Consider the following 50,929-nt stretch of genomic DNA (forward strand, 5'->3'; position numbering starts at 1 on the left):
ATCTTACTCATCATTTTCATAATTAATCATTCAACAATGAGCCAATGTAATTACACCACTGATAACCTGCAAAGCATTTCCTACAGATCCACTTGAAACGGCCCAGTGAAAAGCAGCTGGCTGAGCAGGGCGGTAGGCAGTATGTAGAGAGAGAGGGAGAGAGAGAGAGAGAGAGAGAGAGAGAGAGAGAGAGAGAGAGAGAGAGAGAGAGAGAGAGAGAGAGAGAGAGAGAGAGAGAGAGAGAGAGAGAGAGAGAGAGAGAGAGAGAGAGAGAGAGAGAGAGAGAGAGATAGATAGATAGATAGATAGATAGATAGATAGATAGATAGATAGATAGATAGATAGATAGATAGATAGATAGATAGATAGATAGATAGATAGATAGATAGATAGATAGATAGATAGATAGATAGATAGATAGATAGATAGATAGATTAATAGATAGATAGATAGATAGATAGATAGATAGATAGATAGATAGATAGATAGATAGATAGATAGATAGATAGATAGATAGATAGATAGATAGATAGATAGATAGATAGATAGATAGATAGATAGATAGATAGATAGATAGATAGATAGATAGATAGATAGATAGATAGATAGATAGATAGATAGATAGATAGATAGATAGATAGATAGATAGATAGATAGATAGATAGAGAGAGAGATAGAGAGAGAGAGAGCGAGAGAGATAGACGAGTGTCCTTCAGGGGGTTCTGTTGCTGTCTGACAGTAACGTTAGCGAGGCGGATGATTCTGACAGCAAGATAGAAAGAGAGTACATTATATGAAGATAGCCCAACGCATTACATTGCTGCCTGCCATAAAATGAGGGACAGTGTCTGACAGACCAACCAAGGACAATGATATCAATCTCTATAATATAGAGTACATTATCTTGGAAATATATGGTACCAAATGGACCAGATCAACCTGGAAAACTTTTGCTCTAGTGTGTAGCTTCAAGTCTTCTTCCCAGCGTTGTCATTGTCCTATCTTTCTTTGTCTCATACTAGTATCCAGGTAGCTGTCAGCTCCCACTCCCTCCCTGATAATAATAGTGGTCAGATATCCTTTGCTCAGTCTGTGGGTCAGCCCTGACTCAGCACTCTATTAACACTGCTTGCGAGATCCTATACCCCAAAACTAACTGCATCAAACACACACACATGCACGCACGCACACACACACACACACACACACACACACACACACACAAGCATAAACCAGCATTACAGTCAGTTCGTTTTGGGATAAAAACCTACAGTAATAATGACAGTATTGATTAACTCAATCACTGTGTCAGTATTTGATGAGTTGAAAATTAGTGTTTCATTTATTTTATTTTATTATTAATTTAATTCATAAAAGGTAGTTTATGGACAGAAATTCCATAATTCGAAGGTTGATTACATCTAGAAATGTGTAGTTACATCACATTGTTGCAACAAAAACCCTTTCTTTATTGATATCGCTTATAGCCTGATATCTGAAGGCATAACTACTGCATCTAAAGGGGAAGTGAAAGGTCAGATGTTTATGCAGCCGTGCAATAGGCTTTCTTGCCTAACGCAACTCTGAGAGAGGAAGTAGCTGTTTTCCTCTGTCTTGACCATATTCTGAATACTTTGTCAGAGCATTTCTGCCATGTTAAAGCAGGATGTAAAACAGATCCTGTGGATTGCACAAATCCTAATATGTAGTCCAGTATTAATTTGAACAGGGACAATAATAGGTGAAGTGTCAATGTCTAAAATTATATATTTCTGGTTATTTATTATGTGACTTTAATGATGCAATAGGTTTTGATATTATGTGACTAAAACGGTATGTTCTCCATCTCCCCAGTATTCCCTCCCAATTCTCTAAAAAGGTTTCTGTCTTCAACTCTTCATCTCTGCTTAGATACTAATCCATCAATTTACCCCTCAGAGCAGGGGAAGGAAATAACACCTTTTTCACACATTACTGACAAAGCATTGATGAGTGCATGTGGGCAAATGCCAAGGCCTGTGAGTCACAACAAGGTTTGTCATTCCAATGCTCTTCTAGTTATTCAAATGTCTTGATAAGTGCGCTCTCTAGTGGGCATTCTAAGCTCTTACACTATGAGACTGGTTCTCAATCAATGAGAGAATCTCAATTGCATACTCCTCCTGTCCTCTCTCCTCGCCTCCTTCTCAAAACCCATTGGATGAGAAAGCCAGAGGTCTGACCTTCTCCTCCAATGGTTTTTGAGAAGGAGGCGAGGAGATAGGAGAGAGGACGCGAGGAGTATGCAATTGAGATTCTCCCTATATGTGCGCTGGTACAATACTGGCAAATGACTGTTATTGCTCTGAAATATCGACGTGTTGGTCTTTTAATTTGGATGTGTAAGTACTGTGTACCTTTATGTCTCAATACAAGTATTGATCGATAGTTAGTTTCAGTATGTGTTCAAAATAAAGGCCATGTGAGACTGTCATGATACGTGCCATACACTGATAGCAGTATGCCCAAGGTTTCTTTCTACTCAACCAGAAGCTTCTATGGATGAGTCATAAAGGCCAATCTTCACAATGACATTCTAAACAACAGACACCGTCCTCATCGCACCCTGACACAGACATACTCACAGACGCACTCAAAGACACACACACACAACACAAAGAATACACACACCTCTTCACTTGTTTGAGTGACCTAAAATCTAATCAACCTGTATTCCAAAAAATAACTGCATTCATTAGTTCCACACTCACAATCACAAGGCTTCAATAGCGGTCCAAGTGGGATTAGTAGACAATGACTGGATTCTGCTCTAAATCATAATCCGAAAGAACATAAGCAAGTACAACATCACAAGACACACAAGGTAGTCACACAAACAAACACAGAGAGAGAGAGAGAAAGAGAGACAGACAGACAGACAGACAGACAGACAGACAGACAGAGAGAGAGAGAGAGAGAGAGAGAGAGAGAGAGAGAGAGAGAGAGAGAGAGAGAGAGAGAGAGAGAGAGAGAGAGAGAGAGAGAGAAGGTGAACCCAGCCATGTTAGTAGATACCCTTAGCAGCATCCACCTATCCCAGCTGCCTTTGGGATGTAGTGGAGATTCTGTTGCACCCTCAGGTTAATGGGATTACCCTGGTCATTGTCTACCTCACTCTTCCTAACCTCCAGTCACTCAATGCCTCCATTGTAAATACATGTATTCTGCTCACTGGAGATGGATTATTGGCATTTGGTTTTGCATTATTTACCAGTACATTGATTAAAATGCATGTGATACAGTGCTGCTGGCTGCAGGTTGTGTCGTCCACCACTGAACTTGATATTGGAGCCATAGCAATCAAGGGTAAGATTTCTGTCATTGGTCGAATACATGTCCCCGTCGCCGTCGTCGTCCACCCCCTCCCGTCCGTCCGTCCGTCCCCAATGAAAGTTGCACCCCTGCAAATAACAGTCCATACAGTTTACTGTAACTCAAATGCAATGTTCTAAAAAGGACACCAGCAGGGCCATGCATTTAGAGAGTTGGGCCAATGTGGTTACTGCATTATGAGGCATTTACATGACACTTCAACATGCTATGGCAGCCATGATAGCTCCCTATTAACATTACATGGGGAATATTTAAACATTGCTACTGTATGTACTGTAAGTGAATGTCTAGAATTCTCAAAGTTGGTCTAACGCTCTTAAATATATGGCTCTGGACACCAGGGATCGCTGTTACATTCAGTACGTCATATCCGTATACAGCCACACCAGAGACGACGAGAGCAAGGACAAAGATATTTATATTTAACCCAAAATAGTTAATCTGTGTCGTTTACAGTGAGAGCAAATGATGCATGGTGGGCAGAACAAGCAAGGAGGTGGGCAAAGCCATGCATGAGCTAGTTAGATCCTATTGGCGCGTTGTAGCACGTATTTGCATATTTCCGTTAGGGACCGTCGACTCTGTGAAGTGCGCGTGTGCACAAACTCAATTCGACCTTGCACTCCTTCTAAACAACGCATTTTTGTTTTACTTTGGCAAAGAGTCAAGTTTATCAAACCTAGTGCAGTGTATTCATAACACGTTCTAGTTTTGAGAACAGAAAAATGTATTGAGATCAGATGTTTCATCGATGAGAAAATGAGCAGAATATCAGCCCAGTTTCACCTAGTTCCATCCTCTCCCACTACCCGCGACTGGACTTCCTCTCACTACCATATTTGGTGGGGAGAAAAGTTCTAAGCGGATGCTTCAGCTTTATAGCCACAGTGACGTGTCTGGGTTACCCATTCTGTCTGTGGCAAGGACTTTCATTTTCAGGCGGGGTAGGTTGCCCACCAACAACACAAGGAAACGGGAAAATAGAATAAGAATCGGCAGCACAATCGCCAGCCATCCTTTGAAGCAACGCAATTTTCCGGAAATAAATCGCCATTATTGAGCACAAGAAATACTAACAAGTAAAATTGGTGAGTTATGAATGTGTTTTGGAGTTATGTGTGAACGGTTTTGCAGGGACTTCTCCAACTGCCCAGTTGTATTGTTGCTTTGTTCTGTGCAGCAGCCATTTTTAATCGCCTTGTCCTATGTCATCGCCGCCTTCCGTGGTCCTGAAATATGGCAAACTGCTAAAATAATTTGTTTTCGTTTGTGCAATTTCACCTGCACTACTGTCACCAGAAAGTGAAGGGTTTCATGTGTTCTCTAAAACGCCAAATTGCTGCATTTTCTGGGGATTTTCTTTTGGAATTCCAGACAGGAACTTCAGTTGATTGGCCGTCTCGCAATCTTAGCTAGCTAACGTTAGTTGCTAGGCTAGTTAACTTGACATCTAGCTAAACCAGTTTGGTGTTAATGTTATTATTTTGACTAAAATAATAGTTGTTATATCAATACTTAATAAAATAGTTTTTATTTAAGAATTAATGCCCATGTCAAGTTTTTCACGAACTCGCAGATATAAACAACGCAATCAATGTTTACATACTCTGTGATGCTTGGCAGACCACCAAGCGCGTACTACTACTAGCTAGCTAACAAGCTAATTCAGCAGAGATGGCTAGCTAGCGCCTGTCTACCACTTCAACATTTGACTGTCAAATTGGACTAGTCCGTGGCCTAAAACCCTCTGTTTGAACTAAAATTGCATAGGTAACGAGTATCAACAATGTTTTACAATAACTACCTTTGCTAGTTAGCATACGCAGAAAACAGTTAGCTAGCTAGCAAACTAATAATGGTTAGCCAGCTAACACGGCAAACTGCCATTTTAATCAGGCCTTGGTGGTTAGCGAACTGTGTTCCTACGTTTTATTCTTACGTTTTGTTGCGATTAAACCGTTTGTTGCTGATAATTATTTGTATTCCCTTTGAAAATGTAAAATATTTGTGACCGCTAACTCTTGCGCAATATAACGTTAGTGCACAAACAACAGCTAGCTGGCAACTAGGCTATAGAAATGTCCGTCTGCTTGTACGCTAGCTCAGGGGTTCTCAAACTTTTTGGGATCGGGGACCCCTTTTGTTATATCCTGTAATACTACACATTTTGTCATGGGGCAGAGATTCTTTGTTGCAGCTTTAAATCTAATATCCTGCAATACTACACATTTTGCTACGAGGTAGAGAGAACTTAAGAGAATGTAAGTTTTAAAACATAAATGACACTGCATTTATGTGTTTGGGGGGGGACATTTTGCCCAGGGTTATGAAATTGGAGATTAATAATATTTCATTTTAGCAGATGCTCTTATCCAGAGCGATTTACAGTTAGTGAGTGCATACATTTTTTCATACTGGTCCCCCGTGGGAATCGAACCCACAACCCTGCCGTTGCAAGCGCCATGCTCTACCAACTGAGCTACACGGGATGAGGATCGTTTGACGAATTTGGTGCCTTTTCAGAAGTGTAACTTGGTATAAAAAAACAACTTTGGATTTCACATGTTCAACTTCATAAAAAAACGTGTTCCTATCTCAAGAGGTTAAATTAAATTAAAAAACACTATATTAAGTGCCAAATAAGGTAACGGGGCTGCAGTCCAAACATGCTATTTTTACCCCCTCGGCCCTTGCGCTAGCCACTTTCCCTCTGGAATCCCTGGCGAAACCGGATGCAGTTTGATTGCTATCTTAAGTGGAGGTCCAATTCACTAACGTTGCCCCCTAGGCCCTCGATTTAGCTTGAGGGAGCGAGTGAACAACTTTGGTCACTTGCGAGGTTGATATGACCCACAATTCAATGCAAACTGTAGTCATATGTGAAACTCTGGTGGCCGCGAAGTGTCGAATTTTGATTTCATAAATCAGCCATAGATCGTCTTGTGACAGGGCGTAGCAATTGAATGAATAAAAAAATTTAAAAAATATATCAATCAATTTCTAGCCTTTCTATGGGTAACAAGTTTGAATTGATATGCTCGACCAGCTCAGTTTTTCTTCGCGCATTAAAAAAACAAACATAAATCTTGGTCCACCAAGAGTCATCTGTTCTTTCGACCAATCGATTGGTCAACATTTTAAAGCGTGTATTTTTCCATATATTGACACATCCTATGTGTTTTAATCAAATGAACTATATTCACTGAGCTTGTCTGATGCTTTAAGCACACTGTTTGATTAAATAGAGGGAGTCTGACCAGCAATTGATTTGATTGTGCCAGGCCTGGCTCAGACTTGCTGCGCTGTGTTAAAAAAAAAAAGGACAGCGAGTGACTGTGACTTGCACACGTTGTCTCTCTCTCCTCCCTGCTTCAGCGACCACCACAGAACATCAGTGTTTATCGTGCTGACCGTGTTGCTAAAGCTGCAACATAATTACAGCCATTTCTGACTGAAAAGTTCTGCTACCGAAAACTAGGAAAAACGTTCCCTATTCCCTCAACACTTGCTCTCTTTACGTGACCAAATACCTATTCGCACGGGACTAGTATTACTAGAGAACGTTGGTTATGTAATTATTACTCCAGAATGTCCATTATTCCAGAGGACAATTTGGACGGGATTAGTTTTTTCAAACTGCCTCATGTAAATCTTATTTTTGTTCAATAAATTGACAGTTATGACAAGCCTGGAGGTTTGTATTCTAGGCGTGAAGATACAGTATTTCAACATGTCCAGGTGATAGGGCCACACTGATAACTCCAGCTTGGTTCCCGTTTAAAAAAAAAAGTATTAAATATTATTATATTTGAGTTAGGATTTTTGGCCTAAGATTACTCATTCCATGATATTCAAACAACCTCCAATAGATGGCGCCTGCTTGGAAAGAATGATTCTGCCGTGGAGCAAACGTCACAACAGATGCATCGCCAAATCTAACCGGTAAAAACATGAGCCTACTAAAAAGATTACAAGACAAAGTAAAATATGAAAGCCCTAACTCAGAGGAATTGGTATTTCTTCACTGTATTATTCATCAGGAAACCCTGTGTAAAAGTGTGTTAAAGCTGGAAAATGTTGTCAACGTGGTTGTAAAACTTGTCAACTTTATATGGGTAGGGGGGCTTAACCATCGTCAGTTCGTTCAGCTGCTCATTGACAGAGGCAGAGCACCAAGACTTGTTGTACCATTCAAATGTGCGCTGGCTAAGCCTGGGAAAACTATTTTGCCGTGTGTGGGAACTGAGAGGGGAGATAGGTATGTTCCTTGATACGGTTGGTAAAGCTGACGACTTCTCCGAGTTGAAAGACAGACTGGCTGGGCGACTTTGCTTTCGGTGTGGACATATTGGGGCATCTGAACGATCTAAATGTGAAACTGCAGGTAAATTGTGTAAATTGCATGAACTGTATTACAACGTGAAAGCATTCAAGGCCAAACTTACGTTGTTCTACAGACAAATGAGCAGCCGGTCTCTTGCTCATTTTCCGACACTGGCCGCACTAAACGCGGCCACATCGCCTTGAGACATACAGTAGCACTTTGATCGACCTGCATGCTGAGTTTTCCTGCCGCTTCTCAGACTTCACCAAGATTGAGACAGAGCTGGAGCTTGTATCATGCCCCGTCTTTCGACAGTGAAAAGCACCACCAGACACACAATTGGAGCTCATCGACATCCAATGTGACAGTGCTTTGAAGGAGAAGTACAAAACAGCAACAATAGACTAGTTCTATGGCTCACTGAATGAAACAAAGTTTCCAAACAGTAAAAAGCACGCCCAAAGGATGCTTGTTTTATTCGTGTCCACATATGTGTGTGAACAAACGTTCTCAGTCATGAATTACAACAAATCCCGTCACAGGTCAAATTTAACAAATTACCACCTGTCAGCTGTTCTGAGAATCTCTACATCAAAGATGACACCAGACTTTGATGCTCTTGCCAAGAGAGGTGACCAGACCCATTGTTCACATTAAGACTCAAATAACCATGACTAAGGTAGGCAAGGATTATGCTTTTTCATGGTGATGGTTATGCAGTGAGAATTATCTAGCAATGTACTTGGATACAGGTAATAACTAATCAGTCAGATTTGGGCTGAGGTGATTGGATAGCTGTAAATATGGCTCACAATGGAGATGAGAATTGTTCCTTTTAATATGCTTTCAAAAACAGACCATTCCAAATTAAACGGATGCTCTTACCATATGTTTCTGCTGTTGCATTTTGCATGTCTCCAGTCATCTATTTTTAAGTTTGCATATTGTGACTGTAAGTTTGATTGTACTTTACAAGGGTAGAGATGCAGGATCTGTGTGTGTTTGACTGTCTGTGATATACATTTTGTGAACATTTTGTGGAAAATGTGTTCACAAAAAACAAGGGTAGAGATGGTACAAGGGTAGAATTGTTCTGCAAGCATATGTACACCTACAGTACACTAGTAGTTGCGTGTCAATGTGAAAATGAATAAATGCTTCATGTTTTGTCACTCATATAGTATGTGGCCCTTCACTTGGTTTCAAAACTCAATGTGGCCCTTGAGCCAAAAGGTTTGCCCACCCTGTTCTAAACCATACCAAACCATGTTTCGTATAGTGTCGCCATAATATTTAAATTGAGGAAATGTGATCCTAATCATTAGGATATTTTTGGCGATCCGCAGTGCATCCTAAATGCCCCCCAGCCTTCAGATGTGAGCTAACCAGTGCAATTGCACTTGAGATGCGTTTAAGGCTATGGATGAGAAAGTTAACTTATAATTTCCAAACGTTTAGGTCAGTTGTATGCTGCTTTGCGATCTATTAACAGCATGGGTTGCATTAAATAGGCTAAGTATTTTTTGTTGATATATTTGGCAATATTCAATTCATACGCCCAAAAAGCATTCACTGTGTAAAGTTGAAGGCTACATGTAGGCCATTCATTATAGCCTATAGCTTATGCACAGCATTTAGGTAAATTCTCGAATCAGTTATTGTTTTCTTACGCCAAACTGCGAGCAACACCTGTCAAACTTAGACATTTCTCTCAAAAGAAAGGGATGTCGATTAGAGGACTAGTATTATCAGAGGACTTTGGAGTTCGCCAAAAAACAGTAGGTTATTCTGGCTGGAATTGTTACTCTCCTGCCATGTAAAAATTACTGCCATGGCAGATTCGGACAGGACTAAAATTACAGATGTGGTGTTTTGTGCTTGTGCACGGAATTACATTAGCCGACCTCCCCCAGTAAAACTAATCTAATCCGAATAGGGCACAATAGGGCCTGACCTATAGCATAGCATATCATAGTCACATCAACAAACTCTGAATACCATAACACGTGACAGTGAAATGGATGCAGAGGACGTGGCTAATAAACTCGAAACGGGGGAATGTTTACTGGCTGCTCAGGAGGTGAAGGGAAAGTCTGATGAGTGGAATATATTTGACTAGTTGTGGAAAATAAGGAAAACGAAGGTAAGAAGCAAGCGCTGGGTGCATATTATGTGTGCCAAACAGGTGCTGTATAGATTACAATATACATTTGGAACAATGTAAACAACACTACAGACTCTGGTACGCTTATAATTTATTTAAAGTTTTTTGTTAACCCTTTGTTACAGTAAGAACTAAAAACAGTCTCATTCATTTGGGAATGCAATTTCCGAAATGGAACAGTTGTTGTTTAAGCTAATTATTCCAGGCTCGCTTTACTTTATTTTCAAACTAAAATGCTTGATTGCATTTCAAATCATGAATGACTCGTATGCTGTGAGACGACATGAACGAATGAATGATTGATACAGTAGCCTAAGTAAGTTAGGGTATTAAGACTAAAAAGGATGTGCTCTTAGGCCTACAGCTCAATGGTGGTTATACAAGACTGCTGTACTAAGCCTACTAATGATAATGACATTACTTATGATCATCATAATAATAGTAATAATAACAATAAGGAGATCAAGAAAAATTAGGATTATTATTATAAATATTATTTTTCGAACAATTTGGAACAGTGTAAACAGCAACAACAAAAAATTAAAGCATTTTTTACAGCAAAGATTTAAAAACAGCCGAATTTGTGAAGTTGTTTACTTGATATGTCGTTGCGTGAGTCTTGGTGCTCACGGAATCAGTAGGCTATTAAACAAACAGAAGCAGGATCTGTCTTATTTCTGTAGATATATTGATGATTTATAAAGCCAGGCACATTTAACAGTTAGGCTATTGATTATAGACCTAATTAAGTTGGTTTCCTCTCTCCTCACTTTTCTTAAACAATTAGGCAAGGGCTGTTTTCTCATCTGCTCATTCTACTGCTGCCGCTGCGCATTGTTCTCAACACCAATATGCAGGTTAACTTTGCTATTATGCACATAGCAACATGGTCTAGGAAAAGGCGGCAATTGAACAGCGCACTGTTATGTTTCTGAACCGCACACAGCGACCACTATCCAACATGGGAGAAAGCGCATTTGTTATAAAATATATTTTTTATTAGTGTTGCACCATTGTTCATATGTAATATAACCATATACAATTTCAGTAACACATTACGTTTTAAGACTGATGGACTGTGCCATCCCCACGGCCTCCACAATTGATCAGTCCACTCAGACAGGAGCCAATCAGACAGGTGTCTTGTACACATTCTTTTCCTTCTTTTTTTTGTGCTACTGCTCGACTAAAGAAATCTGGGTCGACCAGCAGCCTATTGACCGAACAATCGAGCAGTCGACTAAATGGGGTCAGCCCTAATAGAAAGGATTGAGGTAGACCAGACCCATTTCTCAAATGTTAAAAAAAATATGTTAGCTATATTCGCTCAATGCTAAAAATATCACCATAAATGCAGTGCACTCAGGAAAACAGCCCTAATGTTGGAAACAAACATTTTATGTTTTCATCCAGAGTCATATTTATTTATTTTCGAAGCTATAGCACACCATTTTTTGCATACAGGACCCCAAAGAGTTTAGTCTGCTTCATGTTTTCATTTTTGCCATGGAAAAAATATTGCGACACTGGTGTTGTCACAGCCCTAATCACAGTGAGGTTTTGTTCAAAAGTAATTCTAATTTAAAGTCTGTTTAATGAGTAGACCTTGATTGCGTGGCTGCCCAGCAGCAGTGCTCTATAGATGAGTGTTCTCTCTGAAGAGCGCACTGTGTCCCAGTGGTTACAACTGGTTTCCTGTCCTTGTCACCTAAATGTTTCAGTTCTCTCACACCAGTTGTCTTAAAGGATAGGAGGGTTTCAGAACAGTCTTTTTTTTAGACAGATTCCCTTTTCTATATGGACCCATCTGCATTTGTTCAGTATTACCACTGCTCACCACCAGAAGACCATCCAGCAGTCTTCCATACTCTTCGTGGCCCTCATTGATGCTATCTTTGAACATGCCTACCACTTTGAAGATGCAAAATATTTTTTATTGTGAAACAAACAAGAAATAAGTAAAACAAATTGAAAACTTGAGCGTGTATAACAATTCACCCCCAGACCCCCCCCCCCAAAAGTCAATAATTTGTAGAGCCACCTTTTGCAGCAATTACAGCTGCAAGTCTCTTGGGGTATGTCTCTATAAGCTTGGCACATCTAGCCACTGGGATTTTTGCCCATTCTTCAAGGCAAAACTGCTCCAGCTCCTTCAAGTTGGATGGGTTCCGCTGGTGTACAGCAATCTTTAAGTCATACCACAGATTCTCAATTGGATTGAGGTCTGGGCTTTGACTAGGCCATTGCAAGACATTTAAACGTTTCCTCTTAAACCACTCAATGGTTGCTTTAGGTCTTAGGGTCATTGTCCTGCTGGAAGGTGAACCTCCATCCCAGTCTCAAATCTCTGGAAGACTGAAACAGGATTTCCCTGTATTTAGCACCATCCATCATTCCTTCAATTCTGACCAGTTACCCAGTCCCTGCCGACGAAAAACATCCCCACAGCATGATGCTGCCACCACCATGCTTCACTGTGGGGATGGTGTTCTCGGGGTGATGAGAGGTGTTGGGTTTGCGCCAGACATTTTCCTTGATGGCCAAAAAGCTAAATTTTAGTCTCATCTGACCAGAGTACCTTCTTCCATATATTTGGGGAGTCTCCCACATGCCTTTTGGTGAACACCAAACATGTTTGCTTATTTTTTTCTTTAAGCAATGGCTTTTTTCTGGCCACTCTTTCGTAAAGCCCAGCTCTGTGGAGTGTACGACTTAGTGGTCCTATGGACAGATACTCCAATCTCCGCTGTGGAGCTTTGCAGCTCCTTCAGGGTTATCTTTCGCCTCTTTGTTGCCTCTCTGATTAATGCCCTCCATGCCTGGTCCATGAATTTTGGTGGGCGGCCCTCTCTTGGCAGGTTTGTTGTGGTGCCATATTCTTTCCATTTTTTAAATAATGGATTTAATGGTGCTCCGTGGGATGCTCAAAGTTTCTGATTTTTTTATAACCCAACCCTGATCTGTACTTCTCCACAACTTTGTCCCTGACCTGTTTGGAGAGCTCCTTGGTCTTCATGGTGCCGCTTGCTTGGTGGTGCCCCTTGCTTAGTGGTGTTGCAGACTCTGGGGTCTTTCAGAACAGGTGTATATATACTGAGATCATGTGACACTTAGATTGCACACAGGTGGACTTTATTTAACTAATTATGTGACTTCTGAAGGTAATTGGTTGCACCAGATCTTATTTAGGGGCTTCATAGCAAAGGGGGTGAATACATATGCACGCGCCACTTTTCCGTTGTTTATGTGTAAGTATTTTTTTGAAACGACTAATTTTTTTAATTTCACTTCACCAATTTGGACTATTTTGTGTATGTCCATTACATGAAATCCAAATAAAAATCAATTTAAATTACAGGTTGTAATGCAACAAAATAGGAAAAATGCCAAGGGGGACGAATACTTTTGCAAGGCACTGTAAGTTGTTGTGTGTGCCTTCATTGTGAAGTGTGACGTTTTCCTGACCACCTTGGATGTTATGGACTCAAAACGACACAGAACTGGGATGTGCCTGACTTTGACCATTTCATCTCACTTTTGTGAATATTTAGCCCCCACCTGTGTTGTTTTGACCAATGACTGTCTTGGGAAATTGAATTAAGATTGGCATGTTGACATTTTCATAACACTTTAGAATAGATTTAATAACATTACGTTCTTTCCAATTCTAAGCTGATGTGTCTTGTGCGCTAACAGTTTCCTCTTTTCTCTCTGCAGTAAAAGAAGGCACAGCAAGAGGCGCATAGAAACATTTCCATACTCGATGACATTACATCGCAATGTCCGATCGTTTGGGGCAAATAACCAAGTCCAAGGATGGGAAAAGCAAGTATTCCTCACTCAGCCTATTTGATAAGTACAAGGGAAAGTCTATAGAAACTCAGAAAACCGCAGGTAAGTCATTGTCCATTATTTTTCAAGGACTTCTGTGCAGACCTGGGTTCAAATACATCTGTATTTGTTATTTAAAGGCCCCCACCAGAGGGCAATACCTCCCCTATTTCAACTTAATTTCTGTCCTATAGCGGAAATTCTCGTTTAAGTTCCATCTCCCAAGAAGGATGCAGGCTGCTAAAACATATTCACAAATTGTGGGTGGGAACGTTGTGGTGATTTCCACGTGGAGTTTAGAAATAACAACAAATAGGGCACTGACACCTGTCAGTGTAGTAGCATGCTAACCTTATCTAGCTAGCTAATGTTGTCTTTTGTTGCTACACCGTTTTCAAAGGATTAGCTGGCTAGGCTGTGGCTGATTCTGGAGCTGGATTTGTCATAAGCATTTAGGGAAAACTTAGCCACAGATGGATAGGGGAAACCAGTATCTTTGACTTTGCCATCTATTGTTATCTCCAAAGTTTTGGCATCTTCCATAAATTGCGGGCGTGAATCCGCCATAGAAATAGAAAGAATAAGATGAAGCTCCGGTAATATGGATAGCCTAACTATTGATTGGTTTGGACTACACAAGTTTTTCTACATTGTAATGGACACGGTGCAACCTTGGCTGCTGGTAGGCGATTAAGCTGCGCTACAGCAATGCCCAAGTCAGCCCTGGCCCTTGCCATGGTTCTCACAGCTAAGGGAAGTGAAATGATAGGCTACAGTGACTTTGCTCATTGGTATCGGCGAGTTCATCCAGGACCAGTCACCTTTCAACTACTTGTCTGCATGAGACGACCAACACTGCCTGGCTGTGCATGGAACTCTCACATGTCGGATGATGAAGTATCTCAGCAAATGACTGGCAGCTACACGCTACAGATAATAAACTACACAAGACTGTTGATGTGTCAGAGCTTTGGAGCCAAGAAAAGACAGAAAAAAACATGATGTAGTTCTTCCTGTATGGTCTAACGGCTGTACTGCACTTCCTCCAAATGGGTTGCTGTCTTATTTCATGGGCTGGGACCAACGTTTGCAGTTGACAGTGTCAGTTTTCTGAACTGGGGACGGAGAAGAGTAGCAGTGATGCTGGCTGGGGAGTCCCCCTGGTTTCCTCTGTGGGAGAGGAGGTGGGGACCACTTTAACACAACCAACAACTGAAGGCGTTTTCACACAGTTATTTTTCTTTTTTAATTCATTCATTCATTACCTGGAATTCTTTTTTTTCTTCAATTAATCTGATTCGCACATGTGAATTGTTAATTTAACTGTGGTTGACTGAGGCCAAAGAGCAATCTCTCTAGAAATACTGAAGTACCTTTTCTATAACATTTGTTAAAAATAAACCTCTTAACTCACATTTCACAGACTGAGGGACCAAGCACATAAGGGCTATTCCACAGCAACACCTCATGGTTTTCTGCCACACAGACAACCCCATCTTAGTTTATTTGATTATGTATTATTTGGGGGGTTGGGTGGTATCCAGGTTGTCATATCTTCATACCGTTCCTGTTACCATACCAGTGTATACGGTACAGTGCACAAGGGACACTATTTCTTTCCGAAATATTTTCATACTTTTTATTTTTTACGTACAAGACAAATTTGGCCAGCAGAGATCTTGATCCAGGAGGGGATTTATTGTCTCTGCTGTAACCAAGAAACTTGATCTTGCAGGATAGCCACTAAGCAGGTTGGCAATCGAAGTGCATAGCTGGAGCCCTGAGCTGGAGATAATTTATTTTAACTTCTAAGCTGTAGCGTAGGGTTGTGGCGTGTTCTCTTATTGTCCACGTTACTTGAGGGCTAAAGACAGTAGGTCAAGACAATAGGTCAAGACTTAGATGAGTTTATGGTCATTATTTAGTTTCTTTGTATTAATGACATGCCCCTACATTTTATGCAAATTGTTTTGTATTAGCCTTAACTGAGTGGATAGGCAGTTCTCACACTAAGGAGAAGCGGTACTGTATCAGGACTGAATGAGCCTGCCAAAAAGCATCACATGTCTGCACCAGGTCATCGAACACAGGAAATGACTTGCATCACTTTGTATGTTGTGTGTCTAGTTTTGTATATGTTTATATATAAAAAAATGAATGGCTTTCTGCTATATAAAAAATAAATAAGTGGAGGTGCAAAAACAAGTTTGCACCCCCATTTTAATTTGCTCCATGGCTCAGGTGGCCAAGTGGAGGCTACGGTGAAAAGCTGTTTGGCTCAGCCAAAGATTATTATAATGCTCAGTCGCGACTCACAAAGACTAAGAACTTTGCAGGTGTTTCTGATATAATAAACAATGCCATGATGGTGGGTGGTAACATTAAAATAAAACCCAGCCCAGACAAGAAACACAGACTACAGTATTAGCACGTCATATCATAGGTGAAACACACTGCATTGGCACGGAAAATATCAGAAGTATATAAGTTACCACTTCGGATTTTCCACTTCAACCCCAAATAGATCATACTTTGACTAAAATGATGACTTATTGACTTAAATTGTTCAACATCATGGGTAAGCTATGGGCATAGTCTTTCAGCGAGAGAGGGAGAGAGAAACGTGTGGGAGTTGAAATAATTATTTTCTGTGTATTTGAGTATTTTCAAATGTGTCCCGAATCAACTACTTCTTTTGGAAGTATTAAAAAAATTCCTATAAATAGCCTACTATTTGAAAGTATTTTCAAATACCTGCGTTTAAAAATATGTGAGTGTATTTGAGTCAGTGTATTTGTGCATTTCCAAATGCTTTCCAATACTTGTCTTTTTTAAATAAAATATTTTACTACTTACTTTGAAATGTATGTTAAAGTAATTAAGATATTTGAACCCAGGTCTGCTTCTGTGTTTAACTCGTATGTTCATGGCTTTAAGGATTTGATTTGGCTTGGCTCATGAAGGTTGACCAATGCATAACATTTGCAAAGAGCTTTATTCACACCTCTCTCCTTCCCCCTGTCTGTGTCCACTCTTACTCCCACTCCATCTTTCTCTCGCCCCATCTCCTCTTTCTCCTCTCCTCTTCCTCCCAGCAGTTCCGCGACATGGCTTACAGAGTCTTGGCAAAGTGGCCGCAGCCCGGCGCATGCCCCCACCCGCTCACCTGCCGAGCCTGAAGTCAGAGAACAAAGGAAACGACCCCAACGTGATTATCGTGCCCAAAGACGGAACAGGATGGGCAAACAAGCAGGAACAACCCGATCAAAAGAGGTGGGTGAGAGAGCCCGGAATGGACACTGGGAAAGGTGGTCTGAATAACAGATTAATGCAGTTACACCCAACTCTGTTTCTTGAAGATTGCTGTGTCTACGGCTTTTCAATCTTGCCATTTCAATCAGCAACTGATGTACACTGAACAAAAATATAAACGCAACAATTTCTAAGATTTTACTCAGTTACAGTTCATATAAGCAAACCAGTCAATTGAAATAAATTCATTAGGCCCTAATCTATGGATTTCACATGACTGGGAATACAGATATGCATCTGTTGGTCACAGATACCTTAAAAAAAGGTAGGGGCGTGGATCAGGACACCAGTCAGTATCTGGTGTGACAACAATTTGCCTCATGTAGTGCGACACATCTGCATCGCATAGAGTTGATCAAGCTGTTGATTGTGGCCTGTGGAATGTTGTCCCACTCTTCAATGGCTGTACAAAGTTGTTGGATATTAGAGGGAACTGGAACACGCTGTTGTACATGTCGATCCAGAGTATGCAGGCCATGGAAGAACTGGGTCATTTTCAGCTTCCGGGAATTGTGTACAGATCCTTGCGACATGGGCCGTACATTATCATGCTGAAACGTGAGTTGATGGCGGCGGATGAATGGCACGACAATGGGCCTCAGGATCTCGTCACGGTATTGCTGTGCATTGAAATTGCCGTTGATAAAATGCAATTGTGTTCGTTGTCCGTAGCTTATGCCTGCCCATACCATAACCCCACCACCACTGGGCACGCTGTTCACGATGTTGACATCAGCAAACCGCTCACCCACACGACGCCATACACGCTGTCTTCCATCTGCCCGGTACAGTTGAAACCCGGGATTCATCCGTGAAGAGAACACTTCTCCAGCATTTGCCCACTGAAGTCAGTTACGACGCCGAACTGCAGTCAGGTCAAGACACTGGTGAGGATGATGAGCACTCAGATGAGCTTCCCTGAGACAGTTTCTGACAGAAATTATTCGGTTGTGCAAACCCACAGTTTCATCAGCTGTCCGGGTGGCTGGTCTCAGATGATCTCGCAGGTGAAGAAGCCGCATGTGGAGGCCCTGGGTTGACATGGTTACAAGTGGTCTGCGGTTGTGAGGCCGTTGGATGTACTGGCAAATTCTCTAAAATGGTAAAGAAATAAACATTAAATTCTCTGGCAACAGCTCTGGTGGACATTCCTGCAGTCAGCATGCCAATTATGCATGCTCCCTCAACTTGAGACATCTGTGGCATTGTGTTGTGACAACTGTACATTTTTAGAGTGGCGAAATAATGTTTTTATGTGCGACTGGATCATTTCTGGGGTCTTCTATTTCAGCTCATGAAACATGGGACCAACACTTTACATGTTGCGTTTTATATTATAGTTCAGTATAGCTTGACTAAACCAAAATAATATGAAAGTGTTGCATCTCTTTCAAGGTGGGATATAAACTTTTTGGTCCACCAGCCACTGTTGCAGGTAGATTAAGTAAAAATCTACCAGCCACTCATATTTTTTACCAGCCAAACTATTGCCCCCCCTATTACACCAAAAATCACAAAGAACTCATGAGCATGGTTTGTTTCTAAAACAATAAATGTATTACTAGGAAGAAGTAATGTGGTATATTGCTCAATCCAATTTCATTTTTGTGACCTGAGTCTTTTAACCAATGTATGTTAAAATAAATAATTTAGATACAATGGTAAAAGTTAAACAGTTCTACCACTGAACATCAAGAATCAACAAATTGGCTGCCCTGTCACAAAATGCTGAGTGATGAGGCTTATCTGGCAGACATATCAGTGTGGATGACGGATCACCACCTCAAGCTGAACCTCAGCAAGACGGAGCTGCTCTTCCTCCCGGGGAAGGACTGCCCGTTCCATGATCTTGCCATCACGGTTGACAACTCCGTTGTGTCCTCCTCCCAGAGTGCGACGAGCCTTGGCGTGACCCTGGACAACACCCTGTCGTTCTCCGCTAACATCAAAGCGGTGACCCGATCCTGTAGGTTCATGCTCTACAACATTCGGAGAGTACGACCCTGCCTTACACAGGAAGCGGCACAGGTCCTAATCCAGGCACTTGTCATCTCCCGTCTGGATTACTGCAACTCGCTGTTGGCTGGGCTCCCTGCCTGTGCCATTAAACCCCTACAACTCATCCAGAATGCCGCAGCCCATCTGGTGTTCAACCTTCCCAAGTTCTCTCACGTCACCCCGCTCCTCCGCACACTCCACTGGCTTCCAGTTGAAGCTCGCATCTGCTACAAGACCATGGTGCTTGCCTACGGAGCTGTGAGGGGAACGGCACCTCCGTACCTTCAGGCTCTGATCAGTCCCTACACCCAAACGAGGGCATTGCGTTCATCCACCTCTGGCCTGCTGGCCCCCCTACCTCTACAGAAGCACAGTTCCGCTCAGCCCAGTCAAAACTGTTCGCTGCTCTGGCACCCCAATGGTGGAACAAGCTCCCTCACGACGCCAGGACAGCGGAGTCACTCACCACCTTCCGGAGACACTTGAAACCCCACCTCTTTAAGGAATACCTGGGATAGGATCAAGTAATCCTTCTACCCCCCCTTACACCACCCCAAAGAAAGAAAAAAAAAAACACATTGTAAAGTGGTTATCCCACTGGGTATAAGGTGAATGCACCAATTTGTAAGTCGCTCTGGATAAGAGCGTCTGCTAACTGACGTAAATGTTATCCGGGTGTTTTGTTGTTGTTATTTTTATCAGGGCTCAAACGCTGACCTTTTTTTACAAGTACAAAAGTTGATATTTAGGCATGCACAAATTTAGGAGCACAATGAAATTGAGTGTTTTAACGATAAGAAATGACAAAGGTCATAAATAAAATGTTTTTGGACTGTTCCATGCGCAATCAAGCACAATTTCTCCCCAAATATTTGAGTCATTAGGTGAGGCAAAAATATTCAGCTGCCCCATTACCGTGGTAACGGCACTCCTCGGTCATGTCTGCGCTACCAGCAGACAGTTGCTGCAAACTCAAACTAATATTGAAAAACAACCTAGCGTGTGAACAAAGTGATGTAACTAGCCAAGAAACACATTTTAGTCATTTAGCAGACGCTCTTATCCAGAGCGATTTACAGTTAGTGAGTGCATACATTTTCATACTGGCCCCCCGTGGGAAACGAACCCACAACCCTGGCGTTGCAAGCGCCATGCACTACCAACTGAGCTACAGGGGACAAAGTCTCACTGTAGTAGTCTCTCAGGTCTATTCGACCAACATTTGGACTTTGGATTTGAAAAAAACTGTTCCCATATGCTGTGAACGTGGCTGGTGAAAGACATTCTTACCCGCCAATGCGTCAATCTACCCGGTGTTAATTTTGTCTATTTTACTTCCCTATCTCGTTTTGTCAATCTTTACTAACGACATGCCACTCAGTGTCTATGTATGCGGATGAATCAACACTATACACGTCAGCTACCGCAGTGACTGAAATGACTGCAACACTTAACAAAGAACTGCAGTTAGTTTCAGAATGGGTGGCAAATTTCAAAAACTAAAAGCATTGTATTTGGGACAAATCATTCACTAAACCCTAAACCTCAACTAAATCTTGTAATGAATAATGTGGAAATTGAACACGTTGAGGAGACTAAATTGCTTGAAGTAACCCTGGATTGTAAACTGTCATGGTCAAAGCATATTGATACAACAGTAGCTAGAAGTCTGTCTATAATAAAGTGCTGCTCTGCATTCTTCACAGCACGATCCACAAGGCAGGTCCTACAGGCTCTAGTTTTGTTGCACCTGGGCTACTGTTCAGTTGTGTGGTCAGGTGCCACAAAGAGGGACTTAGGAAAATTGCAATTGGCTCAGAACAGGGCAGCACGGCTGGCCCTTGGATGGACACACAGAGCTAACATTAATAATATGCATGTCAATCTCTCCTGGCTCAAAGTGGAGGAGAGATTGACTTCATCACTACTTGTATTCGTGAGAGGTATTGACATGTTGAATGCACCGAGCTGTCTGTTTGAACGACTCAGCACACAGCTCAGACACCCATCCAGAGGTCTCTTCACAGTTGCCAAGTCCAGAACAGACTATGGGAGGCACACAGTACTACATAGAGCCATGACTACATGGAACTCTATTCCACATCAAGTAACTCATGCCAGCAGTAAAATTTTGATTAAAAAAAAAAAAACTGATTAAAATACCTTTGGAACAGCGGTGACTGTGAAGCAACACAAACACACGATAACATACGCAATATACACACAGGTACACATGGATTTTCTGTTATAGATATGTGGTAGTAGATTAGAGGCCTGAGGGGGCACACTTAATATGTTGTGAAATCAGTTATGAATGTATTGTAGTGTTTTTTTTTAAATGTTTAACTGCATTAATTTTACCAGACCCCAGGAAGAGTAGCTGCTGCCTTGGCAGGAACTACTGGGGAGCCATAATGAATACAAATACAATACAAATGAGCCTAAAAAAATGTGGCGTCAGTCATAACGCAGTCATTTAAGATCTATATTAAAATGTAATTGAATTTACTTACCATATGTCGGTTTTCAACATAGTCGACGGCCAAGAAGAAGCAAAAAGCCAAAGTTACAACCATTTCATGTGAACTACAAACATGAACTACAACTCCCACCAGGTGTATACAGTGCATTCGTAAAGTATTCAGACCCCTTCACTTTTTCCACATTTTGTTACGTTACAGCTTTATTCTAAAATGTAAATGTTTTTCCTCATCAATCTACACACAATACCCCATAATGACAAAGCGAAAACAGGTTTTTAGATTTTTTTGCAAATGTATTTAAAAATTAAAAACCTTATTTACATAAGTATTCAGACCATTTGCTATGAGTACTGGCTGGCAACGTTCAGTTCAAAATCACACACCGCAATCTAATATAAAACGGCCTGTAACTAACGGGTTTTTACCATCCTGTAGGTCCTCAGCTTGAGCAGCATGCTAGCAACGCTGCAGGAAATGTAGTCTAATTAGACTTAATTCTTGAGCGTCAAATATTTGGATAAAAGGCATTGGGTAAATCAATACACTAATACTAATGTAATTGTATTTAGATATATATTTTAAATTACCTTATTTTCATGAATTTGATGCTATATTCTTGAAGCCCATTCAAAAGACCCGGGACATGACCCTGGAAGAATGACATAGAAGGACGTCACTTGCACATCGTATTGAGTGAACACTGGTCAATCAGTGCTATTGATACAATTAAGTTCCACGGAGAAGAGGAAGTCCGCAAACAGCGGCTGAAGGATTTAGGACACCAGGGGTGCATCTCAATAATTTAAAGTGTCTGATCTTGTGTCCTCTCCTTCATCCTCAGTAACCAGGTTTCCATCCAACCTTTTTATGCGAATACATGTCGGATACAAAATGTCACGACAGGCCTGATGGAAACAGCAAATTTGACTTTCCCAAATGTCGACAAAACAAAATACACCAGACAAGGTGAGGTCTTTTTGTGTCTGTAAAATGTAGTATGCGGTAAGTGGCGGTGGAAATGCATTTGTGCGCAAATATTTATATAATACCCATCATATCGAAGTAAACTTGGAGTCACTCGATATGTTGTGGTCCTACCACTACGACTCGGGAAAGCATGCAGTTTATTAAGCTACAGACGAAATAAGTTAAGGTGGTGAAAGTGCACAGTGATGAGCTTGATGCTCCTTTCCAATAAATATTGAGGGTCTTATGCCACGTGCACATTAGGTTAATGCCATGCGGTACATTTTACGTAGTCTTCACAATCCATGCGCTGCATCACAACAAGAATCGCGCTACAAATTAGAAACTACTTCTATGGTTTACAACTGGTACCACACGGCAAAAAACACAACGCGTGCGACACACTGCACGCAGTGCCACGCGCCGCAAGCTAGTCCGGCAGATGAGTCGCAGCGGTGCGGATTGCCTCCCAATGAAATGAATGGACTTCTGCCGGAACGCATACAGTTTGACGCAACCGCATTATTCTGGTGACATGACGAATACAAAAAATCATCTTGCTCTTTTGTCCTTAATAATCTCATAATTTAGGTAGCCTAGCCATACTGTAAATGCGAGCTGTTGGCTAGAGCGCAGTGGGCGCTATACCATCAGTACAGTTTTAAAATGCGATGGAAACCAATTTAACTTGTGACTTTTTCTTCGGTACATTGGAATTTAACCGCAAAGTTATTTTTATGTGCACTATGTCATCCATCACACACAGCTTTTTATCCACAAGTCAATTTGATGAAAACTCATCTCTGGTGGGAAAATGCGCATATTGTTTTTATGCAGATTTTAGAACATTCGCATGAAAATCTGTCGCAGTTTGAAGGAAACCTAGCTACTGATCTGTAAAGACATCTGAAAAGTGATATGCATGAATTTCGGGCACCTGTTCCGTTTTTCCAGGTTAGTGGCGATGAGGAAAAGAAACCACACTAGACTGAGATGCACTCTTGGATTAATGTATTGCTATGATGAATTCAATGGGTTTCGTATTCTGAGGGAACATGTCATCTCTTGCACAACCAATGGGTAACATTATCTGGATGATGCAAGAATAGGGGGATCATGGCGTTAGTGAGCAAGGAAATGGGTATTTGTTCACCTGGTACACAATTTGTTGGAGTTTGTTTCTGTATACTTTCCTGCAGAGTGCAGCTGCAGGAAAGATAGTCTTGCGTCACAGACTTGAGAGGTGTTTGTTTGCTACCTCAAGGTTAGCTGACATTCAGGCCATAGAGCTGTCTGTGTGGGAGTTTAGTGGTGGGATGTGACCACTATTGTTTAGCGTGTGGGTGGCTGGAGGAGTGAGAGCAGGAAGACTCATGTACAATGAGTATATGGCAATTATAAAACCAGCATTCAGAGTGCTACTTTTTATTTAGTGTAATTTGCATAGCAGGCACGTCTCATTCAATTCCAGACAACAGAAAAGTGAGTGTCTTTGTGTAATGCTGCCTGGTACGCGAGAAGAAGGGGGTGTACTATTTATTCCTAAATTCTCCATTGTCTTGTCAGGGGTAAATTAATTCATAAAGAGATTATTGCTGGGTTACATGTGTCCAAGTTCTGTAATGTGCCAAAGTGCTACTGTGCATAGTACAGTGGGGGAAAAAAGTATTTAGTCAGCCACCAATTGTGCAAGTTCTCCCACTTAAAAAGATGAGAGAGGCCTGTAGTTTTCATCATAGGTACACGTCAACTATGACAGACAAATTGAGAAATATTTTTCCAGAAAATCACATTGTAGGATTTTTTTATGAATTTATTTGCAAATTATGGTGGAAAATAAGTATTTGGTCACCTACAAACAAGCAAGATTTCTGGCTCTCACAGACCTGTAACTTCTTCTTTAAGAGGCTCCTCTGTCCTCCACTCGTTACCTGTATTAATGGCACTTGTTTGAACTTGTTATCAGTATAAAAGACACCTGTCCACAACCTCAAACAGTCACACTCCAAACTCCACTATGGCCAAGACCAAAGAGCTGTCAAAGGACACCAGAAACAAAATTGTAGACCTGCACCAGGCTGGGAAGACTGAATCTGCAATAGGTAAGCAGCTTGGTTTGAAGAAATCAACTGTGGGAGCAATTATTATGAAATGGAAGACATACAAGACCACTGATAATCTCCCTCGATCTGGGGCTCCACGCAAGATCTCACCCCGTGGGGTCAAAATGATCACAAGAACGGTGAGCAAAAATCCCAGAACCACACGGGGGGACCTAGTGAATGACCTGCAGAGAGCTGGGACCAAAGTAACAAAGCCTACCATCAGTAACAGTATAGGTTCGGGCTCCTAAATGCTATTTGTACCCACTATGCCGCCAGGGACTCAAATCCTGCAGTGACAGACGTGTCCCCCTGCTTAAGCCAGTACATGTCCAGGCCCGTCTGAAGTTTGCTAGAGTGCATTTGGATGATCCAGAAGAGGATTGGGAGAATGTCATATGGTCAGATGAAACCAAAATAGAACTTTTTGGTAAAAACTCAACTCGTCGTGTTTGGAGGACAAAGAATGCTGAGTTGCATCCAAAGAACACCATACCTACTGTGAAGCATGGGGGTGGAAACATCATGCTTTGGGGCTGTTTTTTCTGCAAAGGGACCAGGACGACTGATCCGTGTAAAGGAAAGAATGAATGGGGCCATGTACCGTGAGATTTTGAGTGAAAACCTCCTTCCATCAGCAAGGGCATTGAAGATGAAACGTGGCTGGGTCTTTCAGCATGACAATGATCCCAAACACACCGCCCCGGGCAACGAAGGAGTGGCTTCGTAAGAAGCATTTCAAGGTCCTGGAGTGGCCTAGCCAGTCTCCAGATCTCAACCCCATAGAAAATCTTTGGAGGGAGTTGAAAGTCCGTGTTGCCCAGCGACAGCCCCAAAACATCACTGCTCTAGAGGAGATCTGCATGGAGGAATGGGCCAAAATACCAGCAACAGTGTGTGAAAACCTTGTGACGACTTATAGAAAACATTTGACCTGTGTCATTGCCAACAAAGGGTATATAACAAAGTATTGAGAAACTTTTGTTATTGACCAAATACTTATTTTCCACCATAATTTGCAAATAAATTCATAAAAAATCCTACAATGTGATTTTCTGGAGAGAAAAAAATCTCATTTTGTCTGTCATAGTTGACGTGTACCTATGATGAAAATTACAGGCCTCTCATCTTTTTAAGTGGGAGAACTTGCACAATTGGTGGCTGACTAAATACTTTTTTCCCCCACTGTATGTGTCCTGTCTGTATCAAGCTGTGTCTTTGCCCAAGATGTGTATGCATCTAGTCTGCCTCTGTGTTCTGTCCCAAGCTGATGGAGTGACGGTTCCCTCTATCTCCTCCCTCAGTTCCATTGCATCAACAGCACAGCTGCCGGAGTTGCAGCCGCAGCTGGCTTTACAGAAATCTGTCTCCAATCTCCAGAAGACCACACCGGTAGCCAGTCAGGAGGTGGGTTTGCCACTTACTTATTATCTTCTACATCTTGCGGTTTCACATTGTATTGTCATTTATTTTTATTGGAATTGTGTTTTTCATGTTTAATACAAATTCCTTGGTTTCCACAGAGCACAAACACAGGTGGACCAAAGCAATGGGCCCATCTAAATGGAAAGGCCGTAGAACTAGATGGTGAGTTGGAATGGGAAACCCAACTGCTTAAAATCACTAAGTGTCTATGGTCAACATTGATGGATTTGCTATCAGACGTCTGACATGCCCAATTTACTGCATGTCTCTACCACACCGCATATAATGATTCTCCAGCAGCCTCTGTTTCTTTTTTTTTTTTTTTTTTTACTGCTCTGACTGACAGCTGTGCGTCTTGTTTCCATGGCGATGGCAGGTTTAAGGGCCTCAAACCGACTGCAGCCCTTCTCTCACGAGGAATTTCCAACGCTGAAGGCTGCTGGGGAACAGGACAAGGCTGGCAAGGAAAGAAGCGCCTTCGATCTGTCGTATGGGCCCGGACCAAGCCTCCGCCCCCAGAGTGAGTCCAGTGAACAATGGCTGTGGTGGCACAAACATTGACTGAAATTCAAAAGCGGCCCACATGATTTGATGTTATGAATAGTGTAGCAGCCTCGCAGCATAGTTACTAATAATTTGACAGGTGCCATGGGAAAATATTGTGCACATACTTTAAAACAACTGAATACACTGCAATTTCACCTCTTAACTCTTAAGCCACGGGCTTGTTTTCTCAAATCCGTTTTCCTCCTGTCTCTCCAGATGTGACGAGTTGGAGGGAGGGTGGTGGGAGGAACCTTGTGCCCTCATCCCTGCCGGCCGGCCTACCCTCCGAGACCGAGGGCAAGGCCAGCAGCGTGGCTGAGACTGGGAGCTCCCCCCCTCCTCTTCCCCCCTCTGCCGCCTCCTCTATCCTCTCTGCCCCCATGGTCAGTCCCACCACTGCCACCATTGTCAGCGCCCCTCCAGCCCCGGAGCCCAAGGAGATCTCCCTGCGCCCCGCCCAGCCCCTCCGCAGGCCCGTCCCCCCTGCCCTGAACCAGCTCCACCACCCTACCACCAGCACCACCTACCACGACATGCTACCTGCCTTTGTATGTAGCACAGTACTACTCTCCATTTATTTTCACTTTATGATACCTTACTGCAAGATTCTGTTCTGACTGTATGCTTTTTGGCCATTTGGTTTTCAGATGTGCCCCAAAGAGACTTGTAATGCTCCCGGCACTGCTGAACACACTGGCCCTGTCACTGTGGTCGCCCCAGTCCGCTTTGACAACAGGCCCACCTTCAGGCAGCCCTACCCCAACAACAACCAAGAGCCTGTCAAGTAAGTAGTCACCTGCATATGCCCACTGTCTGGAAGTGTGAGCGATGCTTAGTTAATGCTGGGAATTATTTATTTTACTTAGCAAAAAAAAATATTGTGGACCTCTCACCTCCCCATGTTCCTATTCTCCTTGTAGCGGCGAGGTGGGGAGAGGAGAAAACCGCTTCATCCGCGGGCCCCCGCGCAACCCCTCCTCCCGACCCATCCGTCGACCCGGCGACAGACCCCCTCGTCCGGCCATCATCAACCCAGAGGACTTGAAGGATCTGGATGAGCTGGACAACGACTGTGAAGACGGCTGGGCAGGTGGGGGGGCTTTCTGTAATCGTCATCATACAAAGACTGAATCAAATTACACCAAAGGCAACATTTCTGTACATGTGCCCCAATGGAACTAGATTGACCTTGATTAAAATGTTGCTCCCTTGCTGTTCCAGGTATCCATGAAGAAGTCGATTACGGCGAGAAACTCAAGTTCAGTGATGATGAGGAGGAGCACGCCGCTGGTGAAAAGAACAAGATGTGGTGAGATTAACCCCACCCCCTTTGTGTTAGTGACTAAATAGAATATTGTCAGTGCAATTTCTGTAGTTTTAAGCGCAGTGACTGATTGTGAGCATTTCTGTGTCCATCTCTGACCCAGGGCTGAATGGGAGAACCAACGTCGCGAGCGCCAGTTGTCCCTGAGCTCAGGAGAGGGGCCATACCCCCAGGATGGCCCTGAGGAGGAGGCCTACCAGGAGCAGATGGCCCACAGGAACACCAATGGCAGGTTCCCCTCTGGAGAAGCACAGGTAAGATCATGCCGGGGTCCACTATGCCTCAGACTGCTACCTTGCCTGGTCCCCCTAGCCTATTCAATACCAAGTTTTGAGTAGAGTAGAGTAGAGAGTAGAGTAGAGTAGAGTAGAGTAGAGTAGAGTAGAGTAGAGTTGAGTGAGTGAGAGATCACAGTAAGATGAACTAAAGTTCAGGCCTTTAAGCATACAGCATATATACTGTACACCTGTAGCTCAGAGAAGACTAGTCATGAGTCCATTGAGCACAGAACCCAAATCATGGAGAGTCTTTCCCCTGGTCCCATGATAACACCCTGTGCCGTCTCCAGGCCCAGCAGAAGAGCTCCGGGTCGGGCATGGCCCAACAGGGCGAGCCCCTGGAAGACCAGGAGGAGCGCCAGACCCAGGGCCCAGCCCGGGCCAAGTTTGTGTCACCTGAGCTCTCGGAGGCTGTGGAGAGAGCTCGCCGGCGCAGGGAGGAGGAGGAGAGACGTGCCCGCGAGGAAAGACTGGCCGCATGCGCCGAGAAGCTCAAGAGGCTAGACGAGAAGTTTGGGAAGACTGAGAGGCAGTTGTCGAGGTCTGAGGAGGAAGCAAAGGACGAGGAGAACAAGGAGGCAGCGCTGTCCCCTGGAAGAGAGAGCAAAAACCACCCAGAGAGCTGGCAGTACGGCATGAAAGGTAACACCAAACCGCTATTACTGTTTTGTTTAATAAACATTTATCCAGGTTGGTCAGTTGAGAAAATACTAATTTGCAATTGCAACAATGACCTTCTCAGTCATATAGTGTTCATTTATTGTTGAAATTGAGGATTTTACTGAATGCCTTTTATTGAACGACATGTAGGAAACAGAGGTAGCTATGTAAAAGTAGGATTATATCCCTCTCCTGTCCTGTCTCAGACGCTGAGTGTCCCTTGGAGCACTCCCCTGGACAGCAGGACTACAGGGACGAGGGCACCTCGGGCTTCGCCTCCTACCGCAGCGAGGACGATGCCGGGGCCGAACCAAACTCTCCCCTACCCGACTACGCCCACCACCAGGCCCCCAAGCCCCTCCCGCCCCGCTTCCAAAAGCAGCACCAGCAGCAGGTGAGCCACCCGGCTGACGCCATCCGACGCCTTCCAAACAGCCCCTTCCCTCAAGCCCCTAATTTCCTAATCCCCCTCCCTAATTCCTGGCGGGATTAGTGCCCAGCGGCACTAGAAAGGTCCGTCAGAGTTCACATGAGCAGGTGTTTTCCATAGCGATCGTCGCCACCTCCCTGGCTGGAAAGGGGAGGGTATTATGAAGGGTGTGCTTGTTGTGTCGTTTTCTATTTAGTTCAGTGGTGGATACGTAGCAATAGGATACGCAACAAAACAGGAATAAAAGACTCACTGCTTATAGTGCACTTCCAAAAGCGTCTTTAAATGCAACTAGTGACTTTTGTTTTTTTATTTGAGGTGAATAATTGTACCAGTGTGTATACTCAATGGGTTTCTGCTCTGTGTCCCTCCCACTCTCAGGAGCAAGTGTATAAGATGCAGCACTGGCAGCAGCAGTCTGGCCACCCTGCCCCCTCCGGCTCCAGCCACCCCCAGAGGGGCTACTACCCCCCACACGTGCTGGGCTTCGACCCCCGCTGGATGATGATGCCCCCCTTCATGGACCCCCGCATGGCCCAGGGCCGCGCCCCTGTGGACTACTACCCTAACACTGTCCACTCTTCAGGTTAGACCTGAGAAAATAGTCTTGTTGTACTAAAGCAGGGTTTCCCAACTCTCTCCTTAGCCCCCCCCCCCAGATGTTTCACATTTTTGTTTTAACCCTTAACTGTTTGCCTGATTCAATTAGTCAACTAATCGTTAAACTTTTGACTAATTGCATCAGGTGTGCCAGTTTAGGGTTAAAACAAAAATGTGAAACGTTTCGGGAGGCCTCAGGAGAGGGTTGGGAAACCCTGTACTAAAGGGAATGGTAAGGGGATCCCTTTAAAAGGAACAAAGTTGATTTTATTTCCTATCTTTTTAGTGTGACATCATTGTCAAACTTTATAGACTGATATAGATTCCTAAACAATCCTGTATCCGTATCATCTCTTACTGTAAAATACACTCTGTTTTTGTGTGTAGGAATTATGAAACCGCTGATGCAGCCAGACCACCTGAACAGCCCAGGGTCCGCCTCTGACGAGGGCTGCCATCCCAGCATGCATCAGGAAAGGAGGGCCCCCTCCACCGAGCCCTACCCTGTGTGGAACCAAGATGGCTACCCCCCTCGCAGTTTCACCCCACCCTACCAGAGACTGCACGAGAGCTCAAACAGGAGCCAGCCAGATGACCGGATTGACAGGACCTGCTCCCAGCAGGACTCGTACGAAGAGAGGGGAAACGAGTGCCTAGACAACCCCTCTGACGACCTCTCCCATCCGGCCTACCACCAGAGCAGAGGCCCTGACAGGGACCACCACTCGCACAACCAAGGCCTGCTCTCCACAGCCCCGAGCCGGCCCCAGCAGCAGCACGCAGACAGCGACTACCCCAAACAGGAGCCCAGAGACGGGCACCTGAAGGACAGCACTGACCCCCACGACGATATCTTTGACACCTCCAAGGAAAAGGGCTTTGACTCAGACTTCTGGAGGCGAGATGGAGGCCAGAAGAAGGAAGGTGGTGTTGGTGTTCAGAACCAGTGGTCTGATCCTGTCTCCACCTCCTCCGCCAGCATTGTAAGCCAGCCGTCTGAGACCGGCGGTAGGACCCTGACCCGCAGGACCGGCCCCATTAAAAAGCCTGTGCTCAAGGCCCTCAAAGTGGAAGACAAGGAGAACGAGAAGCCCAAAGTGGAGCCTGAGGAGAAGGTAGTCCCTTACCGCCTGGAGAAGGAGGTGCTCACCAACGTATATGACCTGAAGAAAGACAACCAGCCCCTAGTAAGTAACAGACGCTCGGCCTCGCCTGCTATCGAGAAGCAGCCAGAAGAGAAGCAACACCAACCACAAGCACCTGCTAAAGTAGAGCGGCCATCCAGTCCCCATAGTGAGGATTTGCCCAAGGAGAGCAGCTGGGACAGCGGGAAGAGCCAGTCCTCTAGAGATGACCAGGAGAGCAGGGAGCCTGCCGCACCACGACGCAACAACTGGATCTTCATCGATGAGGAGCAGGCCTTTGCCGGAGCCAGGGGAACGGGTAGAGGTCGAAGCCGTGGAGGCTTCAGGGAGTTCAGCTCCAGAGGAGACCGCGGTGGCCGGGGAGGCCGGGGCGGAGAGAACCCCAGAGGAGGCTACAACAATAACAATAGCAGGGACGCCGTTGGAGCTCAGAGACCAGGCAGAGGACTGCCCAGGGACTTTAAGGTGGAGGACCTGCAGCGGGGGAAGCCGAGGAGGCGCAACGTCAGCGAGACTCTGAGCGAGACCTCAGAGTACGAGGAGCTGCCCAAGCGGCGGCGCCAGAAGGGCTCTGAAAACGGAGAGGGTGGCAGCTACCCAGAGCAGGGAGAGATCAGGATTGCCGACAGAGACTCGTGGAGGTCGAACAAGGTGTACACGGAAGACCAGGCGGCTAGCGACACCCGAGACAAAGCCAAGGCCAGCAGCAGGGGGTTCGGAGGCGGTGGCCGCTCGCTGCCTCCCAGACTCGACGCTGGCAGGGGCTACAACACCGGCCGGGGGTTCAACAACAGCTCCAGAGACACCTCCACCTGGAGGGGCCGGGGGACCCAGTTCGGCAACGGCGGGGGGCTCATGCAGGAGAACGGCTATGGCCCGGGCACCGAGACCTTCTCCAGGAGACCACCACCACCTGCGGAGCGCGAGCCTCTCAAATACACCCCCAAGTTTACCGGCTCTACCGGTTCCTTCATGGAGAATGGCACAGAGGACCGGTGCGTGGAGGGTGAGTACTACATAGACAACGACAACCCTGGACAACAGCCGTTGAGAAGACGGCGGCCGCCACGCCAGGACAAACCCCCGCGCTTCCGCCGATTACGTCAAGAGAGGGAGCCCGGCAGTGGCCAGTGGACCAGCGACGAGTACATCAATGGATCGGACGGATTCGCCAACCCCTGGCCGGGCCGCTCAAAGGAGGGAGGTAGAGAGGACGGCTGGCCCAGTGGCCACTACTCCGGAGGGGGAGGTAGGTCCGGTGGTCAGCACGGCCAGGCTGAGGACTGGGAGACTGGCTCGGAGAACAGCGACTTCAACGACTGGAGGGAGAAGCGAGGTGGAGGGCAGCAGCAGCAAGCCCATGGGGGAGATGTGCACTCAGACTCTGGCCACGGGGAGCTTGGCTCTGTGGAGAAGAGGGAGCTGGCCAAGAGGAGCTTCTCCAGCCAGCGCCCCCTGGTGGACCGGCAGAACAGGAAGGGAGAGCCGGCCCTACTGGAAGGGAACAAGATGACACGTTCCTCAGAGAACCCCAACGCACCGCCCTCCTGCAACAGGAACGACGGCTGGCAGAACGGAGGGGCCTCCAACCATAGGAGGTGAGTACTGTGCTAACTTTGGCCTACGCTAACTTGGTGTGAGAACATTCACCAAAACTGTGGATATTGTTTTTTTCTTGACTTGTTTCAAAACATCCTCTGTAGCTTTTAAAAACAACACTTAGCAACACTTTTGCATAGTAATACCCTTTAATGGTAACACCTGACTCATGGAATGTCTCTCCCTTCTTCCTGCAGGAACAAAGAGGAGTCAGGCCTAGTCTACTGTGTCGAGCAGTCTGAGGAGGGACACCAGCCCAACGAACCCTCAGGGAAGAAGCTGGACAAGGAGCTGAAGACTCGGTCTGTGAAGGGAGACCTGGCCGAACCATTGTCTCTGTACGACCTCAACAGCTACCACAGTGAGTATGCCAGGCACCAACCTCATAGTAAAGCATGGCTCAAATGTAACCAGGGTTCTCAAACTGGTGGCCCGTGGACCAGATGAGGCCCACAGACTGATTTAATGTGGTCCACTGTTGTCTTTGTAAATTGCATTTTCATATTGGCTATCTCAGTGTGTTGTAATGGCGTAAATGTTTGTCTTCCAGTTGAGGGGGATGCTGGGGGTTCCAGTCCAGACGGGTTCCAGGACCTGTCCAAGAAACAGCAGCGTCGTCTTCCACAGGAAGACGACAGGAGGAGGAAGGAACATGGAGCTCCGGTAAGTTGACAGAACATTAAAATAAGCCTGAAACACAAATAATGGGCACAAGGGCTTTGGGTGTCTAGAGAATAGACCCTGTATTGAGTAAAATCTAAATAATTTCAAATGGATTAACCTCTACGGGATCGGTGTCCCGTATATGGGATGGTTGAGCTAACGTGCGCTAATGTGATTAGCATGACTGTTGTAAGTAACAGCTAACTTTCCAGGACATAGACAGTTCTTATATGGCAGAAAGTTTAAATTATTGTTAATCTAACTGCACTGTCCAATTTACAGTAGCTATTACAGTGAAAAAATACCATGCTATTGTTTGAGGAGAGTGCCCAACAACAAAAAACGTATTTCGGCAACTGATACGGCAACCTCTGAAGGTAAATAATGTACTTACATTCAGTAATCTTGCTCTGATTTGTCATCCTAAGGGTCCCAGAGATAAAATGTAGCATAGTTTTGTTTGATAAAAATCAATTTTTATATTCAAATGTAGGAACTGGGTTCTACAGTTTGAACCCCTGCTGTCTCTGGCTCCACACCCACCCCGCCCAGCCATCTAGATGTGTGAAAGTTAGTGTATAAGCAATAATCCATCATTTATGACAATCCTGGGAGTGTGTAAACTTACATTTTGTATTACCATATCATTTTTGTATGTGCTCTATAGTTGTGTACTTGAAAATGTATCAATTGACCAATTCGGCACATTTGGGCAGACTTGATACAAGATAGTCCATTATTGCAACGCTTCACTGGATCAATCTGAAACTTTGCACACACACTGCTGTCATCTAGTGGCCAAAATGTAAATTGCGCCTAAACTGCAATATTATATTGTGGCCTTTCTCTTGCATTTCAAAGATGATAAAAAAACATGAGTTTTTTTTTTTTTCGTTTTTTTTTTCTTCTTTGTATTATCTTTTACCAGATCTAATGTGTTATATTCTCCTACATTTAATTTCACATTTCCACAAACTTCAGGTCCTGAGCTACAGGTAGTTAGATTTGGGTATGTCATTTTAGGCGAACATTTTAAAAGGGGTCCGATCCTTAAGAGGTTAATGCAAGCAGCAATACTTTTACTAAATGTTTTTCCCGAAATATCTAAATCTTATATGTTAAGTATAGTTGTACATAACTTGAGCTGCTGTGTTGTACTTCATCTATGAAAAATTGTCTTCCTCTGCCTCACACTCCAGGTGCCATTGAAGAACAGACCGATCACCTCCAAGATGCCCCCACGGTTTGCCAAGAAGCAGGGAGGCATGACCATGGATCAGGCAGAGGAGGGCCTCTCTGCCAACAACCTGGGCACTGAGATTTGGGAGACCAACAGCTCAGGTAGGAGCAACACCCCAGCGCTCACAATTCATCTTCCACCCAATCTGATAACTGAGAGTAACTCACTCTGTTGCCCATACTCTGCTCTTCTTTCCAGATGAACATTATTTTGTTGTCAACTGTATTAAAGATAATCTTAGACTCCAGTGGTTCTTACATTGTTTTTTTCAAACCCTCAGCTCTGTCAGTCCAGTCATCTGGAGGAGACTCGTGGACCAAGCAGGTGTCCTATACAGGCAGCGAGCCTAACTCTGAGGACTCTGATGCTGGGCCTGAGCAGAGCAAGGAGCAGCACAAGCCCGGCCCCATCGGCAACGAGCGCTCGCTCAAGCACCGCAAAGGCTCGGAGGGTCTGGAGGGCGGGCCCATTACGCCCGTCAACGGCGTGAATCTCCACGTGGACACAGTGCTGCCCGTGCCGCCCATAGAGTTTGGCGTCAGCGCCAAGGACTCTGACTTCAGCCTACCGGCCAGGTCCACCCCAGTGCCTGTGTCCAACCCCGTCACCAAGCTGCAGGACGCCCTTGCCAGCAACGTGAGTACAAATACACTGAGTACTACACGATTTCCATTGTCACCTCATGATTATAAGGTGGGGTGTTAAAAGGAATCCTTGAAATTGCTTCACCTAGAAGTGGATTGATTTAAATAAATATAAATGAGATGTAAAATGGACAAAAGATGTCATTGACTAGTTGTGTTAATAACCTGTGTGTCTGTCTGTAGCCGGCCCTGACCCAGGCCATCCCCATGCTGTGTAGAGACCACCTGCAGCCTGGCATCAACCTCAACCCCATCTCTTTCCCCAGCGCTGACCTCACACTCAAGGTACACTATCCCCACCCCACTACCTCTCACTCTCCACCAATCAGACACCTCTAAACATTAGTCTTGTTAAAGAGATTTAATTCTCAATAACCTACCTGGCTAAATAAAGTTAAGGTTAGTAAACACCAAAACGTTTTTTTGTGTACTTTCACTAAACATTTCCTTCCCTTCATCCCCTCTTCCTCAGATGGAGTCGGCCCGTAAGGCGTGGGAGAACTCCCAGTCTCTCCCTGAGCAGGGCTCTCCTGTTGGGGGTGCTGTTGGTGCCCAGCCCCCCTGCAGCGTGGGCTCCTCCAGTGGGGTCAGCTACAGCTCCTTCGGAGGGGTGTCCATGCCCCCCATGCCTGTGGCCTCCGTGGCGCCTTCCATGTCCATGCAGGGTAAGGGGACACTCAGACACATTAACATTGACGTTATTGGTATATTTGGCCAAGGACTATGCATTGTATGAGTGTACATTGTATGAAATGTACATCTGTGTGTTTTAAATAACAGAATTGTATTTCCCTCTGTAGGTAACCATATCCCCCCGCTGTATCTGGACGGCCATGTCTTTCCCAGCCAGCCTCGTCTGGTGCCCCCAACCATGACCCAGCAGCAGAGCTACCAACAGGTATTACACTCACAAGTATAGGGTCTTACAGGATTGTATTCCATAATTTATCTTCTTAAAAAACCCACATTTATTTGGGTTTTTCTTTTTGGCAATAATCAACAAAACTACACCATGTGCAGCGGAACACTAACTGTAATATTATAATTCAAACCTTCCTGTGTGTGCACGCAGGCGGCTGCCCAGCAGATCCCCATCTCCCTGCACACCTCTCTGCAGGCCCAGGCCCAGCTTGGTCTCCGGGGGGGCCTGCCTGTCTCACAGTCCCAGGAGATGTTCAACTCCATCCCCCCCTTCAGGTCCCAGGTGTACATGCACCCCAATCTGTCCCAGCCCAGCCCCATGGTGCTGTCAGGTGGTGGCCCCCTCAAGGGGCCCTACTCGGCCTTCCCAGGCATGCAGCCGTCGGATATGGTCAAGCCCCAGTCGGGCTCCCACTACCAGCCAATGAATGGTAGCCAGGCCATGGTCTACGATGGCCAGATGAACCAGGGCCCTGGCATGGGCTCCTCCCAGCTCATGGACTCCCAGCTCATCCAGGTAAGAGGAGCCACTCTCAGTGGCACACTTGTGTTAGTTTGAAGGAAAACTGTTAATTTGGCTTTTAATGGAAACTTACTCTCGTAATTCAATGTTTCAAAGTCCAATGCATTGATCATCTCTCGCTCTCTCCAGGTGACCATGCCCTTGCCGGGCTCCCAGCTGCGTTATGGCTCTGCCCAGCAGCACCTCATCCTGCCCCAGTCCATCCAGCTCCAGCAGGGCCAGAACCTCTCCGTGGGAGCCGCCCGCAGGATGCTCCCCCCTGGCTCCCAGCCCCCCGTCATGACCGGCAGCAGAGAGGTGAGCACCACAGACCCACCAAGTGTCCCTTCCAACAATGTTACAGCCCAACTACCTTAATGATTGGTCAATGTTAGCTTTAGGTTGGATTTGGAAACATTTCATGCATAAACAAAAACTAAATCTCATTGAATGAAGTGAAACCCATCCCTTTGAAATAGAAGGGATAGTTCACCTAAATTACAAAGTTACTTGAATGTTTTCGCAGAATTTCCCAATGTCTACTGGCCCGTATACTACTTACAAGGTAAGGATAAATGTGTGAGTGAATTTGTCATTTGGGTGAACTATCACTTTAATGCCACAACATTTCATAGATTGCATTGAGATGTCCTTACATGTATATTTAATGTTTGTTTGTTTGTTGTCCTCTAGACCTCCCAGATGGAAATGAAAGGCTTTCAGTTCCCTGACAAGCCCAATCACTCCCAGGGCATGCCCGGAGGATACAACAGGTGAGCTGGAACAGCTAAATGTCACCCTGAAACTGTTAGACCGCAACATGTCTACTCTTAGTTTTTATCCTTATAAACACGTGTTCATGTTATTGTAACATGGCAAAGGATTCTACATGGTTCGCTGCCAGTAACATTTAGTTAATTTAAGAAACATTTAGTGATCATATAATGGTATTAAATAGATGTTATTGAAAGCTAATGGTAAATCTATCTCTGTCCCTCTCTCCCCTCAGACCAGGGTCTGCCAGCCCCAGTGGGAAGCCGTCTGGCCCCGTGCCTGGACATTACACCCAGCAGGTATGACCCAACACAGTCATACACACATTAGGTACATACACACACCTTGGTAGTACTAGTTATTGCTCACACTCTACAATCAACAACCAAGGTCAACCAACAATCACGGTCCTCCAGAGCACTTCACACACACTTTCATATGAACAAACACAATTTTTCAGGCTCTGCACACTGCTCTTACACTAGCAGGCACGACACACACACAAACGGTCATGACTCACACAATCCCAGCTGCCTATACACACACACTCATATAGCCTCCCCCTCCCATTTCATTGGAAACAGAAGACGACCTCCATGCAGGCTGTTCAGCAGCGAGGCTGGGCCTGCAGTGGCCCTGGCCTGACCTGTAGTTGCTGCTACAGAGACCCAGCCACCGGCTGGTTTGAGGCCCCGCTGTGCCCCCTCCACGGCAAGGTTATAGAAACCTCACACTCAATCATTCTGCTTGTTCAAATCACTGTGATGTTGTTGCACCATTTTAAATGACTGATCAGTTTTGTCATGCAGCTACCTTGAACTGCTCTCACACAATGGCAAAACGGCCACTCAAGACCTTAGTGTACTTTTGAGTCACGAGCATAAAGCAATTTATTTGCGGCCTTGCACACGTCTCCGCTACCCCCCCAAGGTTTGCCTAAAGAAAGATAACCATGCAGATATACTGAGCCATGTTGCCATACTAACAGTGTGTATTTCCCTCCCTTCCTCCTCCTCCAGGTCCCCCCTCCTCAGGGCAGCATGGTTATGCACATGCGTCCCCCCACCACCGGCCCTTTCCCCACCCCCATCCAGAGACCTGTCATGCAGGTCAACAAGACCGTCATCATCCGCTCCCCCCCTTACCCCAACTCCGGGCGCGAGCCCCCACACTCCACACCCCCCTTGGCCCCCGAGCCCCCCGTCAAGGGGCCGGAGGATGGCATGAAGGTGAGCCACCCACTGTAAATACAGGTAATTAGATTTTATTCTATTTTGTTTTTCTTCAATCTAATGTGCAAATTAGACCATTTTAAAAACATGAATGTTTTAACTCTATTTCCCTCGATATGGCCTAAAAATCATATAAAAATTTTTTTTTTATACTTTATGGGCGATTCACGGTATATATCGATTTTTTTCTCTCTAAATAAACTAAAGGTCAATACACTTCATTTCAAACAGTCGGCAATAATTACATTTACATCATTTAGCAGACGCTCTTATCCAGAGCAACTTACATATTGGTGCATTCAACTTATGATAGCCAGTGGGACAACCACCTTTTTTTTTTAGCACCGTGGTCTTGTAGTAGATGCGAGCCTCAACTGGAAGCCAGTGGAGTGTGCGGAGGAGCGGGGTGACATGAGACAACTTGAGAAGGTTGAACACCAGATGGGCTGCAGCGTTCTGGATAAGTTGTAGGGGTTTAATGGCACAGGCAGGGAGCCCAGCCAACAGCGAGTTGCAGTAATCCAGACGGGCGATGACAAGTGCCTGGATTAGGACCTGTGCCGCTTTCTGTGTAAGGCAGGATCGTACTCTGCGACTGTTGTAGAGCATGAACGTGCAGGATCGGGTCACCGCTTTGATGTTAGCGGAGAACGAAAGGGTGTTGTCCAGGGTCAAGCCAAGGTTCTTTGCACTCTGAGAGGAGGACACAATGGAGTTGTCAACCGTGATGGCGAGATCATGGAGTGGGCAGTCCTTCCCCGGGAGGAAGAGCAGCTCCGTCTTGCCGAGGTTCAGCTTGAGGTGGTGATCCGACATCCACACTGATATGTCTGCCAGACATGCAGAGATGCGATTCACCACCTGGTTATCAGAAGGCAAAGGAGAAAATTAATTGTGTGTCGTCTGCGTAGCAATGCTAGGAGAGACCATGTGAGGATATGAACTCCCGAGTGGCGCAGTGGTCTAAGGCACTGCATCGCAGTGCTAGCTGTGCCACTAGAGATCCTGGTTAGAATCCAGGCACTGTCGTAGCCGGCCGTGACCGGGAGACCCATGGGGCGGTGCACAATTGGCCCAGCGTCGTCCAGTTAGTGGAGGGAATGGCCGGCAGGGATGTAGCTCAGTTGGTAGAGCATGGCGTTTGCAACGCCAGGGTTGTGGGTTCGATTCCCACGGGGGGCTAGTATGAAATAAATAAAAATAATAATAATAATATATGCACTCACTAACTGTAAGTCGCTCTGGATAAGAGCGTCTGCTAAATGACTAAAATGTAAATGTAAATATGACAGAGCCAAGTGACTTGGTGTATAGGAGAGGGCCTAGAATAGGAGAGGGCCTAGAACTGAGCCCTGGGGGACACCAGTGGTGAGAGCACGTGATGCGGAGACAGATTCTCGCCACGCCACCTGGTAGGAGCGACCTGTCAGGTAGGACGCAATCTAAGGAATTCAGGGCTTGTAAAATTATACATAGGCTAAATATAAACCTTCCACAACCATGTAAATAATTACATTATTTTATCAAAAGTTTAACCTGCCCTTTTGCAATGATCTGGCTGTCATGTCAGTCTATGAAAATGCCCTTTTTTGTTAGAAATTTTACCAGAACCATACACAGTGCACATCCACTAATAATGACCAATTTCTTGTAGCAGGTGAATGCATTATAGAAAATCAACACAGGTCTCATAAACAATCTCTCAAGCCCACTTATTAGTGAGAAGCCAGCTAATCTTTATATTTCAAGTCTAGCCAACTTGGATCTATTTGTTAGCTAATAAGGTAGAACAGTTGAACTGTTATGAACACACACTTCTGTCCACATGTTTGAACAGCATGCTAGCCTGTCCGCATTGTTTAGATGTTGAAATCAAGTGGCCTACCTGGATAAGATGCTTATTTCTCAGAATGAGAACGAGTTGACAATTCCTTATATAAATGCCACTTTATGCACATTGCAAACGTATAAAACGCAGACTAGACAGCTAGCGCAACACTCTGTGGCTAAAATGCTGCTAGCGGTACCGCAATGCCATACGCGACAAACTGAGCATTAATGTTAATTGATACTCCCATTTTAGTAGGGTCTGCTCTGTGCTCAATTTTGAGAATTGAGAGACGAAAAATTGTACGTTTTCCTCTATTACAGTAAAATAATGTCTGGAAGTGTTTCGGTGTCCATATGACCGATTCTGTTGGACCAAACCTCAAATGCAAATAGTGAGTTGAAACTGCTTGTCAGAGAGGGACAATGATCTTTCATCCTTGTTGTTGTGAGTGGCAGGGGGTGGGACTTGGTGTGTGTGGGAACTGGGAAGGTCCATAGCACAGAAGGAGCAAAGGAGACTAGACCAAAAAGGCATGAGAACAAGCTGACAAACTGTCATCAAAACGAAATAATAAAAAACGTGACACTTGCGGTACAGGCATTTGGAATTTCAAGCTAAAACATTAATTTGAATTAATTTGATATGTTGCCCAGCCCTACTTGTAACATTAGTGTTGTTTTGTTGCCCATTTGAAAACGATATGAAACGTTAACCTTCCGTTTCTTGTGTGTGTGTTTGAGTAAAGCCCTGAGGGATAGGTGTCAGCTGGTGGGTGAGGGGAGAAGGCACTGTCGGGAGGCCTGATGACCAGCAACCTCCAGGAGCCCCTTCATGGCTGGCAGGGCAAACCAGCACCATGCACCGGAGCCATCAAACCCCAGGCCATCAAAGTGGAAGAGGGCAAGGCATAGCAACGGACCTTAAACCTCCTTTTAACCTTCACGAAGCCTGCTTCTGAAAGACACAACCCCCTGCCTCCTCCCTCGGCCCACCTCTCAGCCTTCTATCACGAACTCCCAGAACCGGACACCAACTTTCAGAACCGGACACTATTATTATTATTATTATTATTATTATTAAACACCACATATAGAGATATAAATATATATAAATATATACATAGACACAATAGTTTGGGACACTCTTCTAAGCAGACTCTTCAATGTCCTCTTTATTTATTAACGTTCATGTCCTTTTTGAGAGAAGAATAATGGTAACAAAAAAAAATATTTAAAAAAATCACGTTTTCTGTGTTGCTCGCCAGTTACTCGCCATCAAAGTCCGAAAAAGGAAACGGCCATCTCCTGCAGGTAGTTCACTTTCGTAGTTCACCCCTTTTTTGACAAACTGAACTTACCTTTTTGGACTGTAGCCTTGTAGATGAGGCAGGCACTTGACATGTCACTAAAAGAAAGCAAATCTGTATGCGTTGAAAAAAAAATAATTGCAGAGCGGCACATTTTGTTTTTTTCCCCCCAACTTTCACATTTTTCGCCGGTAACCGTGGAGTTTTAATATTTTTTTTTGTCACCATTGCCTATTTGCTCTATTAAAGGACTCCTTTTATTCAATAAAAAAATTCCTTCAAACCCAGATTTGAGGACATTGTGTGTAGACGTGGAAAGGCGTGACCCGGGGTGTGTCGCCCTCCCAGGGTACTTCACACAGCTCGTGAACTGTGACAAAACTGCTTAGATTGTTAGAAAATGTTTCCGTTATTTTTAAAAGGCCGTTTTTTGCTTTTATGTCGCTCTCTGGCCTTTATGGATTTCCTATTTTAGAGAAATCATGTTGCCTCATTTGAAGCTTCCCTGGCATTGATGCAGTGTGTGCATGTGATGTACTGAACGTGTGTTAACTGCAGGGCCTGATCCAGGACCCTGTCACAAAATTTCAAAAGGCTCTGAAGTCAGTGGACATGTGCCGCCGCAGTGTGTGTGTGGTTTTGATCAACCATGCTGGCAAAAAATGTGGGGTTATTCTTTAGTGTTGGGGCGTGAGGGCGGGCTTCATTGACTTACTGTACGATCCCAATAGCTGATTCAAATGATTCTATCACTATCCTTTTCATTGTAATGCGTTGTTGAAATCTGAATTCACATCTGATACATGTCAAGTGATTTTTATATCGCTCTCCTGGAGTGTTTTTGCTTTTGCTCCTAGCGCTATTATAAACACATCTGTATAATTTTTTTCAACACAACTCGATGGAAAGGTCGGCGGGGTTAGTGAAGAAATGAGTAGGCACACCTCCCTAGTGAACATTTAGCACCATGTAAGGTCTCCGGGTAATAAATGCAGCTTAACTGTAACTCTCAATCTCAATCAGGGTCCAAATATGTTACAATTTGATGGAGGGGGTTTAGAGTTTAGAGATGCTTGATGAATTTGTATTATCTTAGCAGACATATTTTTTGTGAACGCTGCAGTTGCTTTGGGCTCTCAGAAGGAATATTAAAGCATTTCTGTTTTGTTAGAAAAAAGTGAACTGTTGGCATCGCATCATGTGTTTTTTTTTTTTTTGGGGGGTCACTCATTTTGAAAGTCATATTTACTATTACAATGTCATAACTGCTTAGAAATGTTCATGCTTATTATAATGCTCCATGACACTACAAAATGTTCACTCATCTTTATGTTGCTGTCTGTACATGATGCATACCTGTTCAATTATATTCAGAGTTGTGGTCAGTCAGGGAGGGTGGGAGTCTAAAAACCATATGTTTGATTTATATATTGTATCACTAATAAAAGGATAAATGTTTAAAAGGTCACTGATGTTCTCACAGGGTGGACTGCTTTAACTTGTGAATTGGCTTATTGGACGTTGTGATGGCTTCCCTGCTTTTTGCTGTGACCCTGTCAGTTTTTGGACAGGGACTGGAAGGTGGACACTGAAACCTCTTATACACACCTGAGAAACTGCATTTGGTTTCTGCCTGCGCTCGACTTCTATTACTGTACCTACACCAAGATATCACCATGATACTTATTTTTTTTGTACTTTTAAGATTCAAATGTCAGTTTTTGTCAGAGGACCAGTGCACTCGAACTGATCCAACAGTCTATTTATCCTTCCTGATGTTTATCCTTTCAGATATATGATCATATTCGCCCTTTTCCTTGTTAAGAGCTTATTGAGAGAAAATAAAGCGGTTGTGCTTTTTCCAAACCGTTGTCTTTGTTGAATTTCTATTGTGTTCAAGGCTGTCAGTTGGATGAGCAAGGTGTGTGTGTGTGTGTGTGTGTGTATTTTTTTTTATATATATATATATATATATATATATATATATATATATATATATATATATATATATATATATATATATATATATATATATATATTCAAGAAATAAAACGTATGTATTGAACCCGGCAACATTAGCAATACAAACGGGTTATCGTACCATACTTGGTAGGCCTATCGTATCAAATGAACCGACAGGTGGTGGTGGTTTTCACCTGGGGAAAAATAAGCCAAGTGAATGTCATGACGTCAGAAGTGTCGAATTCCACACATTTTTGTCAGACAAAGGGGGCTTGCTACACTGCAGAGAATTGTTAAGCACTTGCACTCTAAACAGGATATCTTGACGGAATAAATCAAGTAGAAGGTAAACAAACATTTTTACTCGAACTTTGGACGTCAAGTTCTAGATACATGAGGTGGTCTTGGAAGTTTTGTCAATTGATGTCTTGTCTGTACGTTTGAAAACTTTTGTCGTGCAACGCATCTCGCAAAGTACGTAAGTAGGCTACCTTAGTTACTTGTACAAAGTGTACTGAATGACTGAAATATAATGGGGTATTTTTATATTTAATGTGGAATAAAGATGAATGTCGCCATGTTTTAAAACACTCGCGAATTTCGAACACTTGAACGTGGCAGTCGGCCCTTACTTAATCGTCCAGGGATAATGTATCCCGAATTCCGGCAGATGGCGATATTGAGTCATTTAATCTTACAGTCCAAAGAGCATGCATGCAGCCGGCTGTACACTCTTATCCCCCGTGGACGAGTTCGTACATAAAACATTAAAGCTGCTAAGGCGTCGGATTCCTCCTTAACTAGATTTAATGGCGAGAAGGAAGGGAAAATATGCATACTTTCTTAATGCAACACCATTTTCCACCACCATGCTAGAGTGGCTAATGCTACTTCCTGAAGCCAGGGCAAAGATATGGATATAATGATTAGATACTTACTGTATGTCTCCGTCCTAACAGTGGGCTGTCAAGCTCCCGCCCTCTCTTTGGATTGGTGTATACATCTCATTATTTGAATACTTTAAAAAATATATTCGAAGAGGGGTGTTGACGTTAACCGGCTGTATTCAATGGAGAGTTAGATGCTATGCTAGCCTCAAATATACATAGACTGTCTTGAATTTCAACAGGGACAACTGCGATATAAAGTGTTTTTTTCACGTGCATCACACTTATATCACTCATAACAACCTAAGCATTACAAAACTTGTATTAAATCAAATAAGCCTCACGTATCCAAATAGAAATTCATGTTTATCTTGACTCAATTCGACACTGTCTCATTGCCCCCATACAAAAACTCCTCAATTGCTTAATAATTAGGGATCTGCCTAACATGGGCAGCTCGCTTTGCCTCCCTCTCTCTGGCCAGGGCAGGGGTAAACAACAGACTGCTGCAACCTGATCGGCTGAACGCAATATGCAACCTGGACTAGCATTCCTAGACATTAGCCACTCTAGCATGGTGGTGGAAAATGGTGTTTCATAAAGAAAGTACGCATATTTTCCTTCTTGCCATTAAATCGAGTTAAGGAGGAAACCGACGCTTTGCAGCCTGAATGGAGAAGGTGTATGTACGAACCGATCAACGGGGGATAGGAGTGTATAGCCGGCTGCATACATGCCCTTTAGATGGTAAGATGAAACGACACAATATCGGCATCTGCCGGCCTTTGGGCTAGGGAGAATTATTTTAGGGAGCATGAAGTCGAGTGTCTTCACTAGGAACCAAACGGGGGGGACTAACTTGAACTTCCAATAATAAATGCACATTTTCATTGCAAAACGTTTTGTTATGGTGGAGTAATGATTACACAACCATGGCTTCTAGTGCTCTTGCTATGTGCTCATGTAGCGAATGGAGGGAAGCCAGACGGGGGCAGAGTAATAAGGGCAAGCATTCCTGTGTCATAAAGGTCCAGACATCTTGGCAGATATAGTGCCCAACTCTTGAGAAGCTGGAGTAGGGGGGTTTGGGAAACCCTGGAGCAAAGTTCTTGAAATAATAGCCTATCTAATAGGCCCAATTAAATGAGTGATGTACATGGTAATTTGTTGTATGCTAAAGCTTCTTTGGGAATATAAACTCATCATGGCCAGAAAAGGTGGTGAAGATTTATTGGAAAATGGTTATTTAAATATGTATTATGTTTATTTGAAACATTTGAAATTACAGTAGACTATTCAGGCGTACAGTAGCCGGATCGCATAGAGCAAAATAGTTGATCATTAAGTTTGCCGACGACACAACAGTGGTAGGCCTGATCACCGACAATGATGAGACAGCCTATAGGGAGGAGGTCAGAGACCTGGCCGTGTGGTGCCAGGATAACAACCTCTCCCTCAACCTGACCAAGACAAAGGAGATGATTGTGGACTACAGGGAAAAAAAGAGGACTGAGCACGCCCCCATTCTCATCGACAGGGCTGTAGTGGAACAGGTTGAGAGCTTAAAGTTCCTTGGTGTCCACATCACCAACAAACTATCATGGTCCAAACACACCAAGACCGTCGTGAAGAGGGCACGACAAAGCCTATTCCCCCTCAGGAGACTGAAAAGATTTGGCATGGGTCCTCAGATCCTCAAAAAATTATACAGCTGCACCATCGAGAGCATCCAGACTGGTTGCATCACCGCCTGGTATGGCAACTGCTCGGCGTCCGACCGCAAGGCACTACAGAGGGTAGTGCGTACGGCCCAGTACATCACTGGGGCCAAGCTTTCTGCCATCCAGGACCTCTATACCAGGCGGTGTCAGAGGAAGGCCCTCAAAATTGTCAAAGACTCCAACCACCCTAGTCATAGACTGTTCTCTCTGCTACCGCACGGCAAGCGGTACCGGAGTGCCAAGTCTAGGTCCAAAATACTTCTCAACAGCTTCTACCCCCAAGCCATAAGACTCCTGAACAGCTAATCATGGCTAAGACTCCTGAACAGCTAATCATGGCTACCCAAACTATTTGCACTGCCCCCCCACCCCCACCCCATCTTTTTATGCTGCTGCTACTCTGTTAATTATTTATGCATAGTCACTTTAACTCTACCCACATGTACATATTACCTCAACTACCTCAACTTGCCGGTGCCCCCGCACATTGACTCTGCACCGGTACCCCCCTGTATATAAAGCCTCCTTACTGTTATTTTATTTTACTTCTGCTCTTTTTTTCTCAACACTTTTTTGTTGTTGTTTTATTTTACTTGTTTTATAAAAAAATTAATGCATTGTTGGTTAAGGGCTGTAAGTAAGCATTTCACTGTAATGTCTACACCTGTTGTGTTCGGCGCATGTGGCCAATAACATTTGATTTGATTTGATCTATTTACTCCTGTAAAGTGGGTCCAGTTAAAACATTTAACCTTTATATTAACACAATGGAAAGGTCAAATGCTTTATTATCTAAATGTTGAAAGTGCGTGGACGACAGAGAGAAACAAAATGGTGCAGTTTGAGGCCATGTGGTGGAGAGTGATGCGGGCGCTGGAGATGGAGATGGGGATGTGAGCAGGTGGGACTGGGAAGGTGTGATGTTGTTGATGTTTGTGTGTATGTGCGTCTTTTGTATTGTTTGAAGACAAATACGTACCAATTTTTTTTGGGAGATGCGACGTTGTAGGCCTATAGGCTACTTCGCCAGTATGAAACCATCTCAGTCAGAAAATGTGAGGGATTTATTCTGCAGTTTGCGGGAAGCTAAGCACATTCTCACATCAAGTTAAATTTGTATAAATGCCAACTTTTGCGTGAACTGGTGCACACACATTTTGGGGTATATTTTGTACATACAGTGCCTTCAGAAAGTATTCACACCCCTTGACCTTTTCCACATTTTGTTGTGTTACATGGATGAAATGTTGATGTTTTGTCACTGGCCTACACACAATACCCCATAATGTCAAAGTGGAATTCTGTTTTTCAATTTTTGTACAAATTATTTAAAAATGAAAAGCTAAAATGTCATGAGCCAATAAGTATTCAACCCCTTTGTTATGGCAAGCCTAAATAAGTTCAGGAGTAAATATTTGCATAATAAGTCACATAATATGTTGCATGGACTCACACTGTGTGCAATAATAGTGTTTAACGTGATTTTCTTATGACTACCTCATCGCTGTACCCCACACATACAATTATCTATAAGGTCCCTCAGTCGAGCAGTGAATTTTAAACACAGATTCAACCACAAAGACCAGAGAGGTTTTCCAATGCCTCGCAAAGAAGGGCACCTATTGGTAGATGAGTAAAAATATTAAAAGCATACATTGAATATCCCTTTGAGCATAGTGAAGTTATTCATTACACTTTGGATAGTGTATCAATACACCCAGTCACTACAAAGATACAGGCGTCCTTCCTAACTCAGTTGCCGGAGAGGAAGGAAACCGGTCAGGGATTTCACCATGAGGCCAATGGTGACTTTAAAACAGTTACAGAGTTTAATGGCTGTGATAGGAGAACACTGAGGATGGATCAACAACATTGTCATTACTCCACAATACTAACCTAATTGACAGAGGGAAAAGAAAGAAGCCTGTACAGAATACAAATATTACAAAACATGCATCCTGTTTGCAACAAGGCACTAAAGTAATACTTCAAAAAATGTGGCAAAGCAATTCACTTTTTGTCCTAAATACAAAGTGTTATGTTTTGTGCAAATCCAACACAACATATTACTGAGTACCACTCTCCATATTTTCAAGCATAGTGGTGGCTGCATCATGTTATAGGTATGCTTGTAATCGTTAAGGACTGGGGAGTTTTTCAGGATAAAAAAGAAACGGAATGGAGCTAAGCACAGGCAAAATCCTAGAGGAAAACCTAGTTCAGTCTGCTTTCCACCAGACACTGGAAGATGAATTCACCTTTCAGCAGGACAATAACTTCAAATGCAAAGCCAAATCTACACTGTTGTTCCTTACCAAGAAGGCAGTGAATGTTCCTGAGTGGCCAGGCCAAGTTACAGTTTTGACTTAAATCGGCTTGAAAATATAAGGCATTACCTGAAAAGGGTTGTCTAGCAATGATCAATAACCAATTTGACAGCTTGAGGAATTTTGAAACGCATAATGGGCAAATGTTGCACAATCTAGGTGTGGAAAGCTCTTAGAGACGTATTACCCAAAAATACTCACAGCTGTAATCGCTGCCAAAGGTGCTTCTACAAAGTATTGACTCGGGTGTGATCTCTGTATTTAATTTTCAGTAAATTAGCAACAATTTCTAAAAACAAGTTTTCACTTTGTCATTATGTGGTTTTGTTTGTAAAAGTGTGATATATATTTTTTATCCATTTTGAATTCAGGCTGTAACACAACAAAATGTGGAATAAGTTAAGTGGTATGAAGACTTTCTGAAGGCACTGTACGTGTACGCATGGTTTATAAATGAGGCCCCAGACCACTTAGCAGAGGCAGTAGTACATTTGTAGGGTCCAGGGAGTCGACACTCATTATGATGGAATTTGATACGTGTCTTCATTATATTTTGTTGTGCTTTGTCTCAGGATGTCAGGTAAGGCAGTCAGGCCAGACGAGGGTCTGATGATGATGCAGGAGCTTGAAGACCGTCTGAAGGAGCAAATTGATAAACTAGAGCACATCCGTCTCTCTGCTACTGAGCTTAAAGACAACCTCTCTGGGGTTTGTTTGCACTATTCATTCTCTCACTCAACTACTGTAGCCTATAGGCCTATTTCCCCCTATTCTGATCTGAATATTGATCCACTACATCCAAGCCCCATTGTGCTCAGGGAGGGATATATACTGAAATATGACAGTGTATCTGTTTCTACACCATTGCAGAACAATGGGGATCTGAACCAGTCTATTGCTGACCATCTGGACTGGCTGGGTCAGCTGTCAGAGCGAGTGGAGACCCTTCAGATGAACACATCTGTCTTTGTTCAGGTGAGAGACAGTTTAACTGACAACTGCTTCTGTGTGTGTTAAGAAGAGGTGCATGGTTTTCTATAATATCAGGGCTTTTGTGTGCAGATGAACCCGAAGCCTCGTACCTGGGGAGGGAAGCAGGGCTCCAGGCACTCTCCACGCTGGGGCCGGATCCACAGTCTGGCTGATGATGCCCAGTCTGAGTATGGCTGGTCTCCTATCCGCACACGACGCAACAGTGACGCTGCCTCCGAGATGTCCTGCGCCTGGTGACCTGGTGGCTCAGATGAATCAGTTGGTTGGACCTGGATCAGGGTGCTGGCAATACCAGGGTTGTGGGTTTTAATTGCGTGGGACACATTGACTGTGTTAACGGCAAGTTGCTTTGGATAAATGCGTCTGCTAAATGACCATACTAAAAGACCTGATTACAACCAACTAACTAAGCTGCAGACAAACATACATTTTATATTATATCAAGGCCACAATATTAGTCACTATCCACTCACATTGCTGTAATTGTATCGAATAGTTGAACATTTCACTGCAGTGTTTTATTTGAGAAATTGTATTTTATTGTGCAATATAGTAATTGTATTTTGTGTACTTCTGTGGCGCTTTTCTGTCTCTTGTAAAATGTTTGTTGATATTACTCAGTTATCTGATTTTGTTTTGGTCTTCTCATTGTTGTGATCTTTTGCAGCTGCCAGCTATAACCAATGATGAAGCCACAGCGCCTCCATCTTGGAACTCTACCCACAATTGTAAAAATGTTTTGGGAGAAGCTATATAAATGCATTTATTTAATGTCTACATTAGTTTTTGCCACATTTATTCTATTACAGACACCTTAATGCATAGTTTTACATTATATTATGTGAGCTAACTATTCAAACAAATATTGAAACGTTTTCTCAATAGCTAATAGTATAATTGTTTTAGATTACTATTGATACTGTCCCCACTACAACCAAAAAATACTTACACTGAACCAAAATATAAATGCAACATGCAACAATTTCAAAGATTTTACTGAGTTACAGTTCATATAAGGAAATCAGTCAATATAAATACATTATTTAGGCCTTAATCAATGGATTTCACGACTGGGAATACAAATATGCATCTGTTGGTCACAGATACCTTAAAAATAAATAAAAGGTAGGGGCGTGGATCAGAAAATCTGGTGTGACCACCATTTGTCTCATGCAGCGCGACACATCTCCTTCGCTTAGAGTTCATCAGGCTGTTGATTGTGGCCTGTGGAATTTTGTCCCACTGTTCAATGGCTGTGCAAAGTTGCTGGATATTAGCAGGAACTGGAACACACTGTCGTACACGTCGATCAAGAGCATCCCATTTTTTACATTTACATTTTAGTCATTTTAGCAGACGCTCTTATC

The 50,929-nt window shown here is 43.9% G+C and overlaps 1 protein-coding gene across 5 annotated transcripts; it reads left to right on the plus strand.

Moving 5' to 3' along the window:
* The first annotated feature begins 4,282 nt into the window (after window positions 1-4,282).
* Window positions 4,283-43,538, plus strand: LOC121541699 (protein PRRC2B). 5 transcript variants are annotated; one of them, XM_041850946.2, is made up of 30 exons: window positions 4,283-4,460; window positions 13,578-13,754; window positions 16,787-16,964; window positions 25,857-25,959; window positions 26,076-26,139; window positions 26,354-26,497; window positions 26,740-27,071; window positions 27,171-27,307; window positions 27,444-27,613; window positions 27,745-27,832; window positions 27,951-28,101; window positions 28,416-28,767; window positions 28,992-29,179; window positions 29,597-29,801; window positions 30,203-32,558; window positions 32,757-32,920; window positions 33,110-33,222; window positions 34,422-34,563; window positions 34,743-35,098; window positions 35,290-35,391; window positions 35,579-35,771; window positions 35,907-36,004; window positions 36,179-36,544; window positions 36,680-36,847; window positions 37,056-37,094; window positions 37,223-37,302; window positions 37,539-37,602; window positions 37,888-38,019; window positions 38,323-38,532; window positions 41,112-43,538. In XM_041850946.2, exons 2-30 carry the CDS (start codon window positions 13,640-13,642, stop codon window positions 41,115-41,117), a joined length of 6,816 nt encoding a protein of 2,271 aa, XP_041706880.2. In that variant the 5' UTR covers window positions 4,283-4,460; window positions 13,578-13,639; the 3' UTR covers window positions 41,118-43,538. The 5 variants fall into 5 exon arrangements, with proteins under 5 accessions (XP_041706880.2, XP_041706881.2, XP_041706879.2 ...); XM_041850945.2 differs by having other exon boundaries at window positions 4,284-4,460; window positions 38,323-38,556; XM_045208109.1 differs by having other exon boundaries at window positions 4,284-4,460; window positions 16,790-16,964; window positions 38,323-38,556.
* The last annotated feature ends 7,391 nt before the right edge of the window (window positions 43,539-50,929 follow it).

This window comes from Coregonus clupeaformis, chromosome 27 (genome assembly GCF_020615455.1).
Source record: "Coregonus clupeaformis isolate EN_2021a chromosome 27, ASM2061545v1, whole genome shotgun sequence".
In the NCBI taxonomy this organism is placed as follows: domain Eukaryota; kingdom Metazoa; phylum Chordata; class Actinopteri; order Salmoniformes; family Salmonidae; genus Coregonus; species Coregonus clupeaformis.

Bases quoted from the DNA above. Each gene is read 5' to 3' on its own strand.
- LOC121541699 (XM_041850945.2), top strand. From the start codon at position 13,640: ATGTCCGATCGTTTGGGGCAAATAACCAAGTCCAAGGATGGGAAAAGC. The intron at 32,921-33,109 runs GTGAGTATGCCA...TTTGTCTTCCAG, and splicing joins CGACCTCAACAGCTACCACA to TTGAGGGGGATGCTGGGGGT. The intron at 35,392-35,578 runs GTACACTATCCC...CCTCTTCCTCAG, and splicing joins GCGCTGACCTCACACTCAAG to ATGGAGTCGGCCCGTAAGGC.